The 72,089-nt window shown below is 33.5% G+C and overlaps 2 protein-coding genes, 1 long non-coding RNA gene and 1 pseudogene across 4 annotated transcripts; 2 read left to right on the top strand and 2 right to left on the bottom strand.

Moving 5' to 3' along the window:
• Positions 1-18,504: 18,504 nt before the first annotated feature.
• On the top strand, positions 18,505-18,981 carry LOC143613215 (uncharacterized). The gene is made up of 3 exons (XR_013150073.1): positions 18,505-18,578; positions 18,679-18,749; positions 18,842-18,981. It is a non-coding gene; the product is annotated as an uncharacterized LOC143613215 (long non-coding RNA).
• Positions 18,982-39,676: 20,695 nt separating this feature from the next.
• On the top strand, positions 39,677-44,551 carry LOC143613214 (putative transcription factor PosF21). Its single transcript, XM_077086986.1, has 4 exons — positions 39,677-40,390; positions 40,525-40,657; positions 42,322-42,406; positions 43,975-44,551. The coding sequence occupies exons 1-4, from the start codon at positions 39,750-39,752 to the stop codon at positions 44,313-44,315; spliced, it is 1,200 nt and encodes a 399-aa protein (XP_076943101.1). The 5' UTR covers positions 39,677-39,749; the 3' UTR covers positions 44,316-44,551.
• A 1,004-nt stretch (positions 44,552-45,555) lies between these two features.
• On the bottom strand, positions 45,556-48,359 carry LOC143613213 (putative GPI-anchored protein At1g61900; annotated as a pseudogene). Its single transcript, XR_013150072.1, has 7 exons — positions 48,347-48,359; positions 47,445-48,268; positions 47,059-47,301; positions 46,855-46,872; positions 46,594-46,734; positions 46,120-46,164; positions 45,556-45,711 (listed from the first exon to the last, which is right to left on the bottom strand). The product of XR_013150072.1 is annotated as a putative GPI-anchored protein At1g61900 (transcript).
• A 3,494-nt stretch (positions 48,360-51,853) lies between these two features.
• LOC143613210 (ferredoxin--NADP reductase, root isozyme, chloroplastic) lies at positions 51,854-55,437 on the bottom strand. The gene is made up of 4 exons (XM_077086984.1): positions 55,413-55,437; positions 54,447-54,782; positions 53,491-53,710; positions 51,854-52,503 (listed from the first exon to the last, which is right to left on the bottom strand). Exons 2-4 carry the CDS (start codon positions 54,681-54,683, stop codon positions 52,004-52,006), a joined length of 957 nt encoding a protein of 318 aa, XP_076943099.1. The 5' UTR covers positions 54,684-54,782; positions 55,413-55,437; the 3' UTR covers positions 51,854-52,003.
• Between the last annotated feature and the right edge of the window lie 16,652 nt (positions 55,438-72,089).

Here is a 72,089-nt window from a genome sequence, read left to right as displayed (position 1 = left end):
TAGTTAGTTATGTCTTAACCAAACATACAGCCCCGTTTTAAAGTAACCGGTCATAGGCAGCCTAGATTACGGTTCCTGTTAGATAAACATGCACATGGTCCCGGTTTCCATTAACGATTACGTTTGAGGTCACCGGTCCTAGGCCGTTAGATTTGATCATGAGTAAACACAAATAAACAGTATAAGCAGCGTGCGTCATGCTTTGTGAGAATAGTAAATGAAGATAGATATAGTAAATGCAAACATAATTTCATTAATAATATTGAAAATTTGATAGTGTATTGAGACGTTATTTAAACGGAAAGATCAATGACAAAAATATTAAATGCGAAAAGGGAAACGTTGCCCGCGATGCTTGTCTTCTCGGGGGGGGGGGGGGTGTGGACTAAAAATGTATTATAAAACGCATAAACGAGGGGGAGGGGGGCGTGCTCAAACTTTTGGCTGAAAAAAGATAAAATTACATTACATAAAAATGTTCAAGAGAAAAACAACTAAATTTACACTAACGCGCGATAAACTAGGGGCGGGGCGGCACTCCTGACCCTTCCTTCGCCCCCCGGGTGGAGGGGGGTTGTTACTCCCCGCTCAGACGGGGCTATAAACATGACCGATTGATATCAACTAAACAATGGAAACGAAAAATATATTTATCTTAAAAACATTCTTTAATACATGAGTGTTTTTAGAAGGAAACATTAATACAACATTCTTTAACATATGTTAACTCCATGCAACATTTATTTATACACAATATTCCTTCACGAGGCTTCTTATTTCCCTTTGATTTCTAATTCCTTGAAACACATGCTCAAAAATATTTGTGTAAACATAAAGTTGGTTATTTCATAAAAGTAGAAAAAGAATAATCAGTTTTAAGTGTATCATCTTGTAAAGTATAAACATAACATGCCGATAAATCAATTCTTATTCTCGCAAAAATACTTGGTAACATATATACTTTTTAAGTTCACAACATTCACAAACATATCACACCACCCTTCTACACCACATTCTACGCAAGCATGTATGTCTTTTAAATATAGTAACGGTACCAATTACTATATACGTATATATGCCCCAAGTTCAAAAACTTAATGATTAGCATGTGTTTACTTTCAACAAGATACACTTCAAAAAATATTCAAACTTGATAAAAATTTGTAGCATGTATCCACCCAAAAAGAAATAATTTAGAAAAGGGATTTATCATGAAAACTCACAATATTCAAACTTGAAAAACATTTATAGCATGTATCCACTCCAAAACAAAATAATTTAAAAATGGAATTTATCATGAAAACTCACAATATTCAAACTTGATAAAAATTTTAGCATGTATTCACCCCAAAACAAAATAATTTAAAAGAGGGTTTTATCATGAAAACTCATAAGATGACCGTTTTGTTTTAACAGAGTTCTCTAGCTCAATGCTCTTTCAATTCCTATATTTAAATAATTAACTATTATACTTTTATTTTAAGCCATGTATACAGTTTTTAAAATAATGTAATATTAATTTATGAGTTAACTAAATGATGTAAATGTTGTATATAAAAAAATATTATCATATATAATAACATTATAAATTCTTCAGGTAAATAATTTCAAAATAGGCTCAAATAGCTTACTTGATTTTATAAAAATATCAATTAATTATGAAGAAAATAAAGTAAATTAATAACAATATAATACAATAAAGGTTTGAAATTATCTAAACTTTTGATTATGATACAAATGTCGTTTTCTTACCAAAAATTACAATAATGACTTGAGAAAACAACCATTCTAATTGGTTTAATTCTTTGATTATTTTCTTCGATAACAAAAATTGTGGTTTGAAAGTATTGGGTGCTTTATTTGTATGAAATCCTCAAATTTTATCAAGCCTGTGATTTAGGGCAGAAAAGGATCCAGAAATACTTACTACGGTGAGCATAAAATGGATCGGTAAAAAAATAGGTCGGGTTAAAGAGAGCATGGCTGGCCGGCCGACCATTCTGATGACCAGATCAGAATGAACTTTCGGGGAACATGAAAAGGTAAATTGATCTTTTTTTTATACACCGATCTTTAAATATTTGAGATATATTAGTTCGGCTATAAGAAAAATTAATAATTGAATTATAGGCTTAGATAATATTGTTGTTCATACATATTTAATTCAAAGAAAGTCATATTCATTGTCTTCTTTCTTCATCTTCTCTTCAAAGACACCTCACCGTCTCACCATCAAAAAATATATTTTTAGCTAATATTTATATTTAGTTGTCAAATCATAATTTCATAATTATACGGTCAAGGTGGAAATCTTATATTGTGTAAAACATAAAAGATATAAAGTTTTAATCGATTAATGTAGTGCAACACAAGTCAGGCCGTTTAACACTTAGTTCTCCAATTTCAAATAAATAAATAAATGTAAGGCCCTGTTACCGGTGCCCTACTTTTGACGTTCGATTTACTCATTAACACAGTTCTAAACATCAGAGTTAAATAAAACTTTCGCGGAATATTAAATCTTTAACATTCATTACAATCATTCGATACTTGTGTTAAAAACATAACATAAATATTTTATTTTAAACATCACGACAAAACTTCTTTTGATGCCAGCCCCTTCAATCCTGTCATGTGTCCTTCTCTCAAGCCAACTACTTCAATCTATTCGTCTGCGTGCATACTAAAAGCCAGCTACGCTGAGTGAGTTCTAGTTAATCAGGCAACATACAATACATTCACATGATTATACATACGCATCCGAAGATACATATTGCATAGCCTGCTTATCTTTCTTTCATACATTCATTATCATATACTTTCTTTCTTTCTTTTCATTCCTTTATTTTCTTTCATACTTTTATATTAAACCCTACTTTACATAATTCTATGTTTTAAAGAGCATTATGCCCTACTGCCTCGAGTATTATTAGGGCCCGGTTCTCTTTCTGCCTCGAGTATTATTAGGGATCGGTTCCCTTTCTCCCTCGAGTACTATTAGGACTCGGTTCCGTTTCTGCCTCGAGTATTATTAGGGCTCGGTTCACTTTCTGCCACGAGTATTATTAGGGCTCGGTTCCCTTTCTGCCTCGAGTATTATTAAGGCTCGGTTCCCTTTCTGCCTCGAGTATTATTAGGGCTCGGTTCCCTTTCTGCCTCGAGTATTATTAGGGCCCGGTTCCCTTTGTTCTATACACCCATACCATACCTTTCTATATATTCATAATCATAACTTTCAGACATACATACATCATTAATACATTATATATAACAATCATAGCTTTAACTACCACCTGGCGGTACATGCAATATCCGAAGATTGTTCACGCAACGTGAAGCATTCATTCATACATAAATTATAAGACATACGCTTACCACTTAAGGTAAGTGTATTAACTAATCACATCGAGTATGCACACAGCCCCGAAAACATAACAAGGAAGTGGGGCTAGAAACTCACTTGAGCTTGGTTACGTTCACCGTTAATGGTTATTCATTTATTTAGTTGTGCTCGACTAACTGTATAATAATTATGCGTATTAATTACTATCACTATCCATTTCGTTTTTCTAGTTTAATTATAACCCTCAATGAATGGGGTCCAGGGCAGGGCCCCTGGCAGCGGGGTTCTAGGGCGGCATCCCTTAGCAGGGTCCAAGGGGCAGAGCCCCTGGCTGGGGTCGAAATATTTTATTTCCATTAACTGTCTACACAATTTTCATTAGGATTTTAAATTATTATCTAATTCGTTAACTCATTCTCCATAACAAATTAAGCCTCATTCGTGATCTTAACGTAGCGAATTGGGTGAGTAACGAACGACCTGATTCGTTAGCTAAGCATTCGGTATCTGATCATAGCCTGATTCGTTATCGAAACATAATCTGATTCGTTATCTGAACATAGCTAATGAGCATATAACGAATGACCTGATTCACTATCTTATCTTAACGAATGAGCATATAACGAATGACCTGATTCGTTATCTTATCTTAACGAATGGATAGATAACGAATTAAGAGTTTATTTGTTATCAAGTCACATGAATGTGTCCCATTCGTTATGACCATGTAACGAATGATCAATCATAACGAACTATCTACAGTTCTTATCCAGACTTTGACTCAGGGTCAAAGTCAAAATCGTCAAGAACACGAAATGGTCAACATATACCAGATCTACAATTAAACCTTCAATTCTTAACGAAACAACATGAAATTGGTACCATTGAACTCGGAATCACAGCGCCTATAAACCATAATCAACCAATCATCTAAATATTGTGTTTTAAATGGTGTGATTGAGGTATATAGGTGCGGCTCATAAGTCGATCAATTAACCTATCTATTGTTAATGAATTGTACCGCGGATTAGTTCGTTTGATTCGTTTTCATCACATTCATACAGATCTAGGATTACCTAAACGAATCCAAACCTAGATGAGCAAGTTTCCATTATAAACGTACCTTAAACGAGTTGATCTGTGAACATGATCTAGTATTGATGTTAGCTTGGTTCGTCACAACATTCTAGCACCAACAAGCTCGGGTTTTCACCTTTGGATCTTGGCTCGGGATATAGGATGGTGTTTGTGTGTGTTTTTCAAGGTGTAGGCTATGTGTATAGATGGATAAAATGGAAAGGATTAGGGTTTAAGGGGTATTTATACTCCCTTAAGCCCATGGTCCTAAGGCTCATTCCATCCTTTATTCCATCTTCTAAAGTCCAAGCCCACCCTCTTAGAATTATTATCTAAACCGATACACGACACATTTTTGCATAAACGAAATTCTCTTTTATTATTATAACCGAAAGTAGGATGTTACAATAAAATATAGAATAAATCCAAAATCAATTAAAACAATATATAATAAAACAAAAAAACTATTAAATAAAATTTACAATTCTTGCATATTTTAACTTAGAAGAAATGTATTAAAGACTTATAATTAAATACCATAAGAAGTAAGTTAATTACTATAATAAAATTTAATATTGCTTGCTGTAAATTAGTTGGTTTATATAACTAGCTAGTCAACATAAGTACTAAAATTTAGTGAAATTGTACGGTGTATAAAAGATAAAATAATAAAATATTAGTTTTTAATCTCGTAATATTCAGTCCATCATCTTCTTCATTTTTCCGTTATTTTATTCTTACATTATGTTGTTCTGCGTTGGCTGGAAAATCAAAACAACCCACTGCTAAGCAATTCTTTCTCCTCATTAACTTTTCTATCTATTAGCAAAATAAACACCGAGGTAACCGACGGTGGGCACCTTCTTGTTGTTGACTAATCTTATACTAAAGCATACCCGTAAACATGGTATTCCGACAGACGGACCAGCCCACCCTACTTAAGTTGTAGATCCGCCCCTGATTTAGGGTAAGATGACTTACCTAGAAGGATGAAGATAGCACATATGTGAATAAGAGATTATGAGGTTTCCGCACCAAGCTTCGATCATAGTAGAATTGTTTGTAGTAGAGAGAGATTGTGGTTGTGATGTAAACATGAGGATGATAGTCGAGTTTTATAATTGAAGTGAGGAGAGAAGGTGAAAAATAATGAAATGACCCTTGTGCTTTTATGCATGAAATTTTAGAGGGTGAGATGGTGCAGATTGATCACAGGGAGGTTTTAATTGAAGGAAATGTGGTAGGGGAAATAAAGTGCCAGAGTGGGCAGCGCATGTTCGTACCTTTTCTTTTCTTTTCTTTTCTGTTTATATTCATTACTAGTTTGAGGCCCGTGTGTTACACCGGCAATTGATGAAAATTTTAAACTTTATCCATTAAGTGAATTATAGTCAACAAAATGATCGTATATTGTTAATACAATTACACTTTATATGAAAATTACAGATTTTATGTAACATCCTAGACAAATCCCACATCGGCCATGGACAAGAGAGATCATTGGTTCATAAGTAAATGTCCCGCATCTTCAACCACCAACATGTTTTGTGCTTAACGGTAGTGTACGAGAGGAGAGCTCCACAGTTAAGCGTGCTCAGCTGGAAGTAGTAGCAGGATGGGTGACCTCTTGGGAAGTCTCCACCTGGGCAACCAAAAACAAATCTGTGAGATCTTCGTGGGACAAAGCGGGCAATATTGGTGGTGCAATGGGCCGGATGTTACAAATTATATAACTAAGATTACACAAATATATTACAAATAAGTAGAACCTTTCTTGTACACTACATTTGTGATTGTATTGGTGGGTATACATTGTTTATCAAAAATCAAAATCTTTAGTCCATGTATACTTGTAACTCTTGATAAGTTAAATTATATGCCTGCTTATAACTCTTGATATAGCCATATATATTTGTCTGTGTGACAAATAAGGTTATTCAAGTACACACCGTGACCCTAGATAAATGATAATATATTTCCCTGAAACTAACAAAAAAATATATGCATACACATAAAATATCATATCTTCTGATCAGTTAATATAAATGATATCATTTGAGATCATTTGCTCATATTTATCCAAAAAACACATGATTATCCCAAAAAAACAGATTACCTGAACTTTGATGTTATCTTTAAAATTCTGAAATTGATTGATCATGATAAATTATTTTTTGTCATTAATATTCTGCTTATGACAAATTTTAATTAATTTAATATATTACAATCAACAATTGTATAATCAAGAAACATGTAAAACCAAAATTTGAATATAACAAAATGTTTTGTTTCATTTAATATGAGTGGAAAATGATAAACACATACTAACCTTAAAGCCATGTTCAAATAACAATGATATTATGAGTTAGCGTAATATTAGAAAATTTAAAGTTGCATAAAGTGAAAGTAGTGATTCTTATTTATTATTGTTGAAAGTATTGGATAAGGAATGTTTAAATTTTGAATATTAATCCCATGATATTCGTTAATATTATGGGAATCTTTTGGAATATTTAATTAATACACACACACACTAGCTTTTAGTCCGCGTGTTACGCGAGTTACTTGAAGTTTTTTTTATTAAAAATATATGTTAATGTTGTAATATTTTAAATACTAAAATTGTGTTAATAATATTATGTTTTTAATGGGATTATAAAGACTTATTCCATCAAACATAGTGTACTCATGCATTGTAGTTTGTTTGAGATTGAACTATGCTCGTAAGTATGTTTGAGATCTTCTTATTGTATCTTTGCTCGACCCACCAAATCACTTGAAAACTTGGCTTAAGCTTGGATATGTCAATTGTTTTCTCTAACACAAACTGTGCTCGACTTAAGAACAACTTTGCTCGACTAAGTGCAGCTTGGTCGATGCTTGACACTTAACCTTACTCGAATAAAACACCTTGCTCGAATAAGTAAATACCTTTATCGAAGTGTCTAGTTTGCTCGAGTATCATAGCATATCTTGAAGATAACCTTACTCGAATACGATACATTTCTCGAATAAATACCTTGCTCAAAGTTCCTGATTTGTACTTAGCATATTTCTGAGGAGGTTGAGAAGATATCTTTTTTACTTCATGGTTTAAGTTATATATTTTTTAAGTTTGTTATAAAAGGTTTTTATGTTTGTGGCTTTTATATATTTGGGCTTAAGCCCGCGTGTTACGTGGGTTACTTGAAGTTTTTTATTATTAAAAATATATGTTAATGTTGTTATATTTTAAATTCTAAAATTGTATTAATAATATTATGTTTTAATGAGCTTATAAAGACTTATTTCAGCAAACATAGTATACTTGGATACTGTAGTTTGTTTGAGATTGAACTATGCTCGTAAGTATGCATGAGATCTTCTTATTGTATCTTTGCTCGACCCACCAAATCACTTAAAAACTTGGCTTAAGTTTGGATATTTTTCAAGTTTGTTAAGAAATGTTTTTATGTTTGTGGGCGTGTATATATTTGGGCTTAGAAATTTTTGGGATTGTTTTTTCTTTTATGTTAGTGTGCTTTCATATAAAACTCTTGTTTGAATGTTAATATTTTGATCATGTGAATATGAGGTAAGTTATTGTCCACTTAATACATGACTTATATCTATTCTATGTTTATATCACTTGAGTTACGTATATTAGTTTAAAATGCTAACATTTCATATATTATAAAGCCTTTTTGTTTATGATAAAACGAACTTTATTTTTTAAAACAGATTGTTATGAAATGAGTTGCGGTATATATATATATATATATATATATATATATATATATTTGATTATCTGATATCAAAATTTTTTAAAATTTTATCTTTTAACTTAATGGTTTAAGTTATATATTTACTAATTTTGTTAAGATGTGTTTTTATGTTAGTGAGGATTTATATATTTGAGTTAGAAGTTTTTGGGTTTGTATTTTATTTTAATTATTAGGCTGGTTCGATATTTATGTAAGGCCCCGGTCCCGGTGCCCTACATTGGTGTTGGATTTACTCATAAACCCAGTTCTAAATATAAGAGTTAATTAAAACTTTTCGCGGAATATAAAACTTCAAACATATATTACATAATCATTCAAATCTGTCCGAAATAAACAAACTTTTGTCTTTAAACATAATATAAAAAGTCATATCAAACATCACAACATTCTTCTAAAGATGACTGCCTCTTCAGTCCAATGCCATGTGTCTTCATTCAAGCGAGATGCCTTAGCCTATTCACCTGCGTGCATACTAAAAGTCAGCTATGCTGAGTGAGTTCTAGTTAATCAGGCAACATACAATACATTCACATACTTACATATATATGTATCCGAAGATACATATTACATACTTAGCCTGTTACCTTTCTTTCATACTTACATACATATATACTTTCATTCTTTCTTTCATACTTTCATTCTTACATATTTATTTATATGTTTTAAAGAACATTTCACTCTATAACCTTCGCAGATATTATTAGGGTTTGTTCACTACATTCGCAGATATTATTAAGTATGCTCCCTACATTCGCAGTTATTATTAGGATATGTTCCCTTCTTACTTGTTCAACCACTCATTCATACAATTATATAAATTCATCCATACACTTATCCATTCACATACATATAACATTCATAAGGCATGCACTTACCACTTAAGGTAAGTGTATTAATTGTCACATAGAGTATGCACACAGCCCCGAAAACATAACAAGCAAATGAGGCTAGAAACTCACATGTGTCATGTTCCTTTCCGAGTTTATAGTAATACCCCTCCTTAGCTGTGCATAGCTAACTGTGTAATAATTATAGGTATCAATTAATTACATCTAACTATGTCATATTTCTATGTTATTGTAACCCCTAGCTAAGGGGATTCGGGGGCAGCACCCCTGGCAACGGGGTCTATGGGCAGCAACCCCTAGCAGGGTTCAAAGGGCAGCAGCCCTTGGCTGGGGTCAAGCTGCCAGGTCAGCTTGGAAAAATTTTATTTTTCCATTTGATTCGAATGGAAATTCAAATCGAATGACCATTCAATTCGATTACCTTTATGTTGACTCGATTATTTATTAACTCGATTTGATTACTTATTAACTCGATTCGATTACTTTGCCATTCGATTTGATTACTTTGCCACTCGATTCAACCACTTTACAACTTGATTCGATTACTTTATAACTCGATTTGCTTACTTTACTGAATCAGGTTTCTTAAGGACTCGATTCATATATGGTTTCCATTCTTATCACTTTTCATCCTTTCTTTTCGACTTGTTTTGCCCGTCTTGCATAAGGGATGAGCCTTGGTCTATAACGACATTCTTTTCTTCCAATAACTCGATCCAAACGTTACCCGTTTGTCCTGTTTCATTCTAAAACACCTCGATTACATCCAAGTTCATATTTTTCTTGCATGAAAATCCCCGATTTGCCTTAGTATCAAATCTCAGGGCAAACCGACCTTAAAAACGTAACCTTTAATCTAAAACGTACCTTTTTGGGTTTACTTCTAGTTACGGTTTGGCTCGATACGTGATTATGGACGTTTTCCTTGTTTGTATGATGAAGATCTAGCACGAACCCTTCTTGGTTCGGATCCAAATCTGATCCAAAATGGAGAGTAGTGTTTGTGTGTGTTTTTGAGTGTGTTATGGAGGCTAGAAGATGGAAATGAGGGGTTTAGGATTTTAGGGAGGTTTAAGGGGTTTATATACCATTAAGCCCATGGACCTAAGGCCCATTACCATCCCGTATTCCATCTTTTATTGCCCAAGCCCACACCTTATTATTTTTATTTAACTTAGCTAAATAATAACACACTAGTAAATAAACGGAATTCTTTATATTTATTATTATCCAAAGCAGGATGTTACAATTTAATGTTTTAGTTTGCCAATGTTTGAAAATAGCGGGCATCATCATCATCATACCTATATGTGTTCTTCCAAGAAATTAAAGACTCTACCTCTTCAGCTCTATTCTTCATTACTTACTACAACAACCGATAAACATTAACCCTAATTCTAAAACGCAATCAGGTTATCAATGGCGAACATAGTTGCCTGGAGTTTTGATCGGTTGATAAACAAATATGATTTTTTTGGTGATCAATATACAATCGACAAAGCTAATGTCAATGAGGTATGTTATTTAAGCTTACAATTTCTGGAACAAATATATTCAATAAGTAATAGGAAAAATTTTCCATCTGTTGAAGAGAATGATCTTATGGATCAGATTGTTGTTAGGCTTAATGGTGTTGTTGAAGATGTTGAACCGATAGTTTATGTGAAGGAGTGGTTGTTTTTTCCCAATGATAACAGGGTCGTGGTTAGGTTTGAAGATGGTAGTGCCAAAGTTATTTGTCAGGAGATATTATTAGAGTCAGATAATTTTCTTATGTTGAGGGTGATGGACCGTTTGAAGTCTGCTAATGTTAGGAAATTCAAGGCTTATTTTGATTTAGAAAATGAGTTGAATAAGATGGTTGGTTGGATAGTAGGCTGCTTGAACAGTAAGCATGTTTATTTAGGTATTTTTTTATATTATTGTGAATATATAATTTTCGGTTATTATTTTGTATTAAAATAAAATGCTACATGAATTAGTAAATTATGTTCTCTTTATAGTCGAAGTTTAAGTTTTGTGGGGTTTTGGTAATCTGGATGGGCTTGTTGTTATGGGGTTTGTTTTGGACTTACATGAGTTTGTAGTTAGGTTTGGATTTTAAGTACAGTTTTTGGGCTTACAATATTGTTGTTATTATCATCTAAGAATTACGTAGTACGTAAACATTTAACCGGTTTAATTTTTATTGTTTTTTTTGTCGTTTGCGGTTTCATTACACTTTGTCTAGAATTTTAAAAACTTTTACCATAAAGAAAAACGACATCGTAGGTTGTAATCAAAACTATATTGTAATACACATCTTCAACTTTCACTCCTTCTTCCTCCATAAGTGTTACGAGTTTCTAGTTTAAGTTCTTCGATTATAAGAGAAACGAAGGAGAATAAATGACATTTGTGATGTTGAAAAGAGAGGGAAGATAGAAAAAGGAACTGAAGAATTTTATTAGGATTTGAGAACAGTGAAAAACGTATGGGTGTAATGGCATGAGAGGTTTACGCGGGTTTGTTTAAATTTTTATTTCTTATCTTATTATGAATATGCAATTTGAATTCAGGGTTTGATAGTTTTTGTTTTTTCATATTCATTTTATTTTATTTAGGCTGATGTAAATTAAAATTTATACGGGTTGTACAATAAAAATGATATTAACAAAATTCATCCATTTTGTGATTGTCGATATTAAAGATATTTTAATAATTTAATCCAAAAAATAAAATGATCTATTGGCATTCTTGTGAAATTCATGTATTCAACACTCAAGATACTAACAAATGTGCATGAGTCAATCACATTGGTGGTAGAGTTATTATAAATCAAAAATACATAAACATTATTTCAAATTGAACAAATATCATAACCTCTTTGAATAAATATCAAACACAAAAACATGTCAAACGTGTGTCGAGTTCTCATAAAACGAAAACGAAATACATGAAAGTAACCGAAACAATTTGGGTATTTTGTTAACCTTAGCCGAAAATTTTAGATTCTTAGTCACCGTTGGTGAGTCATTTGCATACCTTTCTCATATTCCGTTAATTAGTAGCTTATAAAATCAAGATTTGAAAAAAAGTAGAAAAATGATAACCTGAAGTTGGTAAGATCTTTAATATCGTAGATATGCTTGATCCCTTGCTCTTGTGAAAACTCCGTTATGGTATCAACATTTCTATTTACTCTTTCATCACTTATGAAAATGGTCGGGTAAGATAACAAATTTTTCACAGTCCCAAACCTTAAACAACCACATAGCCGTATGATCACATGATATTACAATGACAATGTATTTAAAGTTTCTAACTTTTTATTTCTTTTTTTTTTCATAAAAAAATGTTGGTTATTCGAGTCTAGCAGTAAAAATGACTTATATTTGTACATTGGCATCATTTCCAAATTCTTTCTTGAAATTCCAATGTAATCCGGGCCACAAACATCATGAGTCATCAAGACATCAACATTTATAACGTTAATAGATACATTACTGAAAATCATGACTTTATTAACGAAACGGATATAAAACTACACCAAGCCATTACAAAAAATTCTAAAAAAATTCCATAAAATAAGTTATGATGTTAACTAACATCCTACTGAAAATCTTGTCAAAATAAAATGATTAAGACCCTGAAACTGCACTCGTAAGTGGGTTGACCTTGGTGCTAAAAATCCTTAATTTATTAATAAGAAATTCACAAAACAACATCAAACAAATTTAGAAAAATCTATAAAAATTACATAAATTCACTTATGATGTTAACTAACTTATGACCAAAAAGCATACAAAAATAAAATGGTAAGGTACCAAAACGACACCCGCCGGTGGGCTGACTAGGTTTAGACAGCAGCCATAAATTAGTTTTACAAACTTGTTATGACATCTTAACTAAGTCCGTTTGACTTGGAACCTTTCATAGGGCTTAGAAAAATGTATCAAAAAATGGTGAACCAAATTTCATATAGAAACGCCACCTTTTAATATCCAAAATAACTCTTGACCCACAACTATGCACCTTGACAACTATGCACCTTGAAATACAACATAGTATTTAACAAAACATAGTATTTAATACCCAAAATAACTTTTGACCCACAACTATGTATCATGAAAAACAGGCCCGTCTCCGAGTATGAAGAAAAAAAATTAGGCCTCATGCGAGATTAAATTCGGGCCTCCTTCTTAGGTTAATACCCATCCCAATAGGGTATGAACGGGCTTGGGATTACCTTTGATTTTTTTTTCATGAATTTGAGATAGGTATGTGATTTGTAATATATCCGATTACGTAGCCCCAGTTACCCGATTGTAACCTGCCATAATATTTTTTTAATCTATTTTATACATAAATTATAATATACATTATTATATTCAATATATACTATAAAGATTAAAAATGTTAAGATTCATTCAATTATATCCTGATTTAATATTTTAAACTTTGTTTATATCAGTTGGTTGCATCATCTCATTATTAAATAATAATCCACCTGTGTTTTTTATTTTAGTAAATATTTTTTTAATTGATTTTTGTTTGTGTTGAAACTGAATTTCATTATCGATCTTCCTTCTTTTGAATTTTAATAAATTGAGATTGGGCCTCAAATAGTCATATATAAGTTAAAAAATCTGTTGGGCCCTTTTGACCTTTTGGGCCTCGTGCCCTTGCACATGTTGCACTTAGGGGTGTTCAAAAAATCCGAAATCCGAACCGAAACGAAATCCAAATAAACCGATCCGAATTCTTATTCGGTTATTCAGATCAGATCAATCTGAATATCCGAATAACTAATTCGGATTCGGATATGGAATTTTAAAAAATTCGGATAGTTCGGATTATTCTGATATCCATTTAATCCGAATAAAAACATGTTTTTTTGTAAGGCCCCGAACCCGGTAGCCTTACTTTAGCGTCGGATTTACTCATAAACACAGTTCTTACAAATCAGAGTTCATTAAAACTTTCGCGGAATATAAAAACTTTCATGAAACGTTACAACAATCCAAAACTTGCCTTAATTAAACATTCTTGTCTTTCAAAATAAACGTCAATTACATTAAAACATCTTGAGTCTTCAAATGCCAGTCTCCTATTCGCCCACCATGTGCCCGCTCAAGCTAGCTGTCTCATTCTACTCACCTGCGTGCATACTAAAAGTCAGCTACGCTGAGTGAGTTCTAGTTAATCATACATTATACAATACACATAAACTTATATTCTTTCATTCATACTTTCATACTTTCATACTTTCTTTTGTATTAACTACTTTCATATCTTACGTTATAAAGAGCATTACGCCCTACATTCCTCGAGTATTATTAGGGCTCGGTACCCTCCTTCCTCGAGTATTATTAGGGCTCGGTACCCTCCTTCCTCGAGTATTATTAGGGCTCGGTACCCTCTTTCCTAGAGTATTATTAGGGCTCGGTTCCCTCTTTCCTCGAATATTAGTAGGGTTCGGTTCCCTAGTTCTCGAATATTAGTAGGGTTCGATTCCCTCTTCGTTACCGTACATCCATCCTTTCCTACTTTTATTAACTTTATTACATTCATACACATAAGCATACATATCATACTTACCTTATACTTAGCGTTACAACCTGACAGTACGTGCAATATCCGAAGATCGTTCACGTACCGTCAAGCCATCATTCATACATTTCACATTATTCACATAAGGCATACACTTATCTCTTAGGATAAGCGTATTAACAAACATATTGAGTATGCACACAGCCCCGAAAACATAACACATAAATGGGGCTAGAAACTCACCTGAACTCTGCTTCTTCCTCCGATAGTTGTAAATCCCTTCTTTAGCTGAGCTCGGCTGACTGTATAAGTTACACGCATCAATACTCGCCTGATTTAATCTGGTGGCCTAGTATTAGCTTACTTTTACTTATCGTTTTTAATTTATTTTCTAATCGAACTTGACTTTAGGCGAAGTTAAACCTTAGGCGAACTTAGCTTTAGGCGAAGTTAAACCTTAGGCGAACTTAGGTTTAGGCGAAGTTAAACCTTAGGCGAACTTAGCTTTAGGCGAAGTTAAACCTTAGGCGAACTTAGCTTTGCAGGCGAAGTTGTCATCAGGCGAACTTAGCTTTGCAGGCGAAGTTGTCATCAGGCGGCAGGCGAAGTTGTCATCAGGCGAACTTAGCTTTGCAGCGAAGTTGTCATCAGGCGAACTTAGCTTTGCAGGCGAAGTTGTCATCAGGCGAACTTAGCTTTGCAGCGAAGTTGTCATCAGGCGAACTTAGCTTTGCAGGCGAAGTTCATCAGGCGAACTTAGCTTGCAGGCGAAGTTGTCCAGCTGCAGGTACTGTTCGTCCTTAAATCCCTTAATCATCTTCGTTTCTTAACCAAATAACTCGATTTAGGTATCCACGGAATCGTCTGACCAGCGCCTACAAACCCCAACCATCAAATCGACCTAACATCGATGTTTAAAGGGTGCGATTTAGGCATATAGGTTACGGGTTCTTTTATCAATCGATTAACCCATCAAATCATATCCATTTTCAGTAAGTTTAGCTTTGTTGGATTCGTTTTTACCATACAAACACAGATCTGTCATTTCTATACTAATCCAAACCTAAACGAACAAGTTCTCGATATAAACGTACCGTAAATGAGTCGAACTACGAACACGAGCTGGTCTTGTTGCTTTGGTTCGTCACAACGATCTAGCACCAACGAGCTCGGGTCCTCGCCTTTGGATCTTGGTTCGGGTTGTGTGTGTTTTGGAGTGTGTAGAGATTAGGATGGATAAATGGATGGAATGGAAAGGATTGGGGTTTAAGGGGGTATTTATACTCCCTTAAGCCCATGGACCGAAGGCCCATATTTTCTTTTGGTCCATATCTAATCCCATCTAATTATCCTACTAAGTCTTCATATTTTGCCATTATTATTATCGTTCCACTAACTCGTTTATTTCACCCGACAAAATAATATAATAAATATTACTTTAGAAATTTCGGAATGTTACATTTTTAGTGTTATTTTTCAGTTTGGTATATTTATTAGACTATTATATGAAGTTTTTAAATTTGTGTTAAGAGTAATTCGTATTTTCCGGTTTGTACGTTTATTATGATTCTAAACTATTAAATGTTAGGCACAAAAATAGGAAACTTTTTTAGGTTTATTTCAGATTATTTGGATATTATCCGTCCGATCCGGATCGGATTTCGGATAGGGTCCAAAAATTTTCAAATCCGAATAACCCGAGTAATCCGTTATCCGATCCGATAAACACTTCTAGTTGCACTAAAACCAGGCTTGATGAAAAACAACATAGTATCGCCGTTATGACTTTAATGAAGAATCACAACCACCACCTCCACTTACGTGACTTGCTAAACTAACTAAAAATTATGAAGGTTTTGCAAAACTACCTAACCACGCAAAAATAAACCGCACTTTTAATTATATACTACTCCCTCCGTCCCATTATAAGTGTCTTAGTTTGATTTTTCAAGTCTTTCTTCTTTAATTTTGACCGACAATATTTTTGTTTGTGTTACATAATACTTGATGTAAAATATATGAATGGATTGGGTTTTAAATGTATTTTACATTGATATAATTTTCCTTAAGTATTATATGACACGAACAAAAATATTTACGGTCAAGGTTGCAAAAAAAAGACTTGAAAAGTCAAACTATGACACTTATAATGGGACGGTGGGAGTATATTAATTTGCAACTTATGTACAAGTCGTTTTTGCATAGTTTTATAGTTAGGATTGTAAACCGTTGCTTTAGAGTTGTTCATTTGGTTCACTTGGTTGTATTTTTTCCTATGGTTTCTATGTCTTCCACGTATTGTTTTCTCTTTACACGCGTCCATCTTCCAATCTTCCATCACATAAACAAAATTACGTAAGCTTTCCAAACACACCACCGGTTCTTCAAACATTTGATTTCTCTCCACCGTTGTTGTGCGATGTTTGCTCCGGTGACGATCTACCTTCCAGATTCTGCTGTTGCCGGGTGTGGTTCCGATGAAGACTTACCTCGATTTCTTCTGTTGTCGGGTTCCGTTTGGGAACCATAGGCGACGGTGGTCGAGTTGTGTCTTTCCGGTTGCCAACGCCGACGAAGATATTGAGTAGGTGTTCGTTTACTTATTCTCGATTTCTTCTGTTGCCGGGTTTCGTTTCGAACCATAGGCGACGGTGGTCGGGTTGTGTTTCTCCGGTTGCCAATGGCGACAGAGACTTTGAGTAGTTGCTGGAATCGAAAACAATTAATGGTTGTAAGGTCTTTCATACTTTCTAAACAAAAATAGCACACATGCTATCTTACTTTCTTATTTACGGTGATTCTGATGTGATCTTACTTTTTCTAAGATGATTCTGAACTACACTAAATTAGTAATGATCCATTAGCAAGATCAACAACTATCTTACAAGTATTCAGTTATTTGTTTAAAGTGTACTTAACAAAAAAAAGGTACAGGAACAGAGGAAGTGATGGTTGTTCAAATTGTGTTGCCTCTCAGTTATCAACATGTTGGTCTTGCTTTCATTATTGTGTCTTCATGTTCTATCTATAATCTAATTCAATACTTTATGTTGATTGGAAATTGGATTGCTATAGCTTACTATAAAGGCTATGATGATCAGTTTAATCTAAGGGTACATCGATGGGGGCAAGGATCTGGATGGTATGGTGATGAACTATGCAACCATGATTTTGCAGCCATTCTGAGCTCCTATTTATAGATCTGAGCCTCTACGATTGGCATTCAGCTGCTCATCATACAAAAACAAAAAAAATATACTAAAACACCCTAAAAAGATGGTCAATTAGATGACATTGCATAGATCCATGGTCGTGACTTTCTTGGTTAATAGATGAACAAAAAAATATACTAAAACACCCTGAAAAGATGGTCAATTGGATGACATTGCATAGATCCATGGTCGTGACAATCTTGGTTAATAGATGGTTGGGGAGATGTGCCTATCTTGGTTGATGGATATTTTGCTATTGATATTTGTGTTGGGAGTCTGGCTGTCTTTGTTTGGCACAATGTTAATGCTTCGAAACTTAATTCAATGATTAAATCAGTTGCTCCGGCTTTGATATGTGAAGGTGTGTGGACACTGTTACTATGATTACTGGGTTTGTATGTAGTTTTCGGTGCTCATTAATGTGGCCTTAGCCTAATAATTGCACCTATTGAGATCAGTTTATGGCTATGATGATGGTTCGGTTTTTTAGCCGTCATACCGACCTGAGCCTTGGGTTAACAATTTTATATGCTTTTTTTATAAATTCTGAGTGTTTACTTTTTAATTGTGTCATCAGATTCGTTTATGGTTGTGATGATGATTCTCACTTTGGCGTGGCAACTTATGTTGCAGCCGGTGTGAACCTAAGCCTATTGTGGTTACGCCTTATGAGATTTGTTTTATGGCTATGATGATATCGCTGTCTTGAGCTATTTTTAGGGTCATGCTGCAGCAACGCACAGCAGTTGGAATAGCCTCAACACTGCATATCAGTTTAAAGTTCACACAATCCTCACACATGGTATATGTTATTTTCATCTAATATTTTTATTTCTCTCCACATGGTATGTGTTATTTTCATTTAATATTTTTTTCCAGAGTTCCAAATGCATTTATGATAGTTATTTGAGTTGCTCAAAGACACTATTATCATCAAATTTGGACGAATGTTGTAATGAGACGATAGGCTGTAGTAAGTATTTCTATGATTCGCTTTTTCCTTTAATTATGAATATTTTTGTTTTGCTTAGTTTTAATGCTTCGTTGTTATGGATTTGTATGCAGATGAACAAAGTGGACAACGCAAGAGAGTGCAAAAGGATGGTTAATTACTATATTAATTATGTGAAAGATGTATTCCATCTTTTACTCCACCTGAGACTCGACTGTATTATAGACAAACCCGCACGTGCGCGGGTTATAGAACCTAGTTATTGTTTAATATATAACAAACTGATAATTAAATGATAATTTTAATGCTATGTATAATGCACTTAATGATATCATTTATTAAAGTAAATACTTACTCAGTGTTACAATATCTTTTTGCATTTGAATGTGTAACTGATAACAATGAGGACTGAATGTTATTCCATATATATTTTTATATGTATAAGAGGTAGCAAGAAGTATGCGGTGTATGTAAGTTCCATTCCAAATGACAATCTTTCTTATGTTTCTGATCCTTACTTCAGGTTAGCCAAGCCTCATTGTTATATATTTTCATGTGATCCGCTAAAGTATTTTATAGAGTAGTTTTCATTTATTTTATTAGTTCCAGGTATGAACTTTCCGCAAGCTGCAAGGGCCGATTGTTCATGTCATAGTGATGCAGATTGTGTAGGGATTGGTTGCCCAAGGCATCATCCAGCTTTGTGCATGTTGTGTTCTTGTTTTTGCGCAGGAGCAAAAACAATACATGTTGATTCTGATATATACACAAATACCGAAAAAGAAAAAGTTGATCAAATGTTGCACTTAAGTTTTGTATATCAGATCCATGATGCTCGACCAAGATCGATGTATGCATGAAAATTAACAAAAAAATTAAATTGACTAATAACATTTTCATAGTGTTTGGTTTTCTTTTACTTATCTTTTTTCTTTTCACTAAGACAACGGCTAGTTGACAGCCAAAAGTCAAAACTGAACTATAATGATAATGCTAGTTTTTAATAAAAATCGTGTCATTCATGTGAAGATCTAAATCTATAATTTTTCAATTTAAAAATCGATGTAGCAAAGGGATAAAAACAAATGCTAAAGGTAGAAATTATGCTTGATAAATTCCGTTTGATAATACCTCTTGCGTTGAAAGAAAAACAATTGTTTGATTGGAAGCACTCAAGGAAAGATTACGAGCACTATAATTACATATAATTAATTTTGAATTCAGGCTTTTAATTTTAAAATAGTTTTAATTTGTGATTTTCTTGGTCAGGTGTTTTTGAGTTTGCACTTTGGGTTCAACGATAATACGAATTTATTGAGTATTTTTTATGTATTTATCTATGTATTTTGAGAGTTAAAAAACATAATTGAAGAATAACTATAACGTCTTGAAATGATAAGTGCGTAAAATTTCTTTCTAAATTAAAACTATTCGTTTGAAAAAGGGTGTTTATGTAGCAATCTTACTAATTTATTAAACCAATACAATTATGTCATATGTCATTCTACTAGGTTGTCCACCTAGGCCTCCAAGTCACCAAATTTCCATTCTAAGAGTTTCTATTTTGCTGCCATGTGTCATCTTAACCACAAAACTCAAAAAAAAAACACGCACCATTTTTCATAACCCACAAACAATCCAACCAGTCATTTTTCTCTCTAATCTCTATACGAATATACTAAACCTAATTCGCCGCTACTATTAAACTGTAATTCCGGCCGTCGTATACCGACTTCTCCATTATTCACCATGTTATTCTTCACTTCCATATGTGGAAAGGTCTCAAATCGTTTGGATTCCGTTCAATTCATCGTTTGTCATAAGAGATGTGATAAGGTTTTTTTTGCCTCAATTGATGATTCGTATAACAAATGGATTCTCCGATGAACATATTAAAGATAATTAACAGACGATTTTTGCACATTGAGATCGTTAATTATTATAATAAGATCCGATGAATATATTTCGGTCAATTTGTTTTGTTATAATATCCAATGACTATATTCCGGCTACTTTGTTATAAACATATTTTTATGTTTAATGATATTTTCCGGCCAATTTGTTATTTTTTTCTTTAGTCAACATTCATAATTGAATTTTCGTCAAAATTCTTAATTGTTTTCCGGCTACTTTGTAATTTATGTTTATTTTTCGACCAATTTCCGTCCAATTTTAGATTTTTTTCCGGCCAATTTAATATATAATTTAAATTTAAGTTACATATTAAATTATAATATTCATCTTCCAAATATATTTTATTCTATAATTTATTAAAAGAGTTGAGTTATAATAAGAAGATTAGTTTTCCTAGAAAGGATAGGAAATAATCTTGTCTATTCATTTGAGAATTGAATGGTTGAGATTAGATTAGAGAGATCATCAAGTGTAAAACAAAGGTAAGGGCATAATAGGGATAACACATTTGTTGACTTTCTCTCTCCACATGCAAGGCACATGTCAAATTCCCCCATCATTTTAAAACGTCCATAACTTTTTTATACGACATTTTTTTTCAAAACAATTTCACCATAAAAACGAGTGTTTTTTTATCTTTTATATGAGTACCATATTGCTTTATAAAAAAATCGTGGGTTTTTGCAAGGTGTGTTTTACCAATTGTATTTTATAACATTGTGTTATACAATTGTGTTTTATTTTTTCATAGTGTTTTTTGCATTGTGTTATTTAATTGTATTTTCATTGTGTTTTTATTTTCATAGTGTTTTTTCCATTGTGTATTTTACGTTGTGTCTTTTTCATTGTGTTTTTCATAGTGATTTATTTTCCGGCGTAATTTCCAAAAACTTTTCCGACAAGGTGGTGGCGGTGGGCGGTGGTGGTTGTAGGAGATGAGTGAAAATTTTTAAGTGGGTTTTAATTAAGTGGGTTTTTGAAATTAAATTAAGTGGGTTTCAATATTAAGGTAGTAGACTAAAACCTCATTCTTAGCATTCTTAGGAAAACCAAACTTCTTATTTGATCCATTCTCTTTATTAAAAATATTAATGTACCTAACTAATTCCATTATTAGTTTACGTTTTGACTTAAATTTGAACTTCAAATTTATTAAAGGTTTGACTAAAATAACTACATTTAAGGAAATAATTTAATAATTAATCTTTTATTTTTATATAATATTTATGAATATTAAATAATACGGAGTAGTATATAATCATACAATCTAAATATACTTTTTTTGATAATCAAATTTTTATTTTTGGACATTATGATTTGAATACATCTGTTTGTATAATAATATTTTGGACATTCTAAATATACTTTTTTGATAATCAAATTTTTATTTCAGAAACAATATTTTATTTTTGGATATAATAATTTACAATAATCCGGTTGATTATATTCATACTTATTTTTAGAAAGTTTCTAACAATAATACGTTTAACATAATTATTATTCTCTACATTCTACTATATAATATGTAACACATAATCAATTTTCATAATCATATCCCTTTTATCCCATTCGTATTTTCTGCCATGTAAGCTTGTACACTTTTATTAATTGTGTTTAGTTTCCTGCCACTTTATTTAAATGTTTTATATTTTCATTTGAAGCATATGACAATGGAAGCTCAAACCTTTACCATGCTAAATGAAATTGATGTTCTCAAAACATCAACATCAACTCTTAAGGTTAGAGTTCTGAGGCTTTGGAGCATCAAAGATAACAAAAATGTCAACGAGGATTTTTTGATCGAGATGATTTTAATGGATGAAGATGTAAGTGTGTATATATTAATCTGTATATATGTTAGACTTTCAACTGTTTTTATCATTGAATAAATATTTATTTCTTTAATAACAGGAGAATCGAATCTAAGCCACCGTTTACAAACAGGATATCTTTCGTTTCAGAAGATTCTTGAAGGAAAGCTCTACTCTGACTATTGTTAATCCTAGCGTTGGTCTAAATGGATTAAACTACAGAGTGATTGATTCTCCCAACAAATTAGTGTTGGGACCAAACACTCATGTTAATCCATGTCAAGAGTTTGAAGGTCGCATGTTTGGATTTAAAATGATTTCATTTGAATCAGTAATCAATAAACAAATTTCTTTGAAATCCACAATTGGTATAATACTATATGTATTCAAAGAAATTATTTATTAATTGTAGCCTAAGATTTTCAATTGATGTTTTAGTTATTTTTTTTTAAGTTCTTTCTGTTAGATATAATTGGTCACGTGGTTCATGTCTTCAAGAGCAATGTTTCAAACGTCAAAGATAAGAACAAGCGTACAATGGAGTTATGTAATATAAGGTACCAGTATTTATAAATATTTTTTTATATAATTTAGTTAATATACTTTATCTTGATTTTGAACACTTCTTTTATTTCAGTGAAAATTGTGTGTATCTCACGCTATGGGATCATTATGCATCCGAGCTCTCTAAATATGTCGTTGATCATTTGGATGAACCGCATGCCATTATTGTTCTGCAGTTTGATAGGGTAATTATTGAAATATAAGGTAATTATTTTTATTGTTTTCAACTTTATTGAAATATAAGCATATCAAGTGAATCTAATTTTTCAGTCATTAATATTCAATTTTTGTAGAGAAAGTCTCTGTGTCCAATTCTTTTGGATCTAATGTTAGCCGTTTGTTCATAACGACTATTTATTTGAGATAGAAGAATACAAAAACAGGTATGTTATTTAGTTTTCTTTATTCTGTTTAGTACATATATTTTGTTATTTAAATTTTAGTCCTTTTATATTGAATTAAATGTGTAAATTTTAAATCTGTAGTTTGTTTGATTTGCTGAATGGCAATGATGTCGCTATTCGTAAACTGATTCCAGTGAAGATGCTCTCTTCTGTTGATGATGAGTTTTTGAAAGCTACAGATTTGTTTAACATTTGTGATATTTGTACCATTATATTTGTAAGTTAGTTATTAAATTCACTATTTGTACGATTATATTGCATAACTGCTTTTTAATTATTTGCAGCCTAAGAATATTATTATCATTGGTACAATTAAGGCCATATGTCCAGATACAGAGAGGTATTACATTGGCTGTAATACTTGTAACCGTAAACTCATGGAAAATAATGGTGAATGGGGAAATAAATATAAATGCAAAACCAAAAGATGCAATGTGTTAGGTGTTCTTCCTACACCTAGGTACTTAGTGAAAAGAAATTAAAATTTATTTTGACAAAATATACAATATTCTGTTTTGCTTGCTATTAACCTATTTTAAAAATTATGTAGATTCAAGATCAAGATATGGGTTCAAGATTCGACAGGAGTTGTGTCGTTGACTCTCTTTGATAGAGATGCTAGAATGCTGATCAACAAAACTGCAGCTAAATTGATTGATTCTCAAAAGCAGGTTTGTTTTCAATTACTATATTTTATTATTTATTATTGATCATTGTTATTATGTTGTTTATGAACAATTTGAAATATTAAGTTTTTTTTCCACTTATTTTATTACAGAATGAGGTTGAAAACGGTGGATTCCCTGATGAGTTGGATTGTCTTTTAGAAAAGAAATTTGCTTTTAAGGTCGATGTGGAAGATTATGGTATAAACAAGCTTACTGATGACACTATATTCTTACTGAATTATAGAAAAGGCAAAATGGTTGTTTGGTAATTATTTAATACTAAATTCATTTTATAGTTGATGTTATTCTATAAGTATTTTCATTAACAGATTTTATGGTTACACTTTTTATTTTAAGCAAACCGATTCTAATTTTGTTTCATTGGGAGCATCTATTTCAGAATTTCAATCATCCGGTTCAGTTTCTGTCAAGGTAAATATATTTGTTAAATATGATAACTGAAACTTATAAATATAGGTGACACAAAGATGTGTGGCATGATTTTGTGATGTTGATTACTTTGTTAATAGCATATTACGGATATTGGAGATAACCAAACTCCAAGTTCAAATGTTGATGGTCAGGATGTTGCAAATGAGGAAAAAGGAATGTCAATGTCTTCTGACGATAAACTTAAGAGAAAATTGGCTGAAGTTTTTGAAGTTGACGATCAAGCTAGCATGTCGGCCACTAAGTTTAAGTCAAAGACTATTGAAGAGATGGGGAACACCAGTTAATCATGTGATGTTGCAACTATTTTAACTCCTAAGTTGGAGAAGGATTCTAAGTGAGTGGTTCAACTTTGGTTTCTTGGATATTTGTTTTGGTTTTACATCTTAAGTATGTTTGGATATTTTATGTTTGGTTTTTTAAACATTGTTTTTTGGAGCGACTATCTCTGCTACTTAGTTGTTTTGAACGATTTATCCTTATTTGAATATTTAATTATATTTATGTTTGGAGTTATTTTTTCTTAATGATTGGTTCTTTGTTGTATATATAATCTATTAATAAGGACTCTATCATGCATTTTGAATGTGATACAAACATAATTTATATTCAAAATTAATTTTTATATACAATAACCTTAGATTTGTCTAATATGAAAATGGTTTTTGATTGATTATTTGTTTTATATATAATTTATTAATAAGGACTCTGCCACACATTTTGAATGTGACACAAACATAATTTATATTTCAAATTAATTTTTATTTACAATAACCTTAGATTTGTATAAAATAATAAAGGTTTTTGGTTAATATCTATAAATATATTATTTTGTGCTTTTTAAGTTTGGTTTTCGGTAAAACCTTGTTTATGTAATCATTTTATCACATTTTGTATAACAGACTTTTTATTTAATATTCTTGTTGCACTTTTTAAAATCTGACTTTAGTAACAAATAAATAGAGATTCTATTAGACATTTTACAAAAATATATTGTTTGTATATATATATATATATCTTTATTAGATATTTAAATTAGAGTTTAATTTGCTAAGAAATTACACCTTAAATATAATAATATATTTTTTAACAATATTATGTGTTTTAAAATTAGTAAGTTTTTAAAAAACATAATTTAAATCTTAGAAAAAAATAAGTATTTAATATTTAATTATATTTTAATTTGTCCATAATTTTATTTTATTTTAACATGATCCATTTGAATAAGCCCATTAATTTAGGCCCATAGATATCTTCTTTTATCAATTTTAAAATCAACGACTCTTCAATTATATTTATGTTAATTATCATAATAAATAATTTGTCTTCGATTTTTCAATAGTTTATGCCGGACAACGCGAACAAAGATTTAATCGACGATTTGCAGAACTTCAAATTGTTTCATATTTATCTCAATATATGGAAAATGTAAGTATTATTTTGTCAAATAATTTCATTCTGTTAATTGAAACCGCGCCTATGTTTTTAGCCCTAATTTAAAGTGATCGAAGATGTCACTAAACAGTCAAAATCTTTAATTTTGTTGTTTAGGTTTTAGTTATAACCCTAAGGCTGTTCAGTTAGTTCGTCTTCAACTTATTTAAACTTTATTTTAATCTCTGTGCATTCTTGAGGGTGTTAAGTGTAATATATTTATGATTAAACATCGATCATTGTTTTATCAGCTTGGTAGTATCAACTTATTGGTTGTTGATTGTTATGTTATTATTGTTATGTGTTAATGGATTTGTTTAATTAACATTTTGGCATACACATGTTTCTATTGGGCTTATTATTACATAAAAAAGTAAGATATCATTTAGTCATAATTTTATTGCGTAATATTTATTATTAATTTAGTTATAATTTTTTGACAAAACAGATTGTTATTCCTGCGGTTTGCATTTTCTATGATAATTCGAATGGACAGACGGTATGTATTTGTAAACTTGTAATTATACGGTATGTATTTTAGTGATGTTTTGTTTCTTGCATTATACGGTATGTCTTCGATTTTTCAATAGTTTATGCCGGATAACGCGAACAAAGATTTAATCGACGATTTGCAGAACTTCAAATTGTTTCATATTTATCTCAATATATGGAAAATGTAAGTATTATTTTGTCAAATAATTTCATTCTGTTAATTGAAACCGCGCCAATGTTTTTAGCCCTAATTTAAAGTGATCGAAGATGTCACTAAACAGTCAAAATCTTTAATTTTGTTGTTTAGGTTTTAGTTATAACCCTAAGGCTGTTCAGTTAGTTCGTCTTCAACTTATTTAAACTTTATTTTAATCTCTGTGCATTCTTGAGGGTGTTAAGTGTAATATATTTATGATTAAACATCGATCATTGTTTTATCAGCTTGGTAGTATCAACTTATTGGTTGTTGATTGTTATGTTATTATTGTTATGTGTTAATGGATTTGTTTAATTAACATTTTGGCATACACATGTTTCTATTGGGCTTATTATTACATAAAAAAGTAAGATATCATTTAGTCATAATTTTATTGCGTAATATTTATTATTAATTTAGTTATAATTTTTTGACAAAACAGATTGTTATTCCTGCGGTTTGCATTTTCTATGATAATTCGAATGGACAGACGGTATGTATTTGTAAACTTGTAATTATACGGTATGTATTTTAGTGATGTTTTGTTTCTTGCATTATACTGTAACTACCAAATCATATTTATTTACGGTACTTCCGACTGAGTTCTGTGAAAGAGTTTTTGAAGCAGGTGCTAATATGCACCCGGTTGTAGTGTATCACAAAGAAAAAGATTGGTTTATTCAAATTAATTTATAAACGGAAGTTTTGTTTTTCAAAATGGCTGGAATCAATTTGTTCAAGACAATCGTTTGATATTTGGAGATGTCTTGGTTTTTGCTCCCGTTAACGAAAATGAATGGACATTCGTTTACGTTAGAGATAATCCAGAATATAATGACATGGTTCTTGATGTTGTGGTTCGTTATCCCACTCTTAAATTTTAGTTGACAAATATACGATGATTGAGGCTCAAAGATTGCATTTTATACGCGGTAAACAACATGAACTTAGGTGTGATACTTACCAAAGTTTATGAGGTATAAATCTGTTGGAAATACTGATGTTTCAACGGCTGGACAACGTGTTATTCTACCATCCTCATTTACTAGCGGAGCAAGATATATGATTCAAAATTATCTAGACGCTATGTGTATTTGTAGATGGTTCGGTTATCCCGATTTTTTCATAACCATAACATGTAATCCCAATTGGCCAGAAGTTAAAAGATTTCTTAAGGATACAACGTTAAAGTCGGAGGATAGACCTGATATATTATGTCGGCTTTTTAAGCTCAAGCTTGATGCAATGATTAAGTTGGTGAAGGACAAGTCTTTGTTTGGAAAGGTTCAAGCAGGTAATTTTATTTAATGTTATGAATTATGAATATACAATTATAATAAAAGAGCTACTTGCATATATTAAAAATGTTAATAATATTTATAGGGTGTTATATATTTACTTTTATTATCTTTTTTGCAGTTGTTTACACGATAGAGTTTCAAAAAAGGGGTCTACCGCACCCCCATATTTGCATATTTTTGCATCCAGGTAGTAAGATTCATAATCCAAAAGATGTAGATAAATTTATTTCTACTGAGATTCCAAACAAAGACAGTGATCCAGACCTATACAAACTTGTATCTGATCATATGATTCACGGTCCATGTGGTGATGCTAACCCGAAGTGCACCTGCATGGTAAACAAAAAATGCTCCAAAAATTTTCTAAAATATTTAATGATGAGAGAACGATTAATTCTCAATGTTTTCCGGTATACAAAAAAAGAGATAACGGTCAATATGTTGTTAAGTCAGATATAATGATGGATAATAGAAGTGTTGTTCCATACAACCACACTCTATTAAAAAAATTTCAAGCACATGTTAACGTTGAGTGATGCAATCAAGATGGATTTATAAAGTATTTGTTTAAATACATTAATAAGGGTCCAGACCGAGCAACAATTTCGCTTGTACAAAATAACAATGGTGATAACGAAGATACTAATTTAGATGAAATTAAAGGTGATTGGACTTATGATTGAATTTGTGAACTTGATGATGGAAGTAATGAGGAGGACATGTATTTTTATACAAACAGAGACATTTAATCGGCATGTTTTAATCTCAATAGTCTATATTTAATATCAATTCAATGTCTTCAATCATCTGCGTTCAATAGTATGTGTAATGAGTGAAGCGTTTAGTTACATGAAACTGATTTTTAAAACCGGAATTGAATGGTCATAATATAAATATATATTCTAATTTACTATTAATAATTATCACAAAGCCGAGCTTCGTCATTTACTCTTTTATCTAATTATTATTATTAGCTAATAGTCTAGGAGGAGGGGGTGGGGGGTGGGGGGGGGGGTTATCATAAAGTTTAGTGGGGTTTTATTATTATTATTATTATTATTATTATTAACACCTTTGCATTAGATGTTACTAGACGGGTGCCCGTGCGATGCAACGGGTGTTTGAACCTGTTAATCACGTAACAAATATAAGTGTTTATGGTTCGGTTAAAACCTTGAAATCGTTTAAACCGGTCATTTGTTTGACTTCTTTTTTCTTTTTCTTTTTTTACTTTCGGTTTGTTGGTCGGTTTCAAAATTTTCAAAATTTTTCTTATATTATTGTCAGTAAGCTCAAAATGTGTTGGTCATATTTGAGGGAGAAAATCTCTTATAACAGAGGGGATATTATGTTCATTGGTTTGAGTTCTTTTTTCTTTTTCTTTCTTTTTTACTTTAGGTTTGTTGGTCGGTTTCAAAATTTTCAAAACTTAGTGAACGATTAGTTTGCGGTTTATACTGGCAACCGGCTAAAAGAAACCAGACCAGACTTTAAATGTTGAATGCATTTTAATGTTTATTATTATTACTTATTAGATATGCTTTGTAATATATATTAGATAAAGTTAAAAGTTAATTGAACATAATCTTTTTATTACAAATAACTTGGCTATACAACTTCAAATTAACCTAATTGCAATGTGATTCATTTTGTGATCGTTGTTGTTATTATTTCACGTCCTAGATCTTCCATTAATATTTACTATTTATATGGCTAAAAGTATCATTTTTTATTTATGATCCTCTCAAGTATCATATTATGTTGGTGTTTAGCTAAAATTGATGGTACATTTAAATTAATAACTATTTTAACTAAATTTATTATTAAAGTTTAAACTGTGAAACCAAACTGGAACCAGGCCGTTATTAACGATTTGGTTTCAACTTTCAATGGTTGAGTTTGGTTTTGGACGACAAAAAAATCATTATTAACGGTTGGACTCACAAGTTTAACTTAAAAACCGTTCAAACCGACACTGAACACCCCTACGTAACATATATATTAATTTATTTAAAATGAAAAAAATTATAACAATATCATATCCAAATTAAAGAGAATAAAATACTCATTTTTATGGTGTAATTTTTTAATAAAAATATTAACGTTTGAAAATGCTATAGTCGTTTAAAAATCATGGGTGAGAAGTTAGTTTACAACTTAAATTAAGAACATAATATGGTTAAAGATGAGGGACCAAACTTGTAAGTTGAATGGATTGTGTTTAAAAGACAAGTTTACCCTTACTAAAACATGTAACTCATGCTTTAAGTGTTGTAAATTACTGAAAAATGGGTGTCTTAATTTGCCATTGTTTGGTGTATTATATATAGTATAAATAATATACACATAAAATATGTTAAAACTCATGCTCATGCTCATGCTCATGCTCATGCTCATGCTCATGCTCATGCTCATGCTAAATGTTTTATAATATGGTAAGTATAGATGTAAGGATAATATTGATAGATTATATAGATATTTGGGTATTTTTATTATCTATATTAAATAATCTATATTATATATAAAGGAAGAGTGATGGGTATCCATGGTAATTTCACAATTAGAGTTCAAGGACAAAAATGCCATTTCATAATAGGGCAAGAAAAGTAATTTGTCAATGTATCCATTAACTCTTAAGCTCTTAGTACAACATCATGAAGCTTCAATTTTTGAGACATTACTCTTCAATCCTTTAAAAAACAAAAAGTTATGGTTTACATGTGTTATTATTATAGATTATTATTATCATTATTATGGTGACTATCCACATATTATCATTATTATGGTGACTATCCACATTCTTAACTCTCATGTGTCATTATGTTTCTATTAACTTTGTTAGCCTATATATAGTGCATTCTTGTGCTTCTATTACATAAACATACATATATACATACATACCAATGAATAACAACCTCATACCCTCTATACACTATTTCTCAAGGTTAGAAGGATGTAATAAGGAAAAGTTGAGGCGATTTGGGCTAAGGAAAAAGATGATAGTGTAAAGTTCGGACTAAACTAAGCACACTTTTGGTAGTGTTGGAAATTTGTAAAAACACTTTTGGTAGTGTTGGAAATTTGTAGATTTCGTTGGTGCTCCTTTACTCTAGCATCATATTGCGTCGAAGGCGGATCATCAAAGCACTTTTCCAAAATTAAGAGGCTTGCTTTCTCACAGCCTAAGGTGATTAATTTATTACATTATATTATTATAATTCAAAATTTCATATTTCATAAGTTAAATGTTAGTAACTCAATCGGTTCACTATTGCAGGTCCTACACGCACTGCTTGAAAAATTCACAACCTCAATGGCTACATACATTCAATACCAAGCCGACAATAGTGCACAAGCAGTTCAAATCTTTGACTCATGGGCCATCGAGCTGAGCCTGACTGACTTTGAAGAATTCAGTTTGCCTTACTTGAAACGAATCTTGGACACGGTTAACCAAACTCACCCGGATCTTCCTTTAATTCTTTATGCAAGTGGGTCAGGTGGGTTGTTGGAATGGCTACCATTGACCGGGGTGGATGTGGTTAGTTTGGACTGGACCGTGGATATGGCTGAAGGCAGGAAACGATTAGGTTATGATATAGCGGTTCAAGGGAACATAGACCCGGGTGTGTTGTTCGGGACAAAAGATTTCATCACCAATAGGATACATGATACTGTGAAGAAAGCAGGGAAATGTAAACATATATTGAATCTTGGTCATGGGATTGTTGTAGGCACACCAGAAGAAAATGTTGCTCATTTTTGTGAGGTTGCTAAAAGTCTTAGGTACTAAAAAGAGTGTTTTTTGTAGACAAGACTTTAAATTATTTGTTACATGTTAGTATTGTTGCATTGCACTTTAGTTTAATATGTCCCATGTTGTTCATTCTTTCCATCTTACATTAACTATTTATGATTTGGGCTAATATATTTAAGTAACTTTGGGAATTGGCTTAATGGTTTTTCATTATAAAGTTGAAAATAAAAGCTAACCGTATTCATAACTCAATAATGAGACAACTTTCACCTTGCTCTACAAGTAACTCAACAACTAAAGAAGAGTTGCCTATAATGGTGTTTCTTGATGAAACGAGCTATAGTAGGACGGGTCGTACACAAGTTGAAAATCTATATCTATCTATCTATATATATATATATATATATATTATATCTATATAAAGGAAAAGTGATGGACAATTGAGTAATTTCATAATTACATGACAAGGACAAAAATGGCAATTCATAATTGGGTAGGAAAAGTAATTTGACAATCACTCGATTCGTATTCAAAGCGTTTGATACAATTTGATTAAGCTTTACATTTTGTAAAATTACTCTTGCATTCTTAGAAGATACAAAAGGTTTATGGTCTTTTAACTAATGATAATTATAATTTAATAACTACATTAAGTGCATATAATAATTATTAATTACATTATCACATTAAGTTCATATAAGATAAAAATACTCAAATATATCTATATAATCTATATTATCTATATCTATAGTTACTATATCTATACTATATTATAAAACATATAGCATGGGCATGTTAAGAATTTTTTTAAGAGCTTTTACATGTCTTCATTCCTATAGTACAACAAATACACGGGGCGTGAATCCAATAGATGGATATTATATAATTGTCTTGTGAGTTAAATTAATAACTTTAAAGAGGTGATATTAGCTAGAATAGAAGTTAGGGTTCAGGGTAATATAATTATCTTCATGATTAGGAAATATAATTTGATAGGTTTATTTGATAATTACACACATACACAGCGTATGTTGTAATAGATTGAATGGACAATTATATTCATGATCTAGAATATACCATGTGTATTGAATTCGATGCATTCCTTGTGAACCATATAATAATAATAATAGCAATAATAAACGGAAGTCGATTTTTTGGTGCGACTGTCGGGGAATTGAGACAGTTTCATTAGCTCCTTAGGTATTATAAGATGAGACCATGAATCGAACCAGATCGAAACATTCAGAAGTCGACGGACACACTTTGTCAGAACTTCGACTGCAAACGAAGGATAGCCTACACAAAACAATTAGTATCCCTGCCACGTAACACGACCAGTTTAAGAAAGTCATTTTAAAAGTGTGTTAAATCGAATACCATAAAACGGGTCATTTTATAAGGGTGTCAATTTAAATTTCGTTTGAAAGGTGTCATTTTAAAAGCATGTCGATTTGGTTGGCTCAAAACAAATCAATATAAAAATGTATCGATTTGGTTAGGGTCTTTACGGGTCTTTTTGAAATCGTAACGATTTGGTTTGGCTCAAAATTGGTTATTTTAAAAAGGTATCGATTTGGTTCAAGTCAAAGCGGTCCATTTTAAAAAGTTGTCAACCTGGTTCGGGTCAAAACGAGTTATTTTATAAGTGTGTTAATTTGTTTCGTTGATTTGAATTTTCCTCAATTTTGCACACATTAATCTTTTAATCCATGAGCAACTGTTGAGATAATAGTAAAATAACATATAAAAATGTATACAAGTCGACAAATAGATTGAAGTTTAGGGTGTTGATATTGAAACATAATTGGCGGACCCAATGTGACTTGTATTAGCATAAACCCATCAGGTGTACGACGCCTTTCACACGCCGGTTGAAAATAATCTCTACAACAATATGTCACATAAGGCAGGTTGGATTACGTAAAGAATTGTTTTTGAGTTTGATACAATTGTCGCTTTGTTGCTCAAATATTTTTAAGGTTTTGTTAAATTTTATATTTATATGAGTTGAGATAATTTAATTGGTAATATTGGACAACAATGAAAATAGTATAGGGTCTTTCGTAGTTGCATTTAACTCCTTAAATAGCTTCTCAAACTCTAAGGGCGCGTCCGTTTCAAGGAATGGAATGGAATGAAATTGGAATTTGCATAGGATTTGGAATTTAAAGGAATTGGATTTGGAATATGAACATTCCAATAGAAATTGGAATTGGGGGGAATTGAAATCCAAATACATTATAGTGTGTTCGTTTGACAAATGAATAGAAATCAAGAAGGGTATTTTTAACAATGATAACAACGAAAATATTTTAGCTTTTTTAGATTTTTTGCTTTTTATTTATATTTTGCGTTATGATTTTTCTTAATTTTATTTGAATTTTTTTATGGGTTTTATATTAAGATCAAAAACCCCTTAAAAATATTCAAAAATAATAATAAAAAATTCATAACTCAAAATATAAATTAAAAACAAAAAAGTAAAAAGGCTAAAATGTTTTATTCGTTGTTCTCGTTAAAAAAAACTCGAGATAAGATTCCAATGAATTTCCTTAAATTCCTCCACATTTTGGAAGGATTTGAAATCCATGTATTTAAAGGAATTTGAAGGAATTGAATTCCAATTCAAATTCTTTGAACCGAACACACCAAAATGAAATTAAGATTCTAATTCCAACGAAAGAAACACGCCGTGTCATGGGATTTTAATTCCAATTCCTTTGAATTCTCACGAATTCCTAAGTGACATTTTAAACTAAAATGTGTAATGTTAATATACATTTTAACCGTGCAAAGTAATTAATATAATTTGACTATACATTAGACTTAATATATAATTTACGGGCATGGATAGGAAAATAGTTGTTATCAAACCAAGTAACATTGAAATTCATAATGAAAATAAACCGTTTTATGTCACGCTTGCTCAAAATAAAGAAGAGAGAATGACGAAAGTCCAGGTATATGTTGGTTTTTAAGTGTATGAAAACCATTTTCTTGGGTTTATCATTTGGTTGGAAATATTGAACCAAAATATTAAATGTTGCTTAATCAATATGTTAAGGTATATTTAATTGATTATTGATTCATGTAACTAAAAATATTTGGGTAAGACGTTCATGCGTCCAACAATGGTAGATAATGTTATCAAGTTAATTCATGATCAAGGAAGTCAAGGATAATACTTCGGTTAGTTTTACTCTAAACAAAGTTTATGGTATTATTCAATTTAACGGTTCATCAATATTAATTTATATACTAAATTATATAAAAAAATATATATACTTATCTGGTTCTTGAATCTGGTTCGACTGATCGAACTGGTCCTACGGATATACCAACAAACACGTCATCGGCAACACCTTAATATGATCTCGCTGCAACGCGCGAACACTTATGCTAGTAATTATAATATCATCACCATTAAAATTTAAAATGCATTATATGAAGTTAATGTGATATAATTAATTACTTGTGCATTATTATATATACCTACTTAATGTAGTTATTAAATAATAATTATCTATATCTATATCTATATTATATATAAAATATATTGGATGGATAATTTGGTAATTTAACCCTACTGAAAAGAGACACCGTTAAATTAATTGCTCCGGCTGTTGCCTCCATTCAGTCCACCGGCCGGCCAACCCTATTTACCACGACATTTAGTGGGCATTGAATGGTTTTAAGATGTCAATGAAAGTTCAGACGCTCCCTTATTTCTACCCTCAGCAATCCGTTCACCCACAACTACAATTGATATCGCTTTCATCTTCTTCCTTGTGTCGTGTTCATCATCATCAACATCTTCAAGGCTCCGTTTTTTTTCTAGCCCTAAGCGGAGGCAAAACAACGGTTTCTGAAAGGCTACTGCTTCTGAATTTCAGTATACTTGTTCGTTAGTTTTAGATGATTTGATTATCTTGACCATATGTTACTACCTTCATTTGATTATTTGCAGATTGAACTTGAAGAAGGGATCTCAATTGTCACAGGGTATTGTGGGAATCTTGATTGAGCTACCAATAATTGGAGTGATTCTTTATGCCAGTTGATTTGTCACTATCACATATAAGATTTGTTGGTATAATTAGTAGATTTGCAGTTTTAGTCATGATGATAATTTTTTGTTGGCAAGCACCATATGATTCTTCACCTGTTTCAAACTGTTGGTCATGTCAATAAAGGGTTAATGATTTCTACAGGTATTATCCTTAACTTTTAACCTATAACACTTGTGCCAGGCCTTAATTTTCTACTTTTGCCTTAATTGAGTAAAGCTCATTACAAAAATGAGTTTTGGCAAAAGTCAATTCTTTACATATTTGAGCTGGATTTTTGAAGTTTATCACTATAAAAGCTTTTCTAATCACTTTTTTTCTCTCGCAAAACGCAATCAGTGGTTAAGTTCAAATATCTAATGGCCTGCTTTTTAAAATTTAGTTGACTTATCCACTATTTACGATGATTCTATTTTGTGAATTTTAAATTATATGACTAAAAAATAACAATAATAGTTGGTTGTAACAAATTAGAACCAACTACTGGCTATTAGTTGTCAAAACTGATAACACAACATTTGAGTTTTGACTATAATTATCAACAATCTATGTTTTATATACAACTAATTAATATTTGCAAAGGTTAACTATACGTTATTTGATGTTAACATAATACTTTCTTGATACTATCATCTCTGCATCATGTTTAACTCAAAATTTGAACAGTAAGTTTTCTGATAGTAAAAAAAACTAATGTGTCACTTAAACTGGTGTTTTGATCTCGGTTGTGTTTTTAATTATTTTTTGACCGGATTTGATTCGATTTAACCGTTTAGAACCGGTCTTAGTGTAGACAGTTATAAACAGTTGTGAAGGGTTTCTTTTGCCAAAAATCATCAAAAAACAAGTGCGAAACCTGCTTTTACTATTTAGTTTTCCTTATCTTAAATAACTGACTTTTGTAATTGTCTTAGTTTCAGTGAAATGAAAGTTGTGTGCTTAAAAGTGTAATCAATTTTCTGCTTTTCAGGTGACAAGATTAGTTTAAAATGATCTTACTTTTATGACAGGTGTTACTACGTTTGCGATCGTAACATGTGTAGTAAGTGGATTCGTGTCTCGGAGAATGATAAGTAGCTTTCTAACGTATCTAGGCTGTGTGATGGGGTTAGCTTTTTCGCCTATGTTGATCCATATGTTTTCATGCCAATCTGTCTTGTACTCGTTTGGTTCCCTTGAAAGTTTATGGTTTGCTCTTTCTAATAAGCAGGTTAAGTTTCTCAATGATTTTCAATTGTTAGCCGTCATGGACTTATGATTTTGACTCTCTTCCAGGATCGTAACTCACCCAATAAGAATCCCAATCTTAGTTACGAGGATCATATGGATATTTTGGGTATTGTAATGCATTTATCATTTGCAAAAAGAGGAAATTTTAACTTTTAAGGACCAGAGTTGAATTTCATGTCATGAACATATTTGCAATCAACTTCTTCGTTGTTCGTCAAAGGTATTTTGCTTAATTTAATAAATGAAAAGTATTGTTCAATAAAAATAAAATGTGTTTTGTTGTTGCAGACGTACCTAGCGCTGAGAGTCAAGAGATCTTGATTTATTAGTTTGAGCGTATTTCAATTGGTGATTGTCAATAATGATTATGATATATGTATAATAAAAATGTCGATGGGTGACGTTCCCGTTTTTTGTCTGGCTTTAATTTTGTTTGACTTGTTAGTGATAAGTATAAGCCAAATATACCCACTCAAATGGATCACTGGAAACTTTTCTTGTACGGGTGGCAGTGGTCATCTAAAATTTTTAAAAGTTATAAGCAGTTTGTTTGTCTATAATGACTAGGTAGTTTGCAAACAATATGCATTTGTAGCCGCTGTTTGTTTTATTTTGCCTGATGTGCCATGTCCCATGGCAAATTATATAAGGTAAAAAGAACAAAATTAATAAAGAAAAACAAGATGACTTGAAACAGAGAGAACATTTTAACAACATTTCTTTTGTTAAAATGATAAATGATCACGTGCCTATTGCAAAAACGAATATAAACAACTTATTTAAACCTAAGCCAAATCTGGTCAGCAAAACTGAAAATTGGCTCCACAGTTTTAGTTTTTGGTTGCTGCATTGATAACCAAGAACATTTCCGATATTTTAAAAGGTTTTGGTTAATTTGCTCTTTGCAGTTTGATCTCATAAAAATTATTATGTCAAACTTTCCAAATCGGTTTTAAAAGGTGAAAACAATGGTATTTAGATTTCATATTATTTTTTTCAACATTTATGAGTGTTTATACATGTTTTTTGGTTCTTCATGTAGTGGTTGAAGGAATGACTAACCGAGCTAAGATTTGAGTCATTATTCAAAGGACAACCTTTTATACGAATCATAGTTGGATTGACCCGAAACATAAACACCTTTGGTATTTTGATTCATCAACACAATCTTGTATAAATGCATTTCTCGCGATGGATTGACCCGAACAATGAACACCTTTGGTATTTTGATTCACCAACACAATCTTGTATAAATGCATTTCTCGCGCTGGATTGACCCGGAACATGAACAACACCTTTGGTATTTTAATTCATCAACACAATCTTGTATAAATACATAATTGCGTTTAATATATTTTTTGCTAATGATATATAAATTTTAATTTTTGGTATCGTAAAATTTGTCGAATATAAATTTAACTACAACAAATGCTGGTCCCAAAACGATCCGAACAACTATCAATCGAATTCCCGTTGCGTCCCTAGCTAAAAGACAATAAACATTTTGCATCCTTAAATGATAGAATGGTAATTTCATAAAATTGAAGATTCTTAAACTTGTACCAAACGCTTTAAAAACGAATGTAAACAATGGCAAATTACTTTTCTTGCCCAATTATGAAATGTCTTTTTTGTCCTTGTCTTATAATTATGAAATTACCTTGATGTCCGTCACTCTTTCTTTATATATAACATAAACTAGTTTAAATCCCCCCGTGTTACGGGGGGTTGTTTTATATTATTTGTTATAATATTTTTTTATTTTTGCATATATATTTTTTTATTGTATGAAAGTTAAAAATATACTTATGGTTTGATGATCAATTGTTAGACAAATAATTGATATGTTATAAGTTGGTTTAAAAACTATATGATTTTGATGAGACCCAAGACCCGTTTATTTCTTTTACTATAAAATTGGTTTTTTAATTATAAATAATATTTATGAAAGTTAATAATATACTTATGGTTTGATGAGACCCAAGACCCGTTTATTTTTTGTACTATCAAATTGGTTTTTTAATTTAAATAATATATATATCTTTATATATCTTTTTTAAAATAAATAAGGTATTAATTTTTAGTATATCCTATTTTATAGGATTTTTACATCAATAATTTGATGAGAATAATTTTTAATTTAATGAGATATTATAACCCGTTTAAGGAATATCTGGGTTTGGTAAGACCCATACCAATGAATTCGGGCCAAATGCATGAGAAGCCTCCATTTAAAAATCATGCAAATCGGGTGACTCCAAAAAAAGGAGGAGCGACCACATCGTGACACATATGATTTTTATGTTTTCGTTTATATATATTATTATTATATATATATTATAGATTATAGATATAGATATAGATATAGATAATAATAATAATAATAATAATAATAATAATAATAATAATAATAATAAATTTTGGTTCGATATTCCGCGTTTTATAGCAGGACTCCATCCAACATCCCATGTGACTGTCGAAAGAAAGCTTTTGACTATTTTCTTCGATCTATACACATACACTACGCCATCATTCACAGTACGATTCTCTTCCTTTTTTCTTCTCTTTTTTTTTCTTAATTAATTTCATGTTTTTGATTCCTGTCAACTGTTTCTTACTATCAATTCTTCACATTAGGGTTTCAATTCGAACAGCATTAGGGTTTCAATTCGAACAGCATTAGGGTTCCAATTCAACACACACACACACTAACTAAATTTGGGGGTTTTGTAAATGGAGAATAATATTAAGTCCCCAAACCCTAGCGGCACTTCACTTCCTCCATCCGGTAGGCATTCCGCTCATTTACCGCCATCCGGAAACAACTTCCGGGTCAAATCAGAACCATCCGGTTCAAAATCGGTGTCCCCGATTGGTGCCCGGTTCAGTCACGACGTCAGCAGGATGCCCGATAATCCGCCCAGGAACCGGGGCCATCGACGGGCTCATTCCGAGATTCTCACCCTTCCGGATTATATCAGCTTCGATAGTGATCTTGGTGTTGTGGGCGGGTTTGATGGGCCTTCGTTTTCCGATGAGATTGATGAGGACTTGGTTTCGATGTACCTTGATATGGATAAGTTCAATTCTTCGTCTGCGACTTCGACGTTTCAAGGCGGTGAGTCTTCGTCTGCTGCTGCTGCGGTTCCGGTTTCTGGGGGTTTGGCGGCTGGTGTTGAGAGCTTTGGCCCGGGGTCGAGTGAGAGGCCTAGAGTTAGGCACCAGCATAGTCAGTCCATGGATGGGTCGACTACGATTAAGCCCGAGATGTTGACTTCTGATTTGGAAGAGTCTTCGTCTTCTAATGCGAAGAAAGCGCTCTCTGCTGCCAAGATTGCCGAGCTGGCACTTGTTGACCCAAAGCGGGCCAAAAGGTAACTAACTAAAGTTTATGTTTTTTCTGAATGTATATTATTTATGTTCTATTTAATGTCTTTGTGACCAGCACTTTTACTTGTATTTCATGTATGTATGTTTGCTGAGATTTTCTCTTGGGCTTTTGATTTAGGATATTGGCGAATAGGCAGTCAGCTGCAAGGTCGAAAGAAAGAAAGATGAGGTACATTGCAGAGCTTGAAAGGAAAGTTCAGACACTGCAAACAGAAGCAACTTCATTGTCTGCTCAGCTCACACTTTTACAGGTTGTCCACTCTTGAAACTCTAACAGACTGATGAGGTGGTAGTTTTAACACATTTACGTACATTGATTTGATGTGGGTCATGCTTTTATCTTTAACGAGTCAAACATGTTTGGCTAAAAGTTTTAACATGAATGAAAACAGGTAAAATAGGTCAAGCTGGTCGAAAGTCATTGAGAATGTATGCAAATGCATAAGTTTGTAAAAACAATTTAGGCGGTTATGTTTAAAAGAATAAGTTTGTAATAAAGGTTATCACATTACTACATTAGTTGTTTCTAAAGTTTAAATATGTGAATAAAAACTGTTATATCATTTTTACTATACTTATAGTACCTGTGTTGACCCTTCCTCTCAGGCGCTCAGCTCATTTATAATCCAAGGCTAGCTGGCCTCGACTTGCTTATTTTAATGAGCTGAAATGTTGAGCTCGAACTCATCTCGTCAAAAGCTTGAGCCAGAATTTATAATTTCTAAATATATGTGTGTGTTTACGCCCTGCTTGCGGTGCGCGCATATAATGTATATATGTGTGAACCCTTGGGTGGGCAAAAGTAAAATTGCACTAATTTTGACGTTATTTTACTAATCACGTGAAAATAACGTTAAATCTAAAGTTTAAATATGTGAATAAAAACTGTTATGTCATTTTTACTATACTTATAGTACCTGTGTTGACCCTTCCTCTCAGGCGCTCAGCTCATTTATAATCCAAGGCTAGCTGGCCTCGACTTGCTTATTTTAATGAGCTGAAATGTTGAGCTCGAACTCATCTCGTCAAAAGCTTGAGCCAGAATTTATAATTTCTAAATATATGTGTGTGTTTACGCCCTGCTTGCGGTGCGCGCATATAATGTATATATGTGTGAACCCTTGGGTGGGCAAAAGTAAAATTGCATTAATTTTGACGTTATTTTACTAATCACGTGAAAATAACGTTAAAAGTGGCGGAAGGTTAATCAGGCATCATGTGGTGGCGTTGATAGCCGAAAGACAAGGGCACATGCACCAATCAGCCGGTGTCCCGATGATTGAGTGTTATGTGCCTTATGTCCAAGGCTTGATGCAAAACTACTATCGAGCCGGGGGTCTCACCGGAAGCAGCCTCTCTATCCCTATGGGATAGAGGTAAGGCTGTCTACATCTTACCCTCCTCAGACGCTACCATAGCATTGCTATTGGTGGGATATACTGAGTACGATGATGATGATGATGATGATGAAATATATGTGTGTGCGTGTGTGGTGTATGTATTTATATTTATATTTATAGATATAAGCACAAACTATGTTATATTTAACTTACACATAATGCAGAATTTATAAACCAAAGAATTTATAATATCTATATATATTAAAGTATGGGTTATAGTTTGTTTATATTGAACTTTGGGCTTTAATTTAATTGAGCAAACGAGCGGGCTCGGCCTCGGCTTGTTTACAAACTAGCCTTTTCAAGCGAGCTTTGAGCCATGAATTTTTTTAACCACCCCACCCTTGGGATTATAAATTGTTTAATTGGTAACACATATTGGTTCTTTAACTGGTTAAGCTATATCCAAAATGACTGGTTAGAAGTTAAGAGTTCTTTTTATGATTGAAGATAATAATATTTTGCATAATTTTATTTTATCTTTTTAAACTTTTTATTTTTTTATTTTTTTGCAGCGAGACACGAGTTGCCTGACAGCTGAAAACAGTGAATTGAGGCTGCGTTTACAAACCATGGAGCAACAGGTTCACTTGCAAGATGGTAAGTTTACTTTTTTCATTATACCCTCTTTATTTATGTTGTGTAATTGTTATTGACTTAGAGATACTAAACTCATAACTGTGAAATTATCAAACTGACATTTGTTCAAGGAACTATGATTATGTGTAATTTTAATTGTTATTGGCTTAGAAGTTAATAAAGCATTAGTTACAGTGCCATTGATCAAGGAACTATGAATATGTGCTTACAAGGGGCTTATTTTTAAATGTCATTTAATGCATAAAACCGTTTTTAACGGTAATATAGCCTTTTTTGACCGTCTGAAAGCGGTTATTGACCATTTTACTCTCCCTAACTAGACTTGGGGAAAAACCAGTTCCGGACCCGACTCGAAAACGGTTTCGGTTCCTACCTGGTGGGACCTATATCTGGTCAGACCTGATAATACCCACCGGTTTCCCATTCATTTTCGAAAATCGCTTCATACCCGGTTTTGGACATGATCCGATCATAGTTGGGTAGAAACCGCTTTTTGTTTTTCCTGTTTCTTGCTTTTTCAAAGTGCAGCCATTCTTCTTGGTGTTTTTTTGACTGTGTTAACCATCCAATCCCAAATGAGTATAAATAGTTGTGGAATTGATTGGTTGAGTACCCAACTCGAAAATGCATATACGAATGCCAAAAATACTCTCAGTTTACTCTCATTCTACATTTTCTAGTTTCATCATTTTCTCCTACACTCGTTATCGGAATGAAGCCGTTTGGTGCAATAGAGATTTGATGGAGGTGAGAGGCGGAATACAAAGCCTTGTTTGAAGTTTTGTGGTCCTTTGTTAAAGAGTGATTCTTATCTTTTTGATCATCTCCCAAATTGTCAATACCTATGCTGTAGATTGTTTGAAACATTTCAAGAACTACTGATACACAATTCCACGATGAGAATGTTGTTGAAGAATCATGAATCACTCTTTAACAAAGTGCCACAAAATTTGCAACAAGCCTTGGTATCCCAGTTGCTCATCTCCACCAATTGCACCAAATTGCTATATTACGATTATGCGGAAGAACCCCGACAGCGAACGGGCTGGTGGAAGGACCAACACCAACGGATGAAGTTGACTTTGAGTAAGCCATAACGAGTGTAGAAGGAAATGAGGAAACTAGAAAGTGTAGAACAAGAGTATTTTAGGTGTTCGTTTATGCTTTTTCGAGTACCAATCCATCCCACAGTTATTTATACTCATTTGGGTTCTTCTTGGACAGTTACAAACAGCCAAAAACCAAAGAAAATGGCTATATAGCAGTTACAAATGGCTAGATTTTTAAAAACAAAAAAAGGGTAAAAACCGATTCCTATCCGGGTATGGTTGGGTCGGTTTTGGAACCGATTTTTTGAAAATGAATGGGGAACCTGGTAAGGATCAGTTTGTGCATCGGGTATGGGTCCCACCGGGTAGGAACCGGATCCGGTTTTTTTGTTATATTTGTTCTGATCTTTCTGTTTTGGATCAAACCAAATGGTTGTTGTTGTAGTTGGTCGTTTCCTTTCATCAGTTAAAATATTAATTTGATGTTAGTACTGAAACATGCTTCATTGTTTTATGTAGCTTTAAATGAGGCACTAAAAGAGGAAATCCAGCATCTGAAAGCTGTTACAGGGCAGAACCTTGGAAATGGTGGAGCAGTGATGAACTTCCCACCATCTTTTGGATCAAACCATCAGTTTTACTCCCCAAATCAAAATCAAGCCATGAACACAATGCTAATCGCACAACAGTTTCAGCAACTCCAGATTCAGTCCCAAAAACAGCACCATCAGTTTCAGCAGCAACAACTCCACCACCACCATCAGCAGCAGCAAGAACAGCATTTGGCACAAAGTGGTGATCTGAAAATGAGAAGCTCTATGAACATTAAAGAACATGGTTTGGATGGGTCCAAGTATTGAGTAGATAAGTTTGGTTGGTTAAATTGTGTGGGGTCACTTGTCAGTCAGATAGAGTAGCTTTTGTTTATATGCATCTTTCAAGACCTCCGTACTAGGTTATTTTACTTGAGTGCTAGTTCATGGATGTGTTCAGTATTCTATTTATTTTTTAATTTAATTATTTTCTTGGATTTAAGTTAGTATTCTGTAGCATTCATGATGGACTGAAGTACTGTAGGAGTCTTGTAATATACACCTTTTTTATGTGTTTTCGTCAAATTTGTTATTTGCTTTTGATATAATTTAGAATTAGTATAATTGGTTGAGGGTAGTTACGAGATTATGATTATACGCTATGTGTCAAAAGCTTCTTAAAGCACCTCCAACACGGAGGGTTGTATGGGCCTGTCCGGATGAGGTGGCCACAGGTGTATTAGTAGCTCGTGCTTTGATTTAATTAGGTTGGATGCTTATTTATCTGAGATTGTCATGAGATTGGAGAATGCCCTGCTCGAATTAGGTTGTTCGTTTCTGTAATCAAGTATTTCGTTTTAGTCCTATTTTGAGATCTTAAATCTGTGGTTGCATTGTTAGATGCGCTCAAAACTCATTTCAAGGTGTCTATTGTATGTTGCAGCTCTCCATTTCATGATTGCCAGTTGCTGTGAATGTTTCCGGATTTTATCATATGCCCATTCTACAGTGTAGACACACCAGTAAGATGCAATTTTGAGAAATGGGTAAATATGATATTTTATCGTTGCATATATAGTGTTTTATAATAAAAAATATTATAAAATATAGCCGTTGGAAGATTTTGAATATTGCCAACACCATATCGCATTCCCTGGACAGGCTGTTCACCTCAGCCACAGGGTGGCGCACCGCAGCTAGTGTGAGCATGTTGTGGATGATTAGGATGTTCATTTGGGCTGTTTACGATGATGTGGGGAGAGAACAACTGATGCAGCACTAATTCTATGCCAGCATTTATAGCATAATTTTGCAACTATCATTTTCTAATACATAGTATTTCAATTACTAAATAATTGCTTCTAAAATCCCCAAATAATACATTTTTTTTAAGAAAATACATATAACAAAATAATAGACAATATACCTCAAGTGTCAACCAAGTATCAAGAGACGAAGAAACTTCAACTCAGATTATGATATCAACATTCTTTACAAGGGAGATCTACATATCAAAACATAAAAGCCATTTGGTCCACAACAAAAATCAAATAACAAATGGACACTATATATGCATGAATAAACTCACTCAAAAAAATACATATCTACTCTGCCACTGCTCCCTAACTCAAACTCTCTTACCTCCTCTACAACTAATCATTCAAAGGAATTACAAAAAGCAATGCGACGATTATGAAGAGTTCCAAAAGAAACCATTTGCAGCCTGCAAATCAACATTAGTATTCACTTTAGACTATTATAAACATATATTTCAATCCATATTTTTCTTCTTTTTTTTTCCATTCTATTCATGTATAAATTGCATTGCCTCCACTTTTGGCAAAATATTTTACTTTCATATTTACTTATTTACCCCCTAGCTTGATCCACACGATTTACGTTTTTTGTAAAATTAGAATTATAGTATAACCAATTAATGAAATGTAATATATACATTAAGCTTGCATTAAAAATATTGTTCTTTAATTATATATGCTGAAATACCACCTGTGAGGAAAATTATACTGCTTTTTCAAAGGAACTAGTGATCTTTAGGTTGCCAAAAAGACACTTCAGCAGTAAAAGAAATTTAAAATAAAAAGTACTTATTTATTAGGAAAAAAAAACGCACCAGAATATATAGTCGCTGAAGTTGGTAGCGCAGGCAATGACATCTCTGCCAAAAAATGGTGATAGACATTAGAATACGAATAGACATGAGACATCTTCAAATCACTAACTGAAAAACCATTTTTAAAATTATATAGAGCATCCATTTTATTGTCAAATTATGTTAGAACCACGAGAATCGCAAAAGCACATGCACATAGTGCTTCACTGAAAGGGAAAAATCGAAAGAAATGGTTTAGTTCTCTCTCCCATTTATTTTCTTTCTCTCCTCTCCTGATTTATTTTTTTAAAAAAGTATGACAATGTACACATGCGCATGTAGTGTATATGCACTTAGACAAAACGTTATCAGTACAAGTGTTAAAAACGTCCTTGCAGCTCTCAGCATAATATTGGTTCTGAAATGAAGGCCTCTCCATATATGTTATCAATATTTGGAACACTATTTATGTGTGGCTTATTTAGTGGATAGTACCAGGAGCACAAAGAGAGAAGGATTCCATAGATGATGATGAAGGCCACGGTGCAGCAATATTGTCACTTAAATCACATGTGAAGCTGAACCCACTTGAATTATCATACACCACATCTGCCGGCAAGCTTCTAAGTAGACACCCTGCATCAAATCGTACATCAATACATATTCTTTCTATTTATCAAATTATAATAACATCTTACAACACGCTAGTCTGTGTAAAGGTAAAACAAATTAAATAAGAAACGGAAGGGAGGTCACCTTCTTCTCCATAAGCTACTTGAGTCCAAAATCCAAATAAGCATAGTTGCGTACAGAAAAAAAAAGATCAGATAAATGCAAGATAACAAATTATTGATATAGCTAAAATAAAGTTTAAAAATTGTTTGCAGGTGGACCCTCACCCAACCCATTTTGACCTGCACCAAGAAATTATCTTTTGCCACTTCCATGAAATAATATTACCTTGGAGGCTAAAATCTTTCAAGTCAACATCACAAAGCTCATAAACGTTTGTTAATACTCCGCCTTTCCGTAACATAGACCCCAAAAACGATGCACAAATTATTGCTTGCTTGTTTGTAATCAACATTTGTCTTTGAATTCCCGCAATGTACAAATTCAGTGAATTACAACACGAAGGATCGTTGCTCACATTCCGACACGCTTTTATCACTTCAACTGGATCCTTTAACTCTAACGGGCAAACTACATTCCAAATTATGAATTCTAAACAAGATCATGTAATCATCTAAAGAAGAGAAAACTGCACAAATGGCCCCAGTTTTTTTTTACAATATTGCAAGTTTGTTTTCCGGATTATAAGAACCAAATATCACGTATAATTGTACCTTTGTTAACTTTACAAGCAGATAGTATTCTAAAAGAAGAATCTGCATCCTCTGATGGAAGTTTCCTTGAAATCCATGAATACACAACGCCTTTGCAATCGTTTAACACATCAACATGAGTAGATAAACCTAAACCCGTGTCCATATTCGTGTTAACTACCAACTGTGATGAAGAAATCTTAAACGCAGCCTCCATAATTGCGGGTTGACAAACCGATCTGCAGCATTCTTTAAGCGGATCAATAACACTACAAGCATCCAATAGCTTACTCGTGTTTACCATTTTCTCAAAAGTATTTACATCCTTTATGGGACACAAACCCCCAGTTAAATTTGATGATTTAAACGAGCACATTAATGGGACCGAGCTGTTTGCACCTTTGCTGGCTAAAACCTCCACAAGATCACTGAAACAATCGTCAGCCACGGTGGTGTTTTGTAGAACTAAACTATCAGAGTTTTTACCAAAATGTCCCTGAAATATGTGAAGTGAGCTGGCGAGTTGTGGGCAACATATTACATTTCCTACAAACGATGCTAGAAGTGAAGTACAGTCGGATGCGGTTTTGTCGATGATGTTTGAAATGGAAGAGAAATTAAACGGGCATCTACCCGTTAAGAACGGTTTGTATGTCTTTGGAAATGAAGGGTACATTGGTGGCAACGTCTTCCCGAGATCGGGGTAATTTGGTAAAACTGAAGGTGATATGTTTATAGGCTGGAAGATTCCGGAACTAGGAAGGTTAAATAGTTGAGATGTGGCAACTACATTTACGGAACTTGGCACTGGATAGTGAAGAGGAAAATGTGAAGGCATAATGAAGCTGCAATTAGATAGTAATTTTAAATCAGACTTTATTTAATGGTTTCTAAACAGATAGAATTAAGTTAAATGAAGATACCTCTGAGAAGCATGGTAGACTTTACACAATATATAGGTTAACTACCCCTTTGGCAACATGAATACGTGTCAACGAAAACTCCACATCCAGTTCAGTTCAGAGACAGATAATAATAGGCATACCTGTATCAGTATCACATACATGCAACAAATCAACAATCTGTATAAGTCTAATCAGTGTTGTAAAAATCGGTTCTACGCAGCGATTAATTGCTAATAGCTGAGCTGCCAATGCTATTTCAACCAATCGCCCCTAAAATCGTAACCGGTCAAAAGCAGTCAATATTGGTCAAGATCTTTGAAGTATTTTAAAAAGTATATTTACTAATCCAATCCGATTAATAAGTTTTGTCTGCGTGTCTTTATATACGGTGGGATCAGGTACAGATGAAAATACCCTACTAATGATGCACATAACCAGAGTAATTATTATTGCTCTACAGTTTCGAATAAGAGTATTTACACAACAAAAATAAAGTAATAATAATTACTGCATTTCAAAAACTATAGAGTAACAATAATTACTTTAGTTATTTTAAAAAATCAAGTAAAAATTAAATTATTATTATTATTCTATTAAAAGATCAATCAAGTAAGACTGATTGCAGCAAACAGAATGAAATGAGCAGATAGATAATGAAGTTGTTAGGAGATCAGTAAGATACAACATATATACCTAGAGGCAGAGGTGGTGTTGAAATGCGTGATGTGAAGATTTGGTGCTGCAATTATTATTATTATTTACATAGATGGATAATGGATCAAATGTATGTATGTATGTATCTGCTAATAATAAATCAGACACCGTTTGTTCAATGAAATTAAATTCAGGTGTAGCTCTGTGTCTGGATAATTGATTGATTGATTTTGGTGGGCCTTCCTTTGTTGGACAACCCATGTTTCGTTGAGGACAAAAGTCAAATACCTCATCTCATCTATCCACTTCCACTCATCCAACAAAGGAGGGCCGTTCTAGATAGTCTTCCAACCAAGCAGGCTTTAGCTAGACGTCATTTGTATTGTGATAATCATAGTTGCGCTTTATGTGAGAGTAATGAGGAATCGCTCGAGCACTTGTTAACCGGGTGTTTCAATTCTATGGCCGTTTGGAATGCGATTGGGTCATGGTGCAACATCCCTAGATCTTTTGTTTTTCATGTCAATGATTTGGTGGAAGTGCATAAGGTTTGTGGTGCGACGGGGAACAAGAGATTGATTATTCATGGAATTGTCATCATTACTTGTTGGAGGATTTGGCGGGCTAGGAATGAAAAGATTTTTTCGGGCAAGAACACTAAGGTGGTAGAAATGGTTGCGGATATAAAATCTTTGGGTTTTCTTTGGTACAAAAATAGATCTAAGATAGGGGTAGTGGATTGGAAAAGATGGTGTTTATTTGATGTAACGTGATTGTTGTTTTTGGTTTTTGGATTTCAGCGTCTTTCTCCGTCTTGGTGATAGTCGTTGGTTGTGTTTGTTTTTTATGAAAGTCAATTTTCAAAAAAAAAAAAACTAATTCTATTTTGGACTCACCCCCTATTAATATAACTCAGATTTCCTTATTTGTTTTTTTGAAAAACCTTCATTTTGATGTTTTTAAGGAGTTTTGTAAAACATATTTTGCTTTTTAATAAACAAATAAGCAAGTTTTAAAAGCTCACCCAAATACTCCTTTAACCTCTACACATTTTGTATAAGAATCTTTATTGATGACTTGGTATTGCCACTATTAAGAATTATAAAAAAAAAAATTTTTTTTTTTCACACAACCTACCTAGGTTTATGTTGCATGCAAATTGAAAAATGTATTTATCCACGTCCATACAAGGGGTGATCAATATACTTTCTTATCCATTTTTGTTCCCAACATTTAATTTGATATTGAAATTGATTTGTTAAATGACTTACATTACGAGCATTTTAATCTAAATTTTATTAAAACAAAGTACTTTCAAGAATATGTATTTTTTAATAGAAGTTCGTAAGATTTTTTCTTAATTTTTTTGTTTTAAAAAACTTGTAAATAAATTATTAGGTTCGAAATAAATTTAAGTGTTTGGTTTAATATAAAATCACAATCTTGTTTAGTTTTTCTTTCTTTTTTTTTGTAACATTCGAATATTAAAAACAATCATTTTAATATAGGATAGTTTATGAATAAGAGGGAAAAATTGGGTCGGGTTTGATAGGTTGAAGAGAGTAAAATTAGTTTTATTTAAAGGTTGGATTGTGAAAAAATGGTGGTCATGTATTTCTTAAGCAATTAGCAATTAGCATGTCGCACTGTTGTAACATACCATTTAGCAATTAGCATTTAGTGCAATACACGTTAAATATTTCTTAAGTTAAAAGATATAGAATACTCTGTTTTACTCTATATATAAAAGTTATTTACATTTACATATTATTGGAACAAAAAAAAAAGTCAAATTTAATGTCTACATGGCATTCAATTGATCTTTATCAATGAAATACCATTTACCAATTGTGCAAGATTCTTCTACACTTTTTTACACCAATCATAGCATTTTTTTTTACTTCATCCGGTGCAGAATTTATCCATCACTTGACTCATACCTTACTAATGAGATGCTTTGTCTGTTGTTGTTGTGTATATCGTGCCCTGCTTGCGGTGCGCGCATATAATGTATATATGTGTGAACCCTCAGGTGGGCAAAAGTAAAATTGCACTAATTTTGACGTTATTTTACTAATCTCGTGAAAATAACGTTAAAAGTGATGGAAGGTTAATCAGACATCATGTGGTGGCGTTGATAGCCAAAAGACAAGGGTACATGCACCAATCAGCCAACGTCCCGATGATTGAGTGCTATGTGCCTTATGTCCAAGGCTTGATGCAAAACTAGTATAGAGCCGGGGGTCTCACCGGAAGCAGCCTCTCTATCCCCATGGGGTAGAGGTAAGGTTGTCTACATCTTACCCTCCTCAGACCCTACCATAGCTTTGCTATTGGTGGGATATACTGAGTACGATGATGATGATGATGATGATGTTGTTGTGTATATATTTACCGACTTTCTTTTAACCGGTAAATGTGTGTACTTTATGGAAACAATGAAATTACTATTCATCCCATGTTTAAATCAAATAATGAAATCCAGTTGTCAGATAAAGTTTGATTTGGTGGAAATGGTGATGTTTCTTCAACATTTACCAACCCATAACTAGAGCTTTCAAGAGCCTTTATGTGGCACACCATGTTCAATACTTGCCCAAACTACTTAGCTCCCTGAGCCGACATCGGTTTTTAGAAATTCGTCATCCGTGGTGTAAAACCAAAAATCTAGTATTATTGGTTGTAAAACAACACCATACAATCTCATATCTATGTCCTGTTCGATAGTTTCATTTCAGTTAATAATCATATAAACCTTATGTATATACAAACTGTGGGTATGTGATGATAAAAGCCTATCAGAAATATTGTACAAATGCCTTATGCCTCGCTTAACACGTTTTAGAAAACATAAAAATAAACCGAATCCGAAGGAAATCAAGCCATGACGATTATTGCATATTTATTTTGTTCAGTGAAATAGATCTCATGCAGGACCTATTCAAATGATGCTACAAGTTTCTCAAATATTCAAACAAATACAGGTAACAAATGATACCACAACCATCTAGACCTGTTGTATCAATAAACTTCCACATGCCACTGCTTGTTCTTCTTGAGCTGTGCCAGTTTCTCATCCCAACTCTCCCCTCTTTCGACCGCAACCCTCTTTAACGTCTCTTGAATCCCCGGCATCATCCCTTTAAGTCCACAGAAATAAATATGAGCGCCTTCATCCAACAACTTAAATATCTCATCGCTGTATTCCTCTATCTTATCCTGCACATACATCTTCCCTCCATTCTTGTTCTTTTGCTCTCGGCTAAGAGCTCGGTCGTATCTGAAGTTATCAGGGTAGTCTGCAAGATACTTGCTGAACTCTTCATCATACAGAAGACTGTCACTGTTGGCCACCCCCAAAAACAACCAAGCAAGGCCATTGAATTTATAAGTGGGTACAGATTCCATAAACATCCTGCGAAGGTAGCCTCTGTATGGTGCGACACCTGTTCCTGTTGCAATCATGATGTGGGTAGCCTTTGGGTCTTCTTCAGGCAAAAGCATAATCTTTCCAGATGGGCCTGCCAACAATTTTAATTCATGTTTCAACATCCTTAAAACCAACACTGGAAATGAAAGCATTTAAGTCAACCTTGATTGTATTAAACGAGTAAATATGGTCATTGGTTAAACATGACACACAAGGAAGAGTAGCATCAAAGGTGGCAAAAAAGGGCAGCTTGGGTAACATTTCAAAAACTTGGGTCACAAACTCACAATGAGGTGTAAACAAGCCACGTCTCGTGAGCTACTTGAGATCGGCTTGCTAAAAGGTTGAATTGATCAGAACTTAAAAAGGCTCGAGCCTAAAAACAAGTTTGATTAATAAGCAAGCCCGGGTTTCATTGATTGAGCTCGAGCTGGCTAGCGAACCTAAACGAGACTATGAGTTATATAGAAAATAAAAATAAGATAACTAATATATATTATGTTATATATAACATTTATTATTAATATATATACACACACACACACACATAAAAATAATTATAAATGTAGATAACTTAATTAATAAATAATAAACGAGCCAAGCTTGAGCTTGACTAACTACTTATGAGCCGATCCCGAGCTTTAGAAATAGAGTTTGAAATGAGCATAGTCGAGTTTGCACTTAACTCGGCTCGGTCGACTTGTTTACATCCCTGAAAATGAGTAATCATGGTACAGTCTGGGAACACTTTTTTGTCTAAATCTTTTTGAACTTTGTTTATGAATGACGGTGTCTACTGTCTAGCACAATTACAAAAGCTAATATTACTTCAATAATTATTGAATATTTAATATAAACTAACTTAGGAGATACTATACATTAAGATACACTATGGTTAGTTTCCAAACTGTTTCATTTCTGCTAATGTTTTTATATACTTGACCTGATTGATCAGTTAGAGATCAACAATTCAATATAACCAAACCGATCAGTTTGCCTTTAAAACAGGTCAAAATACCCAACTCTAGACAACATAGAACAGACTGAAAATTCAACCATTGTAAGGATCAAAGAGTACCTGTTATCTTAACTTTGTCCCCAGGCTTTGAGTTACAGAGGAAGTTACTGCATACACCATTCTTAGATGGATCTTCTTTTCCTGTCTCCGGGTCATAATAAACAGCTCTTCTAACACATAAGCTAGCTGTTTTTCCATCAAACGAGTCACCGTACCGTGTCGAGGCTATTGAATAAAGCCGGACATTGTGTGAGGCCCCAGGTTTCTTTGGGTTTTCTCCCTAATTTCACAAGAATCAAAATGATTTTTTAGAGTAAACTAAATATTCAACTAGGGAAAATACTATAAAAAACCAACATGCTTTCTATTTTTACTCTCGTAAAAGTCCCTTGTCATTTTTTTAGACATTGAGTCCCTCCACATGTTAAATTTGAACAAAATTGTGAATTCTTTTACCTTATTAATACTACGTGAGGAAAGAATTGAGATGAACTTCTATATACTTTAATTTACTTTAATATAACTCTTAAATACTTTTCATTTTTTGTTTTTGACTTGCTAAATATAATGTTCGATACCGTTTAACATGCTTATTTGTTTCAACATATATTGTACTCACAACCGAACCGGAATTGTAATTCCCGCCGCAGAGTGCAACTAATTTCCACTAGTTATAATGTAATTTGGCAAATGATGTTTTCATGATTTCAACCAATCATAATAATAGAATTATTATTATTATTATTATCATCATCATTTTATTTTTCAAATAACACGTTAAGGAACTTTTATGATGAATAAAACAAAAGGTATGTTGGTTTTTTATGTGCAAAAATTGTTAAGGAACTTAAACAAGAAAAAAGATAAAATATGTTGGGTTTTTTTGTTATGATATTTGCCATTGCAAAAGCATGAATTAGAGTTGGCCTTTTAATTTCATTAAGCTTTCAGTATTATATATTTTAACAAAACAAAAGGTACAACATTCTGAAAGAAGAAGGTAACGTTTGACTTACAGGTGGAATAACACCGTAACTTTGTCCCTCCCAATATGGAACATTGCCACCATGATCAATTACAATATGACAAGTCTCTCCGGGAGCTTTTGGGCCCACAAGCCTTTCAACAGAGACAATGGTTGCAGTATACGGTTCCTTTGGCTTGTACGTGTTTAGCGGAGGCTCTTTTGCATCTTCAAGATGTAAGGGTGAAACTGTAACTTTAGCTGCCTTCACACTTTGTGGCACTGACATAGAAACTACTGCTTGGAATCTTGACTGTGAAGTCTTTGGTTTTAGCTCCAGTGGTGAGAAACATGCCCATTGTTTATCACAAAAGCCGATCTTTTGGGTCTGCAACAACATAAAAATTATAATGAAATCTAAAAACGCAAATTTGGTGGTTAGTTATTATAGTTGTTTGGTAATCACCCATCAGGTATACGGTATACATGTTGGTTTGTTAATAATATATGTTGGAAAATTTCAAGTATATTTTTACCTTACCGTTATAATTTTATATAAATTTATGTTTACAACAACTAAAACAAACTAGAATATGCAAAAATAGATACATCATCTGAGTATCACCATAATAATGTGGAAATATTTAAAATATGACAACTGTAAGATGATGTAAATTCCAAACAATAAGTTTATACTTCACAGTATTCAATATAATGAATCTACTAGAACGAAAGACGGCTTAGATAAGAGTGAAGCGAAAATTAAAAATTTCGGGTATATGATTTGGGTAAACATGTATATACTCCTAATCCATACCCGAATACCCGTTCCAGATATTTCGAGAGTCGGGTTAGGTTTTTTTTTACCTAAAAAAGGAAGAAAGTAGAATAAAGTTGGCAAAAACATTAGGTAACTGTGTGGAATTATTAGATTTAATATGTTATGATCCAATTAAGTAACTAACTTATTAGTAACAAAATGAAAACAGTTTTGTATTAAAAGAAGATGAAATGAAACCTTGAGAAGTGATGAATCAGGGGTATTGACGGAGCCCTAGAAATTCAATTCCAATCAATCAATCAATCAATCAATCACAGTTAAAGTTAAAAGGTGGAAACTTGATGAAGAAACGGAACTTGAATAAGGTGAATCTTACTTGATATGCGACGCCCAAATGTGCAGCAGCAGCAGCCATGATCCTAAACAAAAACCACTGTGAGATTAATGAAGAAAAGGTGAATCTAGCAGGTGGTATATTATATATAAGATGGAATGATATGATTGACGAGCTTTTCGAGAGTGTCAAAGGGTCACAAGGGGCTGATGGCGAGTGGCTCTTTGATGTTTGATTGTCGCATTTGGACTCACTCTCCTACAACTAGGCTACCTTCAAATATAAATATTATTATTATTATTATTATTATTATTATTAGATAACCAATGCCCTGCCCTCAACTAGAGGTGCATAAATCCGGTTTTTTCTAATACCCGGGTTCGGTATAGACCAGTTTTGGATATGATCGGGTATTGAGAGAAATTGGGTAGGGTTTGGGTAGGGTATTGAGGAGAAAAACTCAACCCTATGTACCCGAGTAGGGTATGATCGGATTCGGGTATTGAAACCGGGTATGTGTCCGGGTACGACCGGGTATTAATACCCAGTTTTGATTTATAATTTTTTTTATACATTTTTAATTTGTTTAAAATTTAAATTTGCTTATTAATGTATAAAAATAGTTAAACTATATTACAAAAACTATAAATCCACTTAATTACAAATTATTTACTTAGGAATATACATTCTACAAAAACTTAAACATAAAAGTTGTGAAGTAAACATAAAAATATACTATAAATACTCATGTATTATTTCGGGTATTAGAAAATTGGTATCGGGTATCGGGTATAGGGTATGACCGGGTCCGGGTATTTACATGTATAAATCGGGTACGGTTCCGGGTACGGGTATTGACCTCAAAATGCATACCCTATCCATACCCTACGGGTCGGGTCGATTCCGATTTCGGGTATAGAATACGCGGGTATAAAAAAACCGGTTCCGGGTATTTTTCTTCGAGTCCGGTTCCGGGTACGGGTTTTTTGTGCACCTCTACCCCCAACTGTGTATTCTTATTTTTATTTACTTTGTTTTTTCTACATTAAATTATGATGTGTGCTCTCGTGCTATATGGGCCGGGTACAATGCAGGTTCCATTTTTAAATTGAGTGATCTGTGCCCTCGAATTTTTCAGGTGGGTTTTCATGTGCCACGCTGTCTGTTTTAACCGTCATTTGACTCGTTAAGGATGTGCTGAAATAAAATTTTTACCCCCAAACCCTCGATATTACATTGGGTTGAAATATTTACATGATTTGTTGTGCACATTAATAGTCATGTTACAACCATGATGAACTTGTTGAGGTTAAGAAGGATGCAGGGAAGGTGGAAAAGCATGTTGGTAAAAAGCGGGTCAATTGCAAGAACAAGTTGTTAATGTTGACAAGGAAACGGGTTAATTGGAAGAACATGAACTGCTGGCCTATTTAGTGCAACAAGAAGAACTCTTCAGACCAAATCAAGAATATGAAATGAAGCTGGGTAATGATTATGACCCTGAGGTTTTGAAAGCTTCTTATGATTATACAATGGAGCCGGAGGAAGATTGTTTTCATGATCTATATGAAGGCAAGTACGATTGGGACTCTGATTGTTCAAATGATGATTGTCATTGAAAGTAGTTGTGAAGTTGATTTGTAGTAGTGTTTTACTTGATTTGTATTGTAATGTTTGACTTGGAATTAGGTTGTTTAATACAACTCTTTGGTTGATTCTGATGATATGGGTTATCTTGATTGTCAAACCACGAAAGTGCATAACATAGACTCAAAGTCCAAGACATATAAAATGCAAAACTAAAACAACATAACACAAATACACAATTAACTTACCACTTAAATTGTCAAACATCAAAACTTCATAGCATCAAAGATTCCCAACACACCACAAGTTATTAAAATGTCATACAAACCACAACTGTCTGAGATTGTCTAGCACAAACCACAAAACAAAGTGATAAAATTATCCACTCCCATAACCTTAACAACTAACCATGTTAACCTCCTTAGGATTGACTTGGTTAGGGTGCTTTTTATGAAGACCTACTTTACGATTGGGAACTAGTCCCCCCTCTATTAGGTGCATGTTTGCAACTTCTGATGTTGTGACCATAATTTCCACAATTGCTACATCTCAAATTCTGTTGTATAATAAGGATCTGAATCACTACCATCTGATCCATCATATCTATCTTATCTTCTTCACCACCTTCTCCACCATCACAACCACACAATTCTTTTTCACCCTCAGTTTGACCAGCTTCTTTGTATGGAACGATTTCACCAGCAGGCATGCTAAAATCACTAGCAAATCCTGCATTTTGTATCACTTGGCTTTGCCCATATTCTACATACATTTGAACAATGTTATGACCACCTTTAACAACATCACATACGTATCCAAACTGGTAAGCTTCATTAAAAAACTTAAGTCCCAAATTCAAACAAACACACTTCTTTGTAATGAAAGTAACTAACTTGACCACAACCATATTGTAACTTACAAAAAACTACATTCAACAACTCTTTACAAAATTTATCAACCTCGACATAGTCAATGAAGCTTATTTTACCTCCCTTGTAACTTACTTCCGGACGATTAATGAGCTCACCTCCATGGAACAATTTTATGGTAAACATTGTGTTACTATCACCTGTAAGTACCATTAATCAATCAATAACACTAATATATAAAAATTCTGGTGAAAACATAACCATTGATCACTCACTGTATAGATCATCGGGATCAACACTTTCAAGCCTTATGATGTGTGAACCGGCCTCCATGTGACTTCTAAACCACTAAACGAGCTTGAATTAATGATCAATTGAAGAATTAAGTTCCAAATTATGGGGATACAAATAGTAGAAGAAGACGAAGACCCGTTTTTGGCCTAGGTTTTGGTCTTAATTAGGGTAGGGAAATGTATAACAAAGCTTGTGTGTAAAAAGACTATTATGCATGTCACACCCCGACTTAGGGCCTAGGAGTGTGACACCCGGTTGGTACCTATTTTGTAAATATATCGGAGTTGCGGGTTTATTTTAGCGGAAGACTTTATAAAATATTAATTTACATTGAAAACTTACTCGGGAATTAAATACCTGAGTATTTGGTTACACAACATTGTTTATAAATTATTACAAGGATTATATATTCAAAATTGAGCCATCTTGTAACGCGATCATCTATCACCATGACTCTAATCTTTGCTTATGGCTACCTCCATCCAAATACTTTCAATGGTTGGGAAAAAATACATCAGCGACAAGCTGGTGAAACGATAACTGACTCTAAAAACTTTCTATAACAGTCGTCAAATACAAATATAGTTTAATTCTACAATCTCAGCAGGAATGCTAGTCATTCTCGAGGTTTATACCACTGCCCTACACACACAATTCAAGAGTTCTCCGGGAGTTGTTGCCCATTTGAGAGATGGTTATGACTAACTTTATTTTTATGCATGCTTGGTCAGTTATGTCTGGATCCAGACACTAGTGTATTCAGTCTGAGTTGCTTTTATTTTATGTTTTGTATTATAATGATTTTAAAGATCATGTAATCTCATGCAAATGCTTATCTGACTCTTTGTAATATTTGTAATAAACAACCTGTTCACTACAATCTCCATGCTTGCGGTGCGCGCATATAATGCATAGATGTGTGAACCCTCGTGTGGGAAAAAGTGAAATTACACTAATTTTGACGTTATTTTACTAATTTCGTGAAAATAACGTTAAAAGTGGCAGAAGGTTAATCAGGTTTCATGTGGTGGCGTTGATAGCCAAAAGACAAGGGTACATGCACCAAGCGGCGGAGTCCCGATGGTTGAGTGTTATGTGCCTTATGTCCAAGGCTTGACACAAAACTACTATCGAGCCGGGGGTTTCACCGGAAGCAGCCTCTCTATTCCTAAAGGTTAGAGGTAAGGCTGTCTATATCTTACCCTCCTCAAACCCTACCATAGTTTTTCTATTGGTGGGATATACTGAGGATGATGATGATGATGATGATGATGATGAACCTGTTCACTACAAGAGTAAATCTGTCTGTAAAAGGTTTAACGTATTCACATGTGGTTGTCAGTTTGGTGATGTTTGAAAACCTTTCATGTCTGTATGATGTTAACCTATAGTAAAATAGGTTTGTATGAATACTCGGATTGTGTTTCTTGATCAAGCTGCAGACCTCAAGTTTGGTTCAACCTTGATAGAATTTCAGTTGTTTGTAAAAACATACTTTGTATTTATGTGACGTTTGATATAGCATGCTTAGGCCTAATAGGTTCTAACATGTTTGTAAGATTCTCCAAGAAAGTAAACTGGTCCCGCAGTTGATTGAGATTTGTACGAATTACTTTCCTTAGGCAAGAAACTCACTACTAGTTATTTCCCCATTCCAGTCACTACATGCCCGTCAAAATACATAGCTTTGCTAACATTAGTTCTCATAGAAGGAACGTCATTTATTTTGAAAATTCTTATTTTAAACATAGTGATCTTTCAAGGTTTAAGACCATAACCTCGACTAGGTCTAAGCTATAATAAATATATATTGAAATAACTTAAACGTAACCCCCTACCTTAAACAATCACTCGAGACTAATAGTAATTAGAAAACAACAGCAACTCGTCGGCAGGGTTTCGATAATACACACGGTTGGACGTTAGCAGGGCTTTGGGACTTAGTATGATTGCGACACGTGTCGCCAAGTGGTTGGACACGCGTACCCGGTTACTTAACGTGGGCATTGCGATAAGTAACACCCGTCCTTTTCTTGATTTTGTTGAATACTTTTCGTGTAACGGAATGGGTCTAGAACCCAGAATTTTCATTTTTCAGTCCGTTATATTTGAGAATTTACATAATTGGCCCAAACTTAAATGGAATATCTTTGAGATGTTACAATGCCCTTGCCGTCAATGAGTCAAATGGCAGTCAACAAACGGAGTGGCATATAAAAACTCGTCTAAAAAGTTTAGGGGCATAAAATACTCAATTTAAGAATGGGACATACATTGTGCCCTCGCCCATATAGCACATGGACACAAATCATAATTTTCTCTTTTTTTTATTTGATTACCATGTAATTTTCTTAATACAAAAGTGAGTAATTTACATGGATGCTGATTGTAGTGTAGTTTAATTTTGGATTTCGTTCCTAACGTTTACAATTACATGGTTAGCTCTAACCTACCTTTTCCTTTTCGTAAACGGTTCATTGATTAGATAAAATGATTATTATGTCAATTTCAAAAGTTACCATGACCACTACTACTACCATTGCTGTAACAACTCGGTTTATCCGTGTAATACTTTTATCCGTTTACCCGACCTGTCTTATATTCGGAAAATTTTATCGTTAAAACATTTCGTTTATGAGTTAATAATAATTTATTATTATTAATTATTTATCCAAAATAACTTTGATTCATATTCATTTTCCACCCTAACTCATAGGTTTAACTAATATTGCTTCCATCCTTAAAGTTTAGGGACCAATTTACAAATTTGTGAAAATTATATATGTATATTATATTATTATCAATAACCCATCTTCCAAACCCTTTAACCCATTACCAAACCGGTATCCAAACCCTAACCCGTACCCGTTTAATTGCTTGAGCCTAAATCTACGCGTTTAATTTAGAAATTTCTATGGGTTTAACTCCCCTTGCCTAAACGAGTTCACCGACTAATTTAATTAAGAATTGTGATTTTGTTGATACGTATTCCTATTTTTAACCAAGCTGTCATAACCCAATTTTGATTACGCATGTAAAAGTTCGTTAAAACACAATTACACTTGCAGTTCGTATCCTCAAACCATCGCCTTCAATACCCCCTTATCTAATTGTATTGTAATTGCCGTTTGTATCGTGTTCTTGATAAAGCTCTAGCCGGCGCTATTGGATCAAATTAATCCCCGCATAAGCAGCGTAATAGGCAATTGGTGTTATGGTTTTGATCTTCCTTTGATGATATACAATAGCCCTAATGTTAATCGATCGATCAAGGAACAGATTAATCGATTGATAATCTTGGGTTCATAAGCTTATTCGCGTCTGTGTTTTACCAACTAATTCCCTAGCCCAGTTGCCTAGGGGTGTGCGTTCTCCTTGCTGAGCCGGCCACTGGCGCGGATTCGAGTCCCGGCTAGCCCCTTTTTGCATTTTAATTTCTTGTTTGTTGTTGTAAACATATTAATGATTTTTTTATAAAGTGTTATTAATATTTAATATAAGATAAACATTATTTTATTAAACCGACATCTTGGAGTTTATTGTTTTTGTCAAATCACGTTAAAACCTTTTGTTTCTGTATATATATATATATATACATATATATTTATATATATCTAACATGTATGTATTATAAGTATATTTTTATAATAGTAAACCATATTCTTTTTATTTAAAACCCGACACTTTAATTCACGTTTCTCGTCGTTGAACGTCTTTATAAACTTTCTCATATTTATATTATATTTAATAAATTTATTAAATAGATTTTCCTGAAAGGATTTAAACAAAATATTTATTTATATATTACTACCTATTATACTAAATAATTACGCATTATTTTTATTATTATTATCCACTTATTTATACATTAGTATTTTATTTATTCGGATAATTATAAGTATATTTTATATCAAATATAGTTATCCAAATTATTAGTTTATAAATTTGATTACATGTATAATTTTTTTTATAAAGTAAACAAGGGTAATTCTATAAATATTAAGAATAATGACTTTATTTAATAAATGTGAAACAACAATATTAATCTTTGCACTAATAATTATTATAGAAATCCATCGATCAATTAATAAACATTCTACTAAACCCAACTAATCACATCGAAATCTTAATTCATCATATCATATTATAACTCTTATAATTAATTTAATATTATATTAACTAGGAATCCTTAACAGTATATCCCGAACGGTTCATCTCTCACATCATCATTATATTTCGTTCATCCGATCAGGTATGTAATCACTCCCCTTTTTTACTTATTTTAAATCCTTTTGGGCACATATGCGTGTTTATAGCATTTATCTATAATCTAATATTCAAAACCGCAACTGTTTAATCCTTGTGAGTATATCAGTTTATGTCTAACTTGCTATTTGCTTACTTGCTTTATTTGAATACATTTCGGAGAGGTCCAACATATTCGCATTATAGTATGATCATACGACCGTCGTAGTGCCATCGTCCAGTTCATCTGGCATCGAGCTTACCGGCATCTCATTTTTTGGTATCCAATGCCCATTCGCATGGCAACGGTTTAGCCCTTTCTTTATGGTTTGATTGATTGTTTATATGCTATGGTTTAACTGTTTATTCTCATAGGAACAGTTTGCATCTTTCTTTGTTTATTTGTAACATCCCAAAATTTATAAGAATAAATAATTAATACATTATTTAATTAAGATGGAAAAGTTTACTTAAGTTAGTAGAGAAATAAATTAATAAAGATGGAAAGATAAGTAGGCTAATTAGATGGAATTAATTATGGAACAAAAAGGAAAGATGGGCCTAAGGTCCATGGGCTTAAGGGAGTATAAATACCCCTTAAAACCCTAATCCTTTCCATTTTCATACATCTCCACACCATAGCCTACACCATCAAAACACACACTTAACCCAATTCCCGTTTTTGAGAAAAACACCCACAAAGACACAAAGATTTTCGGAGATCTAGCCGTCGGATCGGTCTCAAATTTTAACCGAGTATTCCTGTAATATAAATGAAGTTTTCCACCGAAAAGATCTTCGATCAGAGGTCGTGAAGTCCGGTTTTTATCAGTAAAACCACAGCAGCTCAAAAATGAAGATTCCGGCGACTGTTCAGCTGTTCCGGCGACTGTAGCGGCGGTTTCCGGCGAAGGTGAGCTGATGGGTTTGTATATCGGGACGAGAAGGTTCCGTGGCCGCTTGAATCACTCAAATCGGAGTTCGTTTGATATGGTTTTGAGCATCTCGAGTGATTTCATACAAAAACCTCAAAGGTACGTTTTTGTTAAAAAGACTTACTTTTCATAAACGGATTTATATGAAATTGGTAGGATGATAGATCGGGTCTAGATAAATCGCAAAGTTGCAAACTTGAAGATTAAAAGGGACTTAACGAACTCATGGTTATGAACGGCTCGTTTAAAATAGACCCTAGATCTAGTTTTAAACGTTTTAAGCTTAAAGATCCAAACTTTATGCGTTTTCGGGCCGAGTCTTATCCGAAAATGGCCATGGGAATGTTCACGGGAATTATTAACATCGTATAAAAGGATTTGACATTAAAACTGAGATGTTTATGGGTTCAAAACTAAAACCGAAACTGCTACTGTACAACTTCGCCTGCAAGCAAGTTCGCTTGCAAGCAAGTTCGCCGTATAAGTTCGCTACTATAGATAAGTTCTCTTAAAAGATAAGTTCGCTTAAATGATAAGTTCGCCTAGATAATAAGTTCGTTTAATGTTAAGTTTGCTTAACACTAAGTTCGCTTAATACTAAGTTCGCTTAACACTAAGTTCGCTTAACACTAAGTTAAAGTAATCCGATACGATAGGACGAGTTTTGATACGTATAACTTATATACAGTTAGCCAAGCTCAGTTAAAGAAGGGGATAACGATTAACGGTGAACGCAACAGGATCCAGGTGAGTTTCTAGCCCCATTCCTTGTTATGTTTTCGGGGCTGTGTGCATACTCGATGTGATTAGTTAATACACTTACCTTAAGTGGTAAGTGTATGCCTATTATGATATATGTGAAGGTTATGAATGAATGCTTGACGATATATGAACGATCTTCAGATATTGCATGTACTGTTAGGAGATAGCTTAGTATGTGATTGATTAAATATGTTGCATGTATGATGTATGTATGTTATATATTAATGAGTATGTAAGAAAGTATATGATAGTTATAAAAAGAAAGGAAAAGAATGATATGATGGAATTGACGGTAAAGGGTGGCAGACCCTAATAATATCTGTGAAGGAGGGTGGCAGACCCTAATAATATCTGTGAAGGAGGGTGCCAGACCCTAATAATATCTGTGAGGTTATAGGGCGAGAGGCTCTTTAAGGGTGGCAGACCCTAATAATATCTGTGAGATTATAGGGCGAAAGGCTCTTTAAAACGTATGATTATGTATGCAAAGAAATATAAAGTATGAAGTATGAAAGAAATAAAGTATGAAAGTAAGAATGAAAGTGTATGTACTTATGAATGTATGAAAGAAAGTTAAGAAGGTTAAGTATGTAATGTAAGTTTGTATTGTAAGTTATGTGATTAACTAGAACTCACTCAGCGTAGCTGACTTTTAGTATGCACGCATGTGAATAGATTGAGACAGTTAGCTTGAGGGAGACACATGGCAGGATTGGACGAAGCTGCCATCTGAAGATTTGTCATGATGCTTATTGCTATATTTTACGTTATGTTTTAAAAGAAAAGATATTGGATGATCGTAATGAATGGTTTTAAGTTTTATTTCTTCCGTGAAACGTTTTAATTAACTCTGATATAATGAACTGCGTTTATGAGTAAATCCAACGTCCAAATGTGAGGCACCGGTAACGGGGCCTTACAAGTTGGTATCAGAGCAAAGTTCGAGAGATTTAAGCATCCTACATGCTTAGACTCAAACAGAGAATGAGATTCTGGTAAGAAAGGAAAGAAGATGCCAGTTCAAGATAGCCATGTGTCACTCAAGCAAGCTTAGTAATGGTAAAGTATATGGTTAAATAATGTGTAAGGATGATAGCTTAATTGTTAAAGGAAGAATATGTGTATGTAGTGACAGGATTAATTGATTGTTTGATTGATTAACTGTTTAAAAGTAGAAAATAGCACAAGTGAAGTCATAAAGGGAAGTATGTAGAACCTGAGGAGTAATGCAAATAGTTAATTACACTTGGCCACTGTCATTAACTACTTACCTTACGAATCATGTGCTAAATAATTCCTAGAGTGATAACGTTTGTGTTTCCTTAGAGATAAGATAGATGACTTACAAAGGGACGAGCGTGAGGAGATCGTACCGGACGCTGTGGTAAGACACGTGCCAACCAGAAACCTGTTGAAGAAGGTGTGACAAAGTGATATGCGAAAGCAGTAGGACTTCGACTTTGGGAAGTAATGAAGAAGTATCACGCTTGGAGCTTGTAGTCATGTACACTAAGGGAGTTGCTCAATTGTTTCTAAATACAATGCCAACAATGTTCGATGAAGCATCAAAGGTAGCCCAAACTAGAGAATCCAAGTGGAAGCAACATGAAAGGAACGAAGATAAGCCAAATCGAATGAGTCACAACATGTAGTATGCCTGTAATAGTTAACTCCATAAGGGAACTTGCTCGGATCCGGAATAACGAAGTGAACGATGAGGAAGCGGAGATGATCGAGAGGGACGGGTGATTGTCAAGATATCCTAATTGAACATGCATAAAGGATGAGGCTACCTAGTGTAGCGAATATGAAAGAATACGCTAAGAAGAATGTAGTTGGGTACCTGAAACTTTATAGAAGAGACCACTAGCAGTACTTTCGTTAAAGTATGAGAATGGTTAAGAATTGTAAGATAGAACTAGAGGGACGCGAGTTCCTTGCTACCCTTTATGATTGACCTTAAGAGAGTTCGATGTCGTTTGGGAATGGATTTGACGTTTGAGTTTAAAGATCGTATAGTATGTAAAAGTAAGTTGATAAGGCTTATGTCATTGGATGGCGGTACAGTGACGGTTTATGGTAATAAGGAAAGTTCAAGGCTTAACGTCATTCCGATGATATAAGCTGAAGGTTTATTACGACGTGGATGCGGTGCCTACCTGGCGTATGTTGTCAACGCTACGGCCGAGACGAGAGAAATGAAAGATGTTCCTATCGTGCGCGACTACCCAGAAGTATTCCCTGAGGATCTTCCGGGGTTGCCACCGGAGCGAGAGATAGAATTCCAGATAGATTTAGTACCAGGAGCCCAACCTGTCGCGAAAGCGCCTTACCGTCTAGCACCGTCTGAGATGAAAGAATTGATGTCCCAACTGCAAGAACTCCTCGACGAGGGTTTTATTAGACCGAGTGTTTCTCCGTGGGGTGTACCAGTGTTGTTCATGAAGAAGAAGGATGGAAGTATGAGAATGTGCATAGACTATCGTGAGTTGAATAAGCTTACAGTAAAGAATAGATATCCTTTGCCAAGGATCGATGATCTGTTCGATCAACTGCAAGGTTCAAGTTGGTTCTCACGAATAGATCTCAGATCAGGCTATCATCAGCTGAAGGGGAAGGAGGCAGACATCCCTAATACAGCGTTCCGAACGCGGTATGGACACTACGAGTTCCTCGTGATGTCATTCGGTTTATCAAATGCTCCTGCAACATTTATGGACATGATGAATAGGGTGCGTCGGCCAATGTTGGATAAGTCAGTTATTGTCTTCATCGACGATATATTGATTTATTCAAAGAGCGAGTCTGATCATGATGAGCATCTGAAAGATATATTGGAGACTCTGAAGAAAGAGAAGTTGTATGGTAAGTTTTTGAAATGCGCATTTTGGTTGCGAGAAGTGCAATTCCTAGGTCACGTGATTAATCCTGAAGGGATTACCGTGGACCAAGCTAAGATTGAGGCGATAACTAATTGGAAGACTCTACAGAATCCGACTGATATACGAAGCTTCTTAGGTTTAGCTGGCTACAATAGGAGATTCATCGAAGGTTTCTCCAAGATAGCCGCACCGTTGACCGGTATGACCCGAAAGTTGATAGTATTCAGTTGGGGTAAGTTTCAAGAAGAAGCTTTTCAGGAGTTAAAGAAGAGACTCACACAAGCTTCAATCCTTGCTTTACCCGATGGTGACGAGCAATTGGTTGTTTGTACGGATGCTTCGCATCGCGGGTTATGTTATGTGTTGATGCAATGAGGAAAGGTGATAGCTTACGCGTTTAGACAGTTGAAAATCCATGAGAGTACTTACTCGACGCATGATTTAGAGCTAGCAGCAGTAGTGCATGCCTTAAAGATATGGAGGCATTACCTGTATGGTACTAAGTGTACCATTTACACCAATCATAAGAGTCTAAAGTACTTCTTCGAACAGAAGGAATTGAACATGAGACATAGAAGATGGTTGGAGTTGATTAAGGATTACGACTGCGACATTAAATACTATCCTGGTAAAGCTAATGTGGTCGCCGACGCGCTAAGTCGTAAGAATGAGGAAGTCCTTGCAACAGTGAAGTTATACCAGCTGATTATGAACTCAAGTCTTTTTGAAGAAATTATCAAGGTACAGCCAGAGGTGTTAGTAGATGAAGGGTTAGTAAAGAAAGAAAGGATTTATGGCCAGCAAGATGAGTTTATGGAAAACACTCATGGTGTTAAGACTAGGTTTGACCGTATGTGGATCCCACGCCATGGTGATCTTAGAGGTCGAATCTTAGATGAAGCTCATAAATCAAGATACTCGATTCATCCTGGAGCTACAAAGATGTGCCAAGATTTGAAAAGAGATTACTGGTGGCCTGGAATGAAGAATGATATGGTGGATTATGTTTATAAGTGCTTAACTTGCTTACAAGTCAAAGCCGAACATCAGAAGCCTTATGGGAAAATGCAACTGCTTGAGATACATGAGTGGAAATGGGAACAAATCACCATGGATTTCATAACTAAGCTACCCCGTACAGCTAAGAACCATGATACCATCTGGGTGATTGTGGACCGTTTGACTAAGAGTGCTCACTTTCTGCCTATACGAGAGGCAATCTCGTCAGAAATGTTAGCAAGCTTGTTCATAAAAGAGGTTGTATCAAATCACGGTGTACCATTATCGATCGTGTCCGGTAGGGATACCCGGTTTACTTCTAGGTTTTGGAAGAAGTTTCATGAAGCTATGGGAACAGGATTAAACATCAATACGGCATATCATCCTCAAACCGATGGGCAGTCCGAGAGGACAATCCAAACCCTTGAGGATATGCTAAGTGCTTGTGTTTTGGACTTTGGAGGAAGTTGGGATGATCATATGCACCTAGCTGAGTTCTCCTACAACAACAGCTACCATTCAAGTATTGGTATGCCACCATTTGAGATGCTTTACGGTAGACGATGTAGAACCCCGGTATGTTGGGAGAGATTGGTCAGAAAGAGATGGGAAGCCTAGAGGTTGTGCAAGAAACCTCATCAAAGTTTGATCAGATCAAAGTAAGAATGAAAGCCGCTCAAGACAGACAGAAGTCGTATGCTGATAAGCGACGACGACCGATTGAGTTTAACGTTGGTGACAATGTGATGATCAAGGTCTCGCATTGGAAGAGAATTATCCGTTTTAGGAAAAGAGGAAAGTTGAGTCCAAGGTACATTGGACCGCTTATAAGCCGGATTTACCTGATGAGTTAGACAGAATTCATTCGACCTTCCATGTTTCCCATCAGAGGAAGTGTCTAGCTGATGGCACGTCTCACGTGCCATTAATGGACATCGAGGTCGATGAATAGCTGAAATACGTTGAACAGCCGATAGAGATTGTTGATCGCAAGGAGAAGCAGCTTCGTCGCAAGGTTATACCCCTGGTAAAAGTGATATGGAAGCATCGAAAAGGATCAGATGCTACTTGGGAAGCTGAGGATGAGATGCACAAGTTCTACCCTAATCTGTTTAAGTATTAGTTAGGTTTCGAGGACGAAACCTCTTTAAGGAGGGAAGACTTGTAACATCCCGAAATATATAAGAATAAATAATTAATACATTATTTATTTAAGATGGAAAAGTTTACTTAAGTTAGTAGAGAAATAAATTAGTAAAGATTGAAGGATAAGTAGGCTAATTAGATGGAATTAATTATGGACCAAAAAGGAAAGATGGGCCTAAGGTCCATGGGCTTAAGGGAGTATAAATACCCCTTAAAACCCTAATCCTTTCCATTTTCATACATCTCCACACCATAGCCTACACCATCAAAACACACACTTAACCCAATTCCCGTTTTTGAGAAAAACACCCACAAAGACACAAAGATTTTCGGAGATCTAGCCGTCGGATCGGTCTCAAATTTTAACCGAGTATTCCTGTAATATAAATGAAGTTTTCCACCGAAAAGATCTTCGATCAGAGGTCGTGAAGTCCGGTTTTTATCAGTAAAACCACAGCAGCTCAAAAATGAAGATTCCGGCGACTGTTCAGCTGTTCCGGCGACTGTAGCGGCGGTTTCCGGCGAAGGTGAGCTGATGGGTTTGTATATCGGGACGAGAAGGTTCCGTGGCCGCTTGAATCACTCAAATCGGAGTTCGTTTGATATGGTTTTGAGCATCTCGAGTGATTTCATACAAAAACCTCAAAGGTACGTTTTTGTTAAAAAGACTTACTTTTCATAAACGGATTTATATGAAATTGGTAGGATGATAGATCGGGTCTAGATAAATCGCAAAGTTGCAAACTTGAAGATTAAAAGGGACTTAACGAACTCATGGTTATGAACGGCTCGTTTAAAATAGACCCTAGATCTAGTTTTAAACGTTTTAAGCTTAAAGATCCAAACTTTATGCGTTTTCGGGCCGAGTCTTATCCGAAAATGGCCATGGGAATGTTCACGGGAATTATTAACATCGTATAAAAGGATTTGACATTAAAACTGAGATGTTTATGGGTTCAAAACCAAAACCGAAACTGCTACTGTACAACTTCGCCTGCAAGCAAGTTCGCCTACTGATCAACTTCGCCGTATAAGTTCGCTACTGTAGATAAGTTCGCTTAAAAGATAAGTTCGCTTAAATGATAAGTTCGCATAGATAATAAGTTCGTTTAAATTTAAGTTCGCTTAACACTAAGTTCGCTTAATACTAAGTTCGCTTAACACTAAGTTCGCTTAACACTAAGTTAAAGTAATCCGATACGATAGGACGAGTTTTGATATGTATAACTTATATACAGTTAGCCGAGCTCAGTTAAAGAAGGGGATAACGATTAACGGTGAACGCAACAGGATTCAGGTGAGTTTCTAGCCCCATTCCTTGTTATGTTTTCGGGGCTGTGTGCATACTCGATGTGATTAGTTAATATGTGACAATTGCAAATTTCGGGTTAACTCCGTTAACCAAACTCAGTTAAGTCCGTTAGTTCATCATAGTCCACATGCATGTCACGTGTCAAACATGAGTCTGTCCGAGTACGTTGGTGGTCTTATAAACACAACAATAATAAATGATTATCATTATTACATGCTTATTTACATGTTATGAACGATAAGCTACATGATGCTACATGAAGTGTTATATGCTAAGTTATATGTTATGTATGCTAAGTTATATTACATGAAAAGTGGAATTGTATGTCTAAGTATGTTGCAAGTTATGAAGTGTTACATAAAACATTACATGCTAGTATATGCTAGACAAGTATGCTAGGATATTACATGTTACATGACACATTAGAACATATAAATAAAAGTTGTAACATGTCACATTATTTATAACATAAGTTGGAAAAATACATTTGATTATAAAAGACTTACCAAAAATTAGGACCAAACCCCCTCCCCAAGCCAAGCCCATATGGCCGCCCCCCCCCCCCCTATACACATTCACAAAAAATAATTTCTAACCTAATTCTCTCATTCTCTCATCTCTTTCACACCCTCCTCCAATCTCTTCCTTGCAAAAGCTTGAATATTGATCTTGATCAATACAAGTGCAAGTGATCCAAGAGAGTAAGTGGTGTGTATTGATTTGTATTATTCTTTGTTTTGATTCTTGAGAACCTAGTATCCAACAAGGGTGATGATCAATGGGGAATCCTTGTTCAAACAACAATTGAAAAGATTATGTTTTTGTAAAACTAGTGTCTTTTGTTGACTTGGGTGAAAACCCTAAAGTTGTATCTTTAAAAAATACTCAATGACATCTTGATGGAGAGTATAAATCTTTTTTTTTGATGTTTTCTAGAGTTTGGTTCATGGATTTGAATCCTAGAAACGTTAATTGGTGATTTGTTTGAGTGATTGTTATAAATCTGATTCTGATCAGATTTGTATTAGACTATTGTTTAGCTGATAAATCGATGATAACTTAATGCTTTTGGACGATTTATGATTCTATGATATACTACTTGGTGTCTAGTTTCTGTGGATATATGATTTGTAATTTTTGGAGATCGTTTGCTACGTTTTTATGATTTTATGAAATTGATTGTCAAAACTGTTACGGGTTTCCTAAATTACTTCTTACCATAAGTGTTATATCTTGACTATGGTAATTGATAATTGAGTGATTCCAAATCTGGAAGAATATTGAGGATGTTAGGAACATGCTCCAATTGGTCTCACATTATTTAGAGTTATATTGAATTTTTGGTGAATTTATACTTTTGATTGGTCACTGACAGACCTGATTGTGCACGGCTGTAGTATATGAATTTTCATGATTTTTGTATGCATCAGAAAATTATAACAAAAATATTTTTGAAATTCTAAGACATAGAGGTATTTTGTGTAAAATAATGAGAATTTATTGAGTTAGGGTGATATGCTAGAATCGTGCATCTTTGCTAGCTTATAAC

This window comes from Bidens hawaiensis, unplaced genomic scaffold (assembly GCF_021521415.1).
Source record: "Bidens hawaiensis isolate Kalapana, Puna unplaced genomic scaffold, B.hawaiensis_p1.1 tig00036823_1, whole genome shotgun sequence".
Classification (NCBI taxonomy): Eukaryota; Viridiplantae; Streptophyta; class Magnoliopsida; order Asterales; family Asteraceae; genus Bidens; species Bidens hawaiensis.
The sequence above is the reverse complement of the archived record's forward strand: the minus strand, read 5'-3'. Positions and strand labels throughout refer to the sequence as shown.

What these genes read in the sequence shown, in the direction of transcription:
- LOC143613210 (XM_077086984.1), bottom strand. Translation starts at nt 54,683, where the DNA reads ATGTCAGTGCCACAAAGTGTGAAGGCAGCTAAAGTTACAGTTTCACCC. An exon ending in GTTACGGTGTTATTCCACCT is followed by an intron (nt 53,711 to 54,446) that starts GTAAGTCAAACG and finishes TTGTGAAATTAG; the next exon opens with GGAGAAAACCCAAAGAAACC. An exon ending in GGACAAAGTTAAGATAACAG is followed by an intron (nt 52,504 to 53,490) that starts GTACTCTTTGAT and finishes AATTGTTGGCAG; the next exon opens with GCCCATCTGGAAAGATTATG.
- LOC143613214 (XM_077086986.1), top strand. Translation starts at nt 39,750, where the DNA reads ATGGAGAATAATATTAAGTCCCCAAACCCTAGCGGCACTTCACTTCCT. An exon ending in CTCAGCTCACACTTTTACAG is followed by an intron (nt 40,658 to 42,321) that starts GTTGTCCACTCT and finishes ATTTTTTTGCAG; the next exon opens with CGAGACACGAGTTGCCTGAC. An exon ending in ACAGGTTCACTTGCAAGATG is followed by an intron (nt 42,407 to 43,974) that starts GTAAGTTTACTT and finishes TGTTTTATGTAG; the next exon opens with CTTTAAATGAGGCACTAAAA.